Source organism: Candoia aspera, chromosome 7 (assembly GCF_035149785.1).
Source record: "Candoia aspera isolate rCanAsp1 chromosome 7, rCanAsp1.hap2, whole genome shotgun sequence".
In the NCBI taxonomy this organism is placed as follows: Eukaryota; Metazoa; Chordata; class Lepidosauria; order Squamata; family Boidae; genus Candoia; species Candoia aspera.
Window position 1 is genome coordinate 63,275,886 of NC_086159.1, and position 72,089 is coordinate 63,347,974.

General features: G+C 39.5%; 3 protein-coding genes across 6 annotated transcripts in view; 1 reads left to right on the forward strand and 2 right to left on the reverse strand.

Annotated features, from left to right (window-relative positions):
- Positions 1-15,627: 15,627 nt before the first annotated feature.
- Positions 15,628-36,781, reverse strand: CRELD2 (cysteine rich with EGF like domains 2). Its single transcript, XM_063307929.1, has 10 exons — positions 36,528-36,781; positions 35,038-35,120; positions 32,900-33,010; positions 29,530-29,621; positions 27,399-27,575; positions 21,327-21,425; positions 20,574-20,657; positions 19,260-19,355; positions 17,193-17,333; positions 15,628-16,139 (listed from the first exon to the last, which is right to left on the reverse strand). Exons 1-10 carry the CDS (start codon positions 36,705-36,707, stop codon positions 16,087-16,089), a joined length of 1,116 nt encoding a protein of 371 aa, XP_063163999.1. The 5' UTR covers positions 36,708-36,781; the 3' UTR covers positions 15,628-16,086.
- A 4,539-nt stretch (positions 36,782-41,320) lies between these two features.
- On the forward strand, positions 41,321-60,098 carry ALG12 (ALG12 alpha-1,6-mannosyltransferase). Of its 2 annotated transcripts, XM_063307932.1 has the most exons (10): positions 41,430-41,513; positions 41,798-41,930; positions 43,656-43,788; positions 43,973-44,146; positions 44,834-45,028; positions 45,650-45,753; positions 48,768-48,991; positions 50,163-50,332; positions 52,484-52,559; positions 59,843-60,098. In XM_063307932.1, exons 3-10 carry the CDS (start codon positions 43,761-43,763, stop codon positions 60,078-60,080), a joined length of 1,209 nt encoding a protein of 402 aa, XP_063164002.1. In that variant the 5' UTR covers positions 41,430-41,513; positions 41,798-41,930; positions 43,656-43,760; the 3' UTR covers positions 60,081-60,098. The 2 variants fall into 2 exon arrangements, with proteins under 2 accessions (XP_063164001.1, XP_063164002.1); XM_063307931.1 differs by lacking the exon at positions 41,798-41,930 and having other exon boundaries at positions 41,321-41,513.
- A 2,677-nt stretch (positions 60,099-62,775) lies between these two features.
- Positions 62,776-72,089, reverse strand: part of ZBED4 (zinc finger BED-type containing 4) — a 15,003-nt gene continuing 5,689 nt past the window's right edge. Inside the window, exons 2-4 of one of the 3 annotated variants that reach the window (XM_063307933.1) lie at positions 71,651-71,689; positions 70,298-70,395; positions 62,776-67,924 (exon numbers count right to left, since the gene is read on the reverse strand). In XM_063307933.1, coding sequence (XP_063164003.1) covers positions 64,149-67,655 — 3,507 coding nt within the window. In that variant the 5' untranslated portion in view covers positions 67,656-67,924; positions 70,298-70,395; positions 71,651-71,689 and the 3' untranslated portion in view covers positions 62,776-64,148. Of the gene's footprint in view, positions 67,925-70,297; positions 70,396-71,650; positions 71,791-72,089 lie in introns of those variants that run through there. The other 2 variants (XM_063307934.1, XM_063307935.1) reach the window with 2 other exon arrangements.

Here is a 72,089-nt window from a genome sequence, read left to right on the forward strand (position 1 = left end):
ATTGCAAGCTAATCAATGCAGGCATTTTGGTTTTATTCACAGGATATTTATTAACACACTTTGTAGTTCCGAAATGCCCAAGGGATTCATGGAATACAAGCAAACAAGTCAAACAAGCAACGATCTTTTGCAGGATGTGTGCCTATTCTCTGTTGTATGAATGGCCAAATAAATAATGTCAGGAATGGTTTTCCTGAAACATCCTGTATGCTTGTCTGGCCTTCTTAGAGAAAGGGTGGGCTGAAAAAGATACTTTTTATACATATGCACACATACAAGAATGACTTGATAACTCCAGAGGATCTTCTCCAACTCTCTTTCTATGATTATTTTCTAGAAGAGTAATGTACAGCAAAACCAGCAAAGAGGTTTGAGTCATCTTAATGACTAACACATTTCCTATTGTGGAGTAGGATCCATAAGAGCTTAGGCAATTATGAAGTTTTGCAGTCCATAGGACGTCATAAGTCTCTATGATTTGGGGAGTATGATTTAGGTGCCTTCAGACAACGTAACTTGATGTGACATAGGGAAGGTAGTTAATGATTGGACAGTTGGTTTGAGTTCTCATAGGAGGTATGATGATCCAAGAGAGCATAGCTAATGGAGGAAAGGGATTAGGGTAGGGGGTGAATGAGGTGTTTGTGAACTATTGTGCAATATCCTTAATTTCACACACTAGCAAAGTAAAGTTTAGGATCATCCCTACATTACAGCCCTACATGGGAAGGGAGATACCAGATGTTCAAACTGGCTTTAGAAAAGGCTGAATAATAAGCCAACTGTCTTGATGCTATAATGCTAGGCAAAATGGAAGGGGAAAAAAGATGATCAGCAGCAAGTTGGATGGACTTAATTATACAGTAGTAGCAATGGGTGTACCTTTGGAAGATCTGAAGAAGCAGGTTAAGGACAGATCATCCTGGAGAAAATTTATCTATGTGGTCACTAAAAGTTGACTTTGACTTAATGGTACATCATCAATCAATCAAGACATGTACAGCACTGCACATAAATTTGGGGTAGATCTGGCAACAGCCATTTTTTAAATAGTTAATGAAGAGTGATCTGCAGAAATCCAGATTTGAAGGGGAAAAGGTGATTTAGAGGGTACACAGGCACACTCCTTGCACCTGTTGGCACGTCCTCAAAAAAGTACCTTAAAATAGCCACATGATCCCAGGAAAATATACTTTTTATTTAAGAAGATGATGATGGGGAGACATGTACAATCACTCAAGCTCTTAGCTATTCTTCCTTTTCAAATTGGGATCTCTGAACAAGCTATCAAAGAGCACTGGTGTTCCCATTTCCTTCCCCACAGGGCTGGCTCTGAAAAATAGTGCTTCTGTGCTAAAAGCCACCCAGCTGTTGCCAGATCCTAGTACATGACTGAAACATTTGCATGCCAGAGCCATATGTGTGTTTACCGGCCTTCTGCTAGCCCATCCTGTCATTAATGAAAGAGAGCAACCAATTATGCAAAACGTATGCAGCTTTTTAACTCTGTCTGGACTGTTTTAATTGGCTCTTTTTGTTGCTGTTGTTTGGTCTTTCTGATGATTTACAGAGCTGTGACTTTGAGCTTCTGATTTATGTTGGAATTTTCTTGCATTCTAAAAACGACAAAATCTTAGATGCCTGGATCATTCAGACTGAAGAATGGGTTACAAATTCCAAGAACAAATGAGAGTTCAATCAGATTTGTTTTTGGTTTTTTTGTTTGAAAAAGAGATGCCCTGATTTTTGTAAGGTAGAACTTGGCATGTCAGAGTCAACTTATCCACTATCAACAGAGACAAGCTGGAAACACCAGTCAGAGAGGCGTATCAGTTACAATAAAAAGAAACACCACCTCATAAATTTATTTTCAAATCCAAGAGGAAAAAGTCTATGTCAATCACAGGATGAAGACAGATCTCAAAGGCGTACCATACCTGTCATGGATTTCACACACTCGCTGATCCAGGCCTGGGTACTCAGTATATAATGCATAGGCTATTTCATCAATTAAAGGCTGGAGTGAACATGATAATTTATCATCCTCAGAAAGAAGCATGTTGTTCAGGGGATGATTTTCAGCAGAGACTTGCACAGTTTATTTTAAATAATCCTCTGTGAATGATGACACAAATGTGTTAGGAGTGACTCTTCACCTTGGAATTTCAAAACTGCTTTGAACTTGCAGGAAAAGTCCCAATCATTCATTGGAAGGTGGGCCTGGCACAAATCTAACAGTGCTCCACTCAGTGGTGGCATTTTGCTTTAAAGCAAGGGGTCACAAAAACAGGCAAGTGGTATGGGAAGGGAGCCATTTCATCCTTGCTGAAAAAAAACAGCCTTTTATTAAAGATGTTTTGAAAGCTTTCCTTTTACTCATCTCTCCCCTGAGTGATTGGTGCAATCTCATTTAGTCAGTTTTTTTTTCTTTGTTCAAAAAAAGAAAGAACAGCTACACAAGAGGGATACTTGCTTCATATGTTTAGCCCTTGTTTGGTATTGCGGTCCTAGATATTGGGAGTTGCTTTTGAGCAGACTAGGCTATTTGTCCCCTACCTAATTGCAACCAGCAGCATTTTTCTACCAGTGGAAGAATAGGTATTTCAGGACATCTGCCCCTGATTTCATCCAGACATGCAAGAGCTGGATCTTGGGATCTTCTCCATGAAAATCTACTACTTGGTCATGAGTATATGGTCTTACGGTGAATAGGCAGACAAGCTCTCCCCTACTTTCACTGACTTCGTAGCATTTTATTTCATTTTATTTTAGTATTTTTATTCTTAATTAATTTTAGATCGTATTATACTAATTGTTTTTCTGTTATATATGTATATGTGTGTGTATATGTGTGTGTGTGTGTGTAAGATTGTTGCTGTTATGCATTTTGATTGTGTCTGGCCTTAGGGCTGTAATAAACGTGTTGTTGTTGTTGTCATCCATATGTGTTTTAATTGTATATCTTGCCAAGAAATGTTATGGGCAAGTCAAATTCAAAGCATAATCTCTCAAAGTTATTAAAATGACTTTTGACTAAATTGATTTAAGGTGTTTATCTCTTGTTTGGCCCAGGCTTTCCAGCAAAGAATATTCTCCACTATCTTCACATTTGAATTTTTCTGCAGTGTTAATTTCTTGTCTGATGCTAGATCATAGTTTATTTACCTAGTAATAATCAAATATATCTAACAGCTTTTATGGCTGGAAAAGTAAATCCCTGTTCATTATATTGTGACCCTAAAACTTGTCAAGATTTCAAAGGGTCATCACTTATTCTCCAAATGGTCCCACAGAGGGCAATAGTCAAAAAAGTTCTCATTATGTAGGAACATACAGTATATGTTAAAATGAAAGCTGAATGCTGAAACAGAAGATTCTGGTAAATTGAAGCTACCACCAGTTTGTCCAAAGATGTTAAAGGGAGTCTGGCTGGTCATATAATTTTTTTCTCAGCAATTTATCTTTGTAAAATATCTCATAGGCATTAATATTACAATCCATTTTAAATATCCATTAATCTCAATATAATATTCATTTTGATTATATTGATTTTTTCCCCAAGACTCAATAGAAGTTTTAACACCCATTTATATCTACCCATTTATAGCTTTATTTAAAATATATTTATTTATATCTATGTGGTCACTAGGAGTCGAAAATGACTTGATGGCACATAATCATCATCATTTATATCTAATTGTATATGAGTACATTTAGACAGTTTAAGGCAATATATTGTGATATTTTTTGAGAAAAATGTATACCCACGTATGATATAGAGTGTATACAAATTGTAAAGCTCAATTTCTCATAGCAGTCTATAGATTTTAGATCTCAAAGGAAGCAGGTTAGACTATTTCCAGTTGATGGTGTTATAACTACCAAGCAGCTGCCCCAATGGAGAAGGTCAGGCCAGGGTATGTGAAAACCAGATGACTTCTGGAAGAAGAGAACGGAGACTTTCCACATTTCTCCTTATGGGCTCATCCCTGTTGCTACAGATCTTGAAGGAAAAATGAGCAGCGCATGAGAAACCAATGTGCATCCTGGTAATTTTAGATTCTGGATTTAGTGGAGTAGATTCAACCATAAGTCCTACGCACTAAATATTAGAGAGAAGAGGGAGAGAGAGTGAAGAGACAAAGAGAGAATTAGGGCTTATGTACAGATGAGCATCTCAAGGGATGGAATAGAGGAGAATGAGCTAGAACACATAAAGAAAAAAAAACTTAAGAGGAAAACATATTTCAGAATATTAGACAGTGGATCACACCCACATTTTGGGAGTGTTTTGGAGGAAGAGGAAGAAAGAAATCACAAGAAAGAGAATATAGTCATGAACATCTGAATGGCACTGGAGTTACAGTAGCTGATTGCTAAGAAAGAAGACTTTTAGCTGAAAATGGCAGGATGTTCTGAAATGGTCAGAGGCTATCTAATATGACTCATGTTTGATCTAGTCAGATCCTGATTCCATCCCCCCTTAAGTATTTGGGGAAAGCCACAACTCAAGGGGAGAAAAGGGTAGAGTAAACACTAGAATAACTTATGTTTACTTTAATTTATTACGGACTTAGACCAGTACAACGTAACCTATGACATTGACCAATTCTTCTAGGAGTTTGCTGCATAAGCCGGCTGCTTCAATAACAGCTTCACTGGATCACATCAACTGTCCTTCTAAGTTTGTTTTTATAAATATAAAGCTAGAGGGCTTCAGAAAGCAGAGCCTGAAATCAATATCAATCTTTGTTATTTGTCTCCTACTGATAACTATCTTGGAGGGGCTATTAAGGCAGCCTCTTCCAATCTGACAGGCCAAAAGAATCCTAGGGTTTCAAGTCCCAATGCATCAGGAGGACAATAGATAAGGGAAGACCATGTTCAGGTGTCCTAGCTAATCATCACTGATGGACATACATGCTGTATTCATCAAAGTCATTATCACAATAACCATTGATACAATTTGTGACAGTGAATTTTATTGTGTTAAATATACACTGTGGAAAAAAAATGCAGTCATGTTCTGTATAGAACCTTCTAAGTATGGGGGCACTCACTTTAGTTTTGAACCCATAGAACAATATCTGCTATCAATGTCAGAAGAGTCTTAATAAGAACCATGCCTCCTGGTGGTCAATGTGATTGAAAATTCCACACAGGATATACACTGTAAAAATAGAGAAGTCCCCAAGAGGGCTGTGTGGAAATCATGTAAAACCCCATACTTGGGAAAATTACATAATGTAACACCTGTACCTCTTTTCTGTGAGGGCTCAAGGAAAGGTGGAATGCATATATCACTCTGAAAGTGTTATTGTGGAGGGAAGAAGCTCTCTTTGTATTCACTTTTTGTCTTACCATTCAGTCTTACCTACTTTGATCAAACTTCACCCTTCATTATGTTTCACCTAAAATTAAACAGCCTACAAAAAAATAGGGAAGCAAAAGTGGTCTCAGTTTTCCACTACTTAATGTGCCCAATGCCTAAGATGCAAATGAAAGCACAAAAAAGAGCAATTTTCTTGCAAGTGCCAATGGTGCGTGGAATTGTTCATGAATGAGTCATTTTGCAGATCAAAAGATCTAGGAACTGGTTTTATTTACCAAAAATAAGTATTCAAGATCTGAGTCTCAAGTCCATTGATTATTCACAAAATCAAAGAGGAAACATTAAATGCAACTGACCACACTATTGTTATGCAGCTTTAGATTTTGTCAAGCTGTACTTCCATGTAAAACAAATGGATTGAGACACAATAATGATTGTCTATTATTTTATTACAAATGGAGTTGGTTTATTATTATTATTATCATTATTATTATTACTATTTCCCACCCCCCTCTTCTAGGCAGGTGACTACATAACCACTGAATTAACCACGTTAATTCTAATGTGATGTTATGCCAAGCAATCACGCTGTCACAGATCAATAGTATCTGATGCTTCTATTATTTATAAGTGAACCATGATAGTTTGCACTTTAGAAAAGTAACTGGCCTGATCCTCCAAGAGATACAGAGGTACAGAAATTAAAAACATGAGGGGTGTGGGGCTGGGAATGATGCACTCGAATGATTAAAAGGTTTTCAGCTTTTAACATATAGATAAAATAATATGATCTCCAAGCACCATACATTTCTGAATCCTAAACCATGATAGTTGTTACATAGCAAAGGGAAACATGTTTAAAGTGTGCATTGAGGGGGCTGTAGCTGGTCAGATGCTGCTGAAATAGAATGCTGAGCATCCCTCACCACTGATCATGCTAGTGAGGACTGCAGAGAGCTGCAGGCCACAAGACTTGGAGTGCCACATGTTCCCCACATCTGCCTGAAAGAGTACCATGTTTTTAATTAATGCCTTAGCCTGATGGGTAAAAGACTTTCAAGGTTGACATAAAAATATGTAGGCCATGAGTAAACATTAACTCTTAACCACAATGGCTCTAACATAGTGCTAGATCTAGATTTAGTCATGGGTAGACTAGACCTACTAAGTTCACTGAGGCAGATGACCAGAATTTACAGGGACCAGAATGTGTCTTCATGTTTCTTCCTGGCTTCCCTTCTCAGTGTATATTTAGGTTTAACGTGTTTATTCCAGCCGGTTAAGCTACAGTTTATTATGATATCTGAGCTGAGAGCCAAAGAACCAGGTACACCTTCCTTAGTACTTACCAGGCTTTCTGGTTGACCTAATGTTATTTTTTTAGAATAATTTAATTATAAAAAAGAATACACAGACACACACACAGATGAAAATGTGTGATTCTGCAAAGTTAAACAATGAACATGGAGAATACTACTTTGTTTAGAAGTGTGCCCTCAGTGCTGTTTTTCTTTCTGTGTGTAACATTACTGGGTAGCAGTTACTATGCAATGGAACTATAGAGAGAAACACTGAAGTTAGGAGCATAAGCTTTGAAAGAAAGTACTCTGATGCTTGTGTGGGAAAAAATAATAAAGATAAGGAAATAACATAGTGGTAGAAAGTCTTGGGTGGTGCAGAGTGGTAGGCAGTAGTATTGCAACCAAAACTCTCCCCACGACCCGAGTTCCACCCCAGCAGAAGCTGGATTCTCGGGTAGCCGGCTCAGGTCGACTCAGCCTTCCATCCTTCCGAGGTCGGTAAAATGAGCACCCAGCTTGCTGGGGAAGGCGACGACTGGGGAAGGCAGTGGCAAATCACCCCGCTATAGTCTGCCAAGGAAACGTCGCAAAAGCGGCATCCCCCCAAAGGGTCAGACATGACTTGGTGCTTGCACAGGGGACCTTTCACCTTTCACAGAAAAGCCCAAGTGCAGTTCCCACAAAGATACTCTAGTGGACCAAAAGGGATGGCTAGGAATAACTTCACCAGACTGGCTTTTGATAAAGGGTTGCCATTCTATGATGGTGTCATAGGACATTTCATAATTCCAAACGTGCCAATGACTCAAGATGTTTGCCTGCATCTGGATAGAATTCAATATAGCTATACCGTTAATGAATACCTGCTTAAGTCTGTGTTGCTGGGCCAGACAGGTAAGCAAGAACTGTCATCTAAAATGTCTATGGGAAAGACTTGGGGAAGGAAAGGAAAAGACTTTTTAAAAGGCTCAGCTTTAGTCCGAGCTGAGAAAGACTGTGTTGAGAGAGACCAGCTTGTTAGGTCTGGATGGAAATAAAGGAGCTCTTTTAAGAAGATGAAAGGTGTAATCACAGTAAAAGAATTCCAGGTATTTCTTTTGCTAAGAGTTTTCTTAAGGCTACCAGTTCTGGGCTGGAAAATTCAGGACAACCACAAGATGATAACAAAGGCACCCTTTAATGGTTATTCAGATACAGACCACATTGTTCCTTCATTCTAAACTGTGATGCAAGGTGGTATAAGGGAACAGAGGTTCTATAAAATGAAAACACAAACACACACACCAGTTGTCTTGTTTGAATGGAAAAGGGGTTTCATTTTCACCAGGCAGTTCAACTACATTCTGCCTTCTCCACTGAAACCCTTGCAGCCTACCACACAATTTTAGAGGGTCTCTTAACCTTGAGGAGCACTTTTTATGTTACAGGAACTTCATGGACAAGGAGAATCTGGAAAGTTTCTCTCTGCAAAATGGCATTCCCATTTATCCTTTTCTGGATCAAAACCCACATGAAATAGAGAAGCATGTCAGTGGAGAAGTGGGATAAGTCAGAATCTACACTGACTAGCACTTTTGAAGACAATAATGAAGTAAATGGAAGGTTTAACATTATTGTTCAGTTCAGCTTACTTATCTATCAGTTATGAAAGTTAATGAGAGGCTTATTAGAAAATGATATATAGAACTGTTTCCCATGACAACACCATTCCAGTTACTGCAGTAGACATAGAGCAAAAACTGCTTTATTTTGCACTGACTTTTCTGTCCTAGCATTTTGCCAAGAGGCTCAACATTAACAGAACTAAATATCTTCCTCTGTATGCTACCCACAGTTGCAAAAAGCAGGGCAGAAGAAATGCAACTACAAAAGCTTAAGTGAAAAAAGAGAACAAATCCCACCTCTACAGATCTGAATTGCTTAAAAGTTCTAGCAAAGGGGTTGGTATCCATTGCCCAGTTGCAGATCCTCAGCCTTCCTGCCAAAACTATCACCAGTTAAAAATAAGAACAAACATTTGATTTTCTCCTCTCTTGCTAGCAGCAACCGCAATGCAGATCTATTTGAAAAATGTATGCTTATTCTGCATCGAGTTCAACGTGCTTTTCCTCTTAGAGGGGGGCATATATTAATAGTGGTGAACTTGATTCATATCACTCACTTTCCCTTGGGATTATATGCCTTTTTACAGAAAAAAGCTCAACACAGGATTTAAATTAGATAACAGGAACTATCACTTTCCCCACTATTGAATACCCTCCCTCCATCTCTAGCTAATAAACTAAAATTAGTGTTCATTAAAATTAGAGCTGGCAGACTAGCATTTTATTACTAATAAATTGTAGCTTCCTGAGGGAGAGGGAAAAAAAAAACTTACTTGCATTTGAACACTGATTAGTTTTACATTTAGTCAGCTAACAATGCTTTGCTATGGTGTGAGTATTCGTAAAAGATGCTCCAGTAATGAGGATAGAAATGAATGAAACCTGATTCCAGTCTCTTTTTTTTCTAGCTCATCCAAGTGTTTAAGGCAGCCTATTCTGCAAAGCGTATGGTGCATGTGAAAGTAACATGCTTAGAATATATACTTTCAAAACATCCCAATAGGTCAAGTTCCAATTTATAGTTCGAGTGTTTGGAACAATTCCCATTTATTTATATATTTATATTTATATTTATATGTATTCACTTTGTCCAAATATCTGAAGAGTACCAGATTTTTTAAGCTTTGTTCAAATGTAGCCACTCAAATATTTGGAAATGTAAAGGAATCATTGTCACTTTGCTAATAAGTCCAAGTTACAGGCTCTACTTGGATATAATGCAAACCCAGGATTTTAAAATTATGTTTTATTGAACCAACAAGGATGACCTGTTTTGCACATGGTATTCAACCTTGATGGGTTCACTTATCATGCAAAAGAAAAAAATAAAGCCACATATCACTTGGAAAATGCAAAACAACCATTACAGATTTTTACTTTTTAAAAAATCAAGCAAACCCCAGAGTTTTGCAGGCTTTGGACCTTGTCCAAGGACAGGCACAAGACCTTTCTGCTGTCCTTAAGGCAGATCCCTTCTTTTTTTCAGGCTTTCTGGTGAAAAAAATGCCTAAAAATGTTGCTGCCTTAAGAATTGCAGTGTGAATCAGCAACTTAAAGGTGTGGCTTTCTCTTCTTTCAGCTCACACTGTTGTGCTGTTGTTCAGAGCTGTGTTGGATTAAACCCAACTGGTTACTGTATTATTGTTGTTGCTTTTGGTTGGACTCTGTTGGTGCTGTGCTGCGAAAAAAGTATAGTTAACTTGCTTCCCTTGATTTCTACAGGAAAATATTTATATTTATATTTTCAGGACTAAATCATCCCCTTTCTGAAGATTAGGTCAGGATTTCTCAACTTTAGCAACCTAAATGCTGGCTGGGGAATTCTGGGGCTGAAGTCACATGTCTTAAGGTTGCTGAGGTTGAGAAACAGTGGGTTAGGTGATAGGCAGAATTCAGCATGGACTACTTCCTCCCCTATTGTTATTGTTGTGGCCAGGTGCATTTGTGATGTGTGCATGAAGAACTCAGCATAGGGACTACAACTGTGCAATCAAAGCCCCACCCCTGCAAAAAAGGAGCTGAGGCTTCACCTGCACAGTCACCACCACCAGCTTGACTTTTTTGATTCCCTCCCTCTGCCCCCCATGGATGTCCCTGTTTGTGGCTCCAGGGCAAAAACACCAGAAGGTAGGGAGGACTTTGTTTTGGGTTCCATCTTTCCCAATGGTGGAACATTCAGAGCTTTTCAAGTTTTGTTCTTTGGGAACATGGAGTGTCCAGGATGTTTCTGCAGCACCCCATCTGTTTGAATATTCAGACAGAAAGTCCTAAGTGACAGTGTTTTGTCCTGAGCTTTGTATTTTGCAAAATGAAATTGTTTGAAGATTTTAAAAAAAATGGTTTTGGCAGCACATATAAATAAAAAGGCCCTATATAAGTGGAAATCCACAATAGCAGCCCATTTATAGAGAGCCTTGATCTTTTAATGTGCCTGAATCTCACAGTATTTTTATGGAGCTTTCAGATTTTGAAGGTAAGCTGATGATTGCTTCTCAGATAAAACCAAGACCAAAACCAAACCTATCTCAATGTGACTTCCTCAAGATCTTAAAAGCCATTTTAAAGTGATACAGAAGTCATGTGCTTCCCATACATCAACCTGTTTCTAACCTAGTTGTTATTCCGCATATTTAGGCTATCTGAATGAGGATCTGCAAATGTCTTCAGCAGCTCAGGCAGAACAGCTGCTTTTTAAATGATTTCAACCTAACAAATTAGAGAGTGAAATATAGGAGACAGAGAGTGGAGAATGATGTGCAAATTGAACACTGAGCCTATGTAAATCCTGGACCTTTACAATGGTTTAGAAGAAATACATTTTCCACCAAGTTTAATTTCTAAGTGTATTCACCTAAGTTTATATTCCCAATATTGTATTCCTTATTTGTATGGATATTGGGTTCTAATGCAACATCATCCAAAGTCCAAAAACTTTAAAGTTTAAAAAAAGGTCTTAAAGCAGTTGTGAGTTGGCAGTGATTAATGGCATCTCACAAGGGTGTTAGTTTTAGAGCAAGTGCTCATAGATAGCCAGGTTTCTTTGAAAAGTAAGCAGAAGAGAGTTGTCAGGTCATTTTAAACAGGTGCCTATAGAAATAAAATCTTTAATTTACAGATGCAGGAACTTAAAACACCCAGCTTTAATCCAGTGGATATTGAAGGAGCATTGTGTTTCTTTGGATATTTGAGCAAAGCTCCCTTCTGAAGTTGCCACCAAAACACCTTGCTTCTAAGAATTATGCTTTGTTCAGGAACAGTAGCTTTTGTGCATGTGCAGGAGGCACTGTGAAATGGATTGACAATGTGGAAGAACGCACAGCTAATGGCAAGGCACAACACACCTCTGCTAGGCAGAGTGCCCCCCTGGCACAGAGTCACCCTGAAAATGAGTGCCCCCAACAGCACAAATCCATTGTATTCTTTAGGGAATGAGTGAACAATTAGGATTTTGATCCTGACTGCCTAAAATTCGTAATTGCTCAATATATTACTAAATGGTACTAACTTAAATAGCATTGAAGGAAAAAAAATAATTGGACAAATTTATGGATTGTTTCTTTCAAGTTAATCTGCTATGACAGGTCAGTGGAATTAATTTGCAGTTCCTTATTGTAAATGAAGTGAACAGGAGTGGTCATTTAGATATTTAAAACATTAATCATTAGCAAATAAACTGATCCTTTCTCTTCTCCTTAGGTCATCTTTCAAAGAAACAAAGTAACTGCACAACATTTATCACAGCTTACCCCCCCACACACACACAACCCACCTCAGATTTGGATCTTGCCAAGATTGTGATTCATCAGCACAGCAAAGCACTTGGCAGCTTTGAAAACATAATTAACTGGTCCTTAAAACTGACAAGAAGGTTCAGTGATTACAGTAGTATTAGATCATTATTGTAATATTAAGTCATGTAACTTCGGTTGATCTTTCACAAATTCTTCACTAGTTTTATTTTTAGTGTTTTGTATTCAAGAGAAATGCTAAAAAGGGATATTACACTCTTACTGCTCACCAGAAAATACTATTATACCATTATAAATATCCTATGCGATAGTCAAAAATTTAGAATATATTTTCCATCAAGTTTAATTCCTAAGTATATTCACATAAGCTTATATTCCCAATATTGTATTCCTAATTTGTATGGACACTGGGTTCTAATGCAACATCCTACAAAGTCCAAAACCTTTAAAGTTTAAAAAAAGCAGTTGTGAAATGGCAATGTTTAATGGCATCCCACAAAGGCATTATTTTTAGAGCAAGAGTTCATAGATAGCCAGGTTTCTTTGAAAAGTAAGCAGAGGAGAATTTTCAGATAATTTTAAACAGATGCCTATAGAAATAAAAATTCCACACTCCTTCCAAGTAGCAAAGGATAGGCTGACTCTTAGATTTAAGTAAAAGCAGATAAAACTTGCTTATGTAACTTTTTTAAAAAATCAGATACTCTAACATTAAAATCTGTATAGACAAACATTATTCTATTGCCTTTAAGTCCAGATGTCCTTAGAAGACAAAGAGTTGGGGGAGAGATGAAAGGATTTTTTTTTTAAAGCAAAAAAAAAAAGGTAATTTTTTAAATTTTTTTTTAAAAAACTAAAAAAATATTTTTTTTTAAAAAAAATCTGGATAAAATAATAATTTGATGATGAGGACCCCCAGCTAGGGCAACTTGGCTATAAAGTATTCTTTATTTCAACTATTATTGAACTATTATTTATGAAGCCTTTGTCAAAGCTAAAGGAATGATTGACAAGATACTGGTCATAACTATGTATTAATACTGTAACTGAAAGCACCAAGGGTATCTTGATGGCAGTCATTACAGAACAGGATCAGGACTTAGTTGGGCTTCCTACTGGAAACTAGCAGGCCACCTTGGCAACAGAATGCTGGCTTAGATAGACCTTTGGTTCATCTTTAAAGTTGCCACATACATATTTCTGTGTTCAACCATAATCTTTTATAGATATAAGCCTCTGTGAAGATAACTGTCTGAATTTAAGTGTGGACTTTAAATCCCATTAAGTTTAGAATAGTAGAATAGGGTAGGATGCATAGCTTACATCCAAGCAAATTTTGTGGAAGAAACTGCATGTATTTTTGCTGGGAGTTACGACTTGCTCATACTGAGATGGAGCAGAGAAAAGGTGCAGAAGTACCACCATGCACTACTAAAGAGGCAACACATTTCCCACAGGCTTATTTTGCCGGCAAATGGGGAATTCTGTGCCAACAGCAATAAATAAAGTTTGGATGTGTATACTTCTGAATATATACATTCCTTTAGTTCTTGGCCAAAGACCTTAAACTTTATTTAGGATTAGTTACTTTTCACCAAGTATTCAGTGAAAGAACTCCAGAAGCCAGTTAATGCATGCTAAATGTTACATTTACTACCAACTTTTAATTTGTATTAGGAATTGATCCAGATACTTCTGAAGCTCATTCTGCCTGCATTTATACTATGATTAAAGCAACTATCACAAATGGGCATGTCAAAGTTACTATGGTAACAAGACCTTAAGTGAAATATCTTCTCAATTGTAGGATGAAAGCCCTATACTTAATGATTGTTGCCTCAGTTGTGTAACACATATCTTCAGTTCCTCCTTTATTGGAAACAGGCTGCATTGCCAGCTTTGCATTGTTTGTTGTTTATTCGTTTAGTCGCTTCCGACTCTTCGTGACTTCATGGACCAGCCCACGCCAGAGCTTCCTGTCGGTCGTCAACACCCCCAGCTCCCCCAGGGACGAGTCCGTCACCTCTAGAATATCATCCATCCATCTTGCCCTTGGTCGGCCCCTCTTCCTTTTGCCTTCCACTCTCCCTAGCATCAGCATCTTCTCCAGGGTGTCCTGTCTTCTCATTATGTGGCCAAAGTATTTCAGTTTTGCCTTTAATACTGTATTCTCAGATTTGTCTGCAACTGAAGTACTCCCCCTGGTGGTTGGAAGTGAAAATATCCCAACTGCTGCACTGCAGTCGATCAAGGGTTCTTTTCAAGTGAATATTACTAACAAAGGGACTTCTCAAACATGAATATAAATCACATATTGAACCCAAGCATGCAAAGAACATACATCTCAACTGGGTTGAACAAAAAACAAAGCTAGATGAAAATATTTTTTTCTGTAATACAACTGAAGGATTAATTCAGCTGCCTACTTAGCTGGTTACATTTATCTGCAGGAATTTAAGTATCTATGTGCTTAAGAGTCTTTGCGCCAGTTCATATATTAGTAATAATTAAAAAATAATTGTGTAAGACAATGGCATCATTTAGACTTATGAGTTACCTCTGCCTCATGGTGGTGAAGCGCGTCCCTTTCTCTTGATCATGTTGTAAGTTGGCAAGCATTACACTATCTACCATATTACTCTCAAGCACAGAAGCTGATCTATCTGCACCCCAAACACCTCATTTGCTCCCAATACAGAATGGGACTGAAATTTTCAATTTTTTTCATTTTGGAGAAGAGCTGAAAGGGGTATATTAAGCCTTATAGACTTTCTGTGTAGGGTTTGGCCAAGGGACAAAGATGGCTATTTTATGACTCCACAAGGCTTACAGTATCCACTTCAGCCTATAATCTCCTTCCCCCAATACACCGCAAAAGGCCCAAAGCTTTAGATCTGGCTATTCATCCTGCAACTCCAAGGCAGGACAGAAAGCCTAAATGTGGCCTCCAGGCATAAGAAGGTTGCACTATCAGCATGAAAATGATTCAGGTGACACATGAACAGGCAACAGATACATGAGCAAAACCAGGTTAGCTATTTGCTCTCACAACCAGCCTATAAAGTCTTATTTAATTTCTTAAAGGTGATGATCAGAATATTCTTGTATTAGACTTCACTATGAATTTAAGTATGTGTTATTTAAATACATCCGAAATCTTATTGTGGAATTGCAAATTTTGATGATGTAGTGTGATTTTGCCTTACTCACAATCACAATCCATCTATCACATTTTCTTTTAAGAAGGTATAAAGGCAATTGAAAATTAAGATGTATCACATTCTGTTTTCTAATTTCATGGATTCAGAGAACAGTTAGGTGCTTATTTGTTCCTAAAGGTTATAATTTCTCGATTTTGATGGACAGAGGCTTATTCCAATAGAAATTTAGAACTGGCATTTTCACAATATAAAATTGAAGTCCTAAATTCATGACGTACTAAATACACAATCCCTACCAATGTTGAATAGTATCCTGAGACACAGAAAAATGATTTGTGAGGACTAAAAATATAGTAAAGTTGATCTCTCTGTTTAAGGTCAGCAAACTTCCAGAGAGAATAATGATTAGAAGAACAAATAGATAAATCTACAATTACCATATCAATCCATTCAATGAATACCATCACACAAAGCCTACAAAAAATACAAAGCAGCCACAATAAATCTTTAATGACAAAGTTGACCATCAGATTTCATTTACAGTTTTTTTTCCAAATGCAGTCTCCCTTCACCAACATGGAAAAGGCAAGTTCTAGTCATTAAAAAATCCACATCTAAAAGTCTTTAGTTTGCCAAGTAATTTCCTTTTCTACTGTTCCACAAAGGACAATTAGTGCTGGAATGGGCACCATGCCATTTAATTTCACCAAAAGTCACTAACCACTTCTACTAGGATAGTGTAATGGCTGTATAAAAAGTAGTAATTGCTTCTATTTTGTACAGAAATGCAATTTTAAGGACAATTTATCATTCATTTTTACAGGGAATCATACTGGCAACCTGCACTTGTTTAACACCGTTTACATATCATCTCAGGTAGTGGTTGTTCAGTTCAATAACTTAAGGGTTGGATATCGACGTCTCATCTTGGAATGTAGATCATAAGTCTTCATGGGTGTCAGGCGAAGATACGTTTGCTGGTGTTTCCTCTTCTGTCAAAACCAATGAATCTTAATTAAAATTGAATTCCTATAGTCACACTACTGCTATTAGCTGATATTCAGAAGTGCCAATAGTAGTGCAGGAAGTGTACTGATGCACACACAGGGAGAGCAGTGGTCAATTTTTTTTTTCCTTTGTGTTGGCAAGATACCATTTCAGAGGGGCCTTGCCTATCTTGGGCAGGTCTTGTGCTGGAAAGCCCTTAAAATCACATGAAATATCATGCATAAGGTGGGGGTCTTGCCATCATTTTCTTAAGCATCCAATACAACTACATATCCTTCTCTTTTTAAACTATATGACTGTCAACCAGATACTGTACATCAATACTGAGAGACTAATGCAGATAGGAACGTATACTGTCACTAGTAAGTATTCTGCTACATGGCGCACAATGTTGCATCTACAAGGATGTCCATACCTTAAAGGCTGTACAATCTAAATTTCTGAAATCCTTACTCTGAATTCCCTGCTGTTGCTAACACGCTTCTCTAGCTAGAACTTGGCTGTATTTCAGTCAAGGCTCAGTTGTGACTCTCTTGGTTGAAGCACTGGCTTAAAGAAATTTGGGGAGCTGAACCTCTAGCCTGACTAGTTCTGATACATACCAGTCTGTCTTATCCCATGATAGACTCTCCTCAGCCCCTGACTCTTCCATATATTATTCTCAACCTTATTTTATCCTCTACCAGCCTGCCGTCTTAACGTGGTACCTTCCAAGTTGGAAGATCAACCTCAGAATTCCCATTCTAGTTGGAGAGCAACAGCCTGGGAAAGGCTAAATTAGGTTGACAGAATGATTGGCACAAAGTTACTGATGAGTTTCATGGCTAAATTTGGTCTTTATCACTTTGGCCACAATATCCCACTAGTTTAATACCTAGCAAAGATACAGGAATCAAAGTCAGAAAATATGGAGATCAGTTTTGAATATAAGAAATACATTTAAAGGGAAATATAAGGACATTGAAACTTTCTCTAGATCAGTAGTTAATACTACAGCGCTCTTCCCACTAAATCCCACTGGAAAGAGGGCCACTCACCTGTTTTTACAGATGGAACACAGATGCCATCTCTGTCTTCAAAGCCCTCTGAGCAGATACATTTGTAACCTCCTGGAGTATTAATACAATCAGTTTTTTCTCCTGTGCACACTTTTTCGGGTTGTGCACACTCATCTACATCTACAAAAATGTGTAACAATATGCAGGTGAATTATTAGATTATATTAACAATCTCAAAAAGAAATGCATAGTTTTATTGGTTTCTTGATGGGAAATACTGTATCTTGAAACAAAATTTATTTTTCACAATTATCCATGAATAAGTAAGCTGTCTCCACCTGCCCTCTGGATACTTTTGTTAAAGCACCTACTATAGACATTTATGGCTTAGTTATGCGTTTATGCTTTATATTATTATAGTATAACTTATTTTGCCTTTGTTACAGCTGTTCTTCCTGGTAAACCTGAACATTTATGAAAGGATCAAAATAATTTCATTGAAATTATGTAATCCCACATAAAATACATAGATCAATAGGAAAAAAAATAGCAATTTTCACAAAAAATGTTCTGCTACAAGCTATATGTTTAAAAAGACCAGTTTTTTTAAAAAACAAACTGTTACTGACATTTCTATAAAACCTGAGTTAAGTTTTGCAAACTTTTTTTTTTTCATTTTTAGAAGTAAAAATGCTACTCATTACAACTTTCCCCCAACCTATTGCCTTCCAAATGTTTGGGAACTACAAATCCCATAATGTCCAACAAGCATGGCATTGGTCAGACTAGCTGGGAATATTGAGAATTATAGTTTGAAAAGATCACTTTTGAAAGTCCTGCCTTAAAAGAAAGTACAGAGCTCCCTTCCAAATAAGGCTCACCTCTGTCTTCCTCATGCTAAGAATAAACTTATTTGTAGAGATGTGTAAAACGTATGACCTCAAAGCAGCCATTCTGGGGTTTCTTGCATGTTTTTCTAGATATTGCTTTGAGATTCAAGCAATACTTGCTGTTTTGCTCCAGCCTTGAAGCAAAATCAGCCTGTTTTGAGTGTTCTGATTGTTTCAAGTGGTGCAACTGAGTTATTGCTTTGTTTGTGATTAGATGACCTTTTAACAATGTTTTTCCAGCCTAGCCACTGGGGCAGCAGGGATGGGCTGGTATCGGCGTGGAGCACCAGACTGTTTTATACATTAGTTTTCTTTCTGAAATGGTCTTTGCTCTGGGAAAGTTGGAGCTCCTGTGGGTCAGTCGTGGACTGCACTAAGTGCGCTGTTTTTGCAGATAATACAAAATTGTTCAGAGGTATATGCACTACTATGCATCACACTCAACTTTTGCTGAGGTTGTATAAATGCAAAGACTACTAGTACAATATTAGTTTGAGAACTTTGGTATCAGATTTATTCTTTGCATATTCTTGAGTCTTACTGATAGTCAAATGCATCCTACTGAATTTTTAGCCAAAATTTTCTGCAATTTGGGAGTAGGTAGCATCTAGCATAAACTATCACCTCATCGACTGTTATGGTCCTGGGGTGAATAAACGAGGAAGCAGCGGCTGGTCCTGCATTGCTCCTGTTTGCTATGGATGGAATACTCAGTAATTTCTGTGGAGTTTTGCTCTCCTGGAACACAGACAACTGATGCAAAACACATTTTTTGTTCCATGCATGCCTCTACTTATTTATTTATATTTCAAATTTCTATCACCACCCATCTCTCCCGAAAAAGGGACTCTTTAATAATTTATCCTTTTATGCTTTTAAAAGCTGTACATCTTAACTAAATTAAATTCAGCTACTCTTTTTATTGCTGATTTTATACAGTCTTTTTTTTAAAAAAAAATCTGAATTGATTATAGATGTAGTTTTTAGTTCCTCTCAGGCGACTATTCCATTTTTAGCTTAAAATTAGCAATCAATTCTATATAGAGAGTTCATGTAATTGCGTTACTACACAGCTATGTTCACAAATAACACAAAGCAGTAGTAAATATGGGGTTAATTAAGAGTTTTGTAAAAGGAGTTAAGAATTGCAATTAGAGCAAAACACACACACACCCAAATTTAAAAACCCATGACATTAGAGGTATAAAAATCTAACCTGTGCATGTTTCATCTTTCATTTCATAGCCAGTTATACAGCTATTACACTTATTAGGCCCTTCTCCTGTGCATCCCAAGCAGCTGAGATCACATGCTAGAATGTGAAATAGAAATGTCATTACTGTGGAGTTCTTGGCGGTCTCTTGAGCTTGGTTGTTTGCTTGCAGACGTTTCATTACCCAACTAGTAACATCAACCGTGTGAACGCATGCGGGGTTTGCTGGCTGTTTATATATAGTAGCATATTATCAGGTTTAACATGACAAACAGGCAAGGTTAGCTAAAGAAAATGTAAAGCTAGCAGACACACAAGTAGTGAAGCAATGGTACACTCATGCTTAAGATACTTTTATCAAAAATATTTGCGTAGAATAGGGTCCTCAGCCAAGCTCTCTTATTCAAATCTTTTCAATTTAACTACAGCATTAGGGAAACATGAAAGAGCACACACAATGCAACGTCAAGCCCTCGGCTTATTTATTAGTTAAGAGTTATATACCACCTTTCCTGCAGGAACTCAGTGACATTTGTAGCATTCTTTCCTCAATCTTTTTCCCCAAAACAACAAGCTTATGGGATAGGTGGGCTGCAAGAGAGTTAACTTGCTTCAAATCACCCTGTGAGCCTCTGTAGCTCTGGATGGACATGGCCCTGAATCTCTCCAGTGCTATCTAACAGCTTACCCATTGCATCACATGGGCTTATACAGGCATAAAAAAACCCAGGAGACTGCATATACCAGTTGATCACCAGTTGAAAACCAGGAGATTGCATATACCAGTTGATCACCTTTTCTTTCACATGCTATGGGAGTTAAATATAATTAAGGATATATTATGTCATGATTTCTAGAATTGCAGAGGCAGCATCTGATGCAGCATTGATAACTGATATCATCAGAATCATACCACAATGCTCTGGTTCACACTCTGCATTAAGCCATAATGTGCCTTTGTTTGGGATTAGCATAATGCGAAAGCAGAGCTAGTGTTGCCATAGTGAAGTTCATATAACTGCAAGACAAATTTTAACTTTCACACAGGTTCAATGGGAACTTTACTGGGAGGAAGGGGAGCAGCTGGGGAGAAACATCTAACTTGACATAAAAACCTGAACAAGAAGTCCATATAAAGAAGAGGAGTCAGCAGAAGCAGCACAAGTTATACTATTTCATTTTTAAATTAAAATGAAGGTCCACTAATTATTCTTAAAATTCTATTTCCAACAACCAACCTGCCACTTTTTGTTATTCAGGAAAAACAATTAAGCGTTCTATATATTGAGATTTATTTATAAATATTAAAAAATAAACCTTTGCAGGAGAAAGAACCATCTGTGTTTAAACAATATTGATCAGAATTGCAAGGTGAATCTTCTACTGCACATTCATCCACATCTGAAAAAATGAACCCACATTAAAGGTTATTGCCACAGAAATGGAAAAGTTCAAAACCTGAAAAGAAATCTGATATGCGAGATAGTGTTGATTTTTAGATTCCACTGTACTAGTTATGTTTCATCAAATGTTAGTAAGAAGATCTCTATGATTATTCATAGTTGTCTGCTTTGTTTTTTCTCTAAGAACAAAATAATCCACAGGAATAGTGAAAAAAAGAGGAAAAATAAAACAGGAATAGACCTATAAGCCATGAAGACTTCTCTTATCTGCAAAACTAGTTCTGGCTTGCTTAACAAACTATCGTTACAATGCATCCGTTCCTCAGTATTATTTAATGAATAAAAGTGCACACCATTGGATAGCACAGTCTGCTTCCACCTTTGTCTTTATTTTAAAACCAGATAGCTAACAGTTGAAGAATTCCATTTACTTATGGCTGAAAAGTACAAGTACAAAAGAAGTGCAGAGTTGGGAGAACTTGATATGAATAAGCCACAGCGCTGCAATCTTGCTATTATATTTAAGAACTTTCCTTTTTGAGAAATGATATGCAGCATAAATATCTATAGTGCACATGAAAAAGAAAAGATAATCACTCATCATTTAGATGTCTATTAATGAATCATTTAGCATAATTTTTTAGAAGTATCCCATGGCCCCACTCACCCGCACAGGCTTCTTCTTCATTTCTGAGCCATCCTTCTTTACAATCTTTACAGTCCTTATTGGTTGCCCCAGTACATGTTTTACATGAGTCATGACAAGCTATGAAAAAAAGCAACATTTGCAAGATTGTTATAGACATACAGAACTTTAAAAAGTTTGCAATTATTACAGAAAACAAGGGAATTGTGCAAAATATCGCTTTTTCGAGACTTTATTCTCATTTCAGGATCAGTCCTGGAATAGGGGTTTTACAGCTCTATTTAAAGCTCAAAGAACGTGTGTCATGATCATCGTTGCGATGCTTGTAACATCACAACGGCTCACATAACAATACAAAGAAACGAGCACCGGGCGGATTAAGGGATAAGGCAACCAACTAACAAAAGCAAGCAACAGGTGCTGGCAACAAAGTATCGATCCTAGCTGGAGGCACGGAAGGAAGAGATACAATGTTGCAAGAGAAGTAATTGACAACACCTGACCACGAGGCACGCCCGAGCTGTCAGGAAGCTTACGAACCGGATCGCCCGGCAATGACCCATCACCGGCCGGAGAAAAACAATTAAGGAGACACCCGAGGCACAGGAGGGGCTGCTCGACCCATCACCTACCGGCAACGGAGCTCGGGGTACACTCGGAGAAGGAGGGGTGGAGCGCTGACCGGCGCGGGCTATTTAAATCCCGTTCCGGTGCGCTCCACTCACTCTCAGCTTTCCCTAAGGCATGCATTCTATACTCTAATAAAACCAGAACCTAAAGCCTACACTAGCATCTGTGTTTTACTGGGTAGCAGGCAGAGCCTGACATAAAGCTGAGAGTCACCAAACCAAAAATCGCCAAGCTCCACCGGACGAAAATTTTTCCCACGGGAGAGACCAACTGGCGAGAAACGGAATCAGGGACAGCGATGGAGCCAGCTTCGCACCAGAGGCGTGAAGGACGGCCCGCAAGAGGCAGAGGCAACCCGACGGTGGCTGGAGGCGGCGCACCCCACAGGAGACGCGGACAACCTCCCTGCCCACACCGCTCCCCAGTTCCAGACCTGGAGCCCCAACCCAGACGGGAGAACCCCGACGGAGGACGAGGTCGGGGACCAACAACTCCTCGCTTGGGCCGACAGAGCAGGATCCGGACGGGAACACCTTACCCCAGCTGGAGGCTCCGCTACCCCGAAACGCCCGAGCAGGAAGGTGCAAGACTACGTACCGGACAGCATCTGGCAGCACCGACGTCAGATGACCAGGGCACGCCAGACAGGGTCACGGCTCTAGAAGCCAGAGTACGATACCTTGAGCACCTGCTCCTGTCCCCACCAGCGGCAGATGAGGACACGACCCTGAAACCCAAGGTACGAGACCTGGAACACATGCTCCAGTCCCTGGCAACAATCGTCAGTGAGCGCTCCAAGACTGAGGCAACACAGGGGGTAAGAGGGGACCGGGGCAACATACCCACCCCGTCTACAACCCCGAGCGGGAGGGGCCAAGCTCGAGACTCTACCGCAGAGATTCGCGCCCCCAGGCCAGTGGGAGCCATCCTTCAACACCCACGGGTTGGGGACCCGCAACACGGGAGGTTCGCAAAAGACTTCACCGTGGAATTTGACGGGAACCCCACGAAACTGTCCTTCTTTTTAACTAACGCGAGGGACTACATGGCCCAATACGGCCATTACTTCAACACAGAAGCCGCCAAAATCTCGGCGGTGGCCACCAGACTCCAAGATAGGGCTGCGGACTGGTACGTAGAGATGTACGAGTCCGGAGCCCCAGCTTTGACCAACTTCCATGACTTCCTCGCCGAGCTGAAACATTACTTTGAGGACTCCCTGGCGAAGGAAAGGGCAAAGTGCACACTCCTAGCACTGCGGCAGGGCAAGAGAACGGTGGCCGACTACGCTCTCGAATTCAAGGTCCTCGCGGGCAAAATCACAGAATGGTCGGAGGCCACCCTCATCGACATGTTCAAGTGTGGCCTCAACCGGGAGGTGCTCCAATGGGCACTCCACAGGGACAACCCAGCCTCCCTTCACGGGTGGATTTGTCTAGCCGGCAAAGCAGAGCACGCGCAGCGCACGTTCCTGCTCGCAACCGCAGAAGACAAAATCCTGCCCAGCACAAGAGGACCAGTCCCACAGACAGGGCCAACCTGGCACGCAGACCAACAACGGAGGCTTGCCCCGTGGACAGTGCACCAAGTGCGGGAAAATGGGCCACCAAGCGGCGGATTGCTTCACGAACAGAGCAACAGATCGCCTGCCCAGACCCACACCGAAGACGCCGCACAAACCATCCAACCCCCCCCCCCCCGCCAGATGGCTGACAGGAGCGTTAGCAACCCCGGACGAGGACGCGGATGCCTACCTCGCAGGGGACGCGATCGACGCCCAAGAACAGCCTGCGGGAAACGCTCCCCACCTGCTCTAAGCAGCGCCGCTGGGCAGGTGGTGAAGAAGGGGCGTAACAACCCCAGGGTGAGTGACGACTGCTCCATCCTGGCAGGGACAATCAAACTCGCTTACGGCCCCAGAGTCATTGCGGCCGAAGCTATGGTGGATTCTGGGTGCTCCAGAAATCTGATCCACCCGAACATTGTCACCGCACTCAAACTGCCCTGTGCCCCCCTCCCTAAACCGCTGGCGTTCCACCAACTAGACGGTTCTACAGCGGGGGGGGAGACCGGCCACCCAGAGGACCGAAATCGTCACCCTGACAATGGGCACCCACAAGGAATCAATAAACTTTGTGGTGACCAAGATAGGGAAACCCATAATAGTGTTGGGGATCCCACGGCTAACACGCAATAACCCACACATTGACTGGAGGACACGCTCCATCAAGTTCAAAGACGGGGTTTACCAGGCACCGACACCGGACAAACCATCTACTCCGACAGTAGGGAGGGCAGAAGCCGTCGTCCACAACAACAACCCCCCCCCCAGAAGGACTGCCAGAGCAATATGCAGACTTTGCAGATGTCTTCGGAGAAGAGGAGGCGGACCAATTACCCCCCCACCGCAAGACGGACTGCACAATTGAGCTGCTCCCAGATGTCCCATTACCCAAACCCAAGGTCTACCCCATGACCCAGAGAGAATTAGCGGCGCTGCAGGAATTCTTGGATAAAAACCTTTCCAGGGGCTTCATAGAACCAGCGAACTCGCCGGTTGGAGCACCCGTCCTATTTCGAGAAAAGAAGGATGGCACCCTAAGACTATGCACCGATTACTGTGGATTAAATTCCGCTTCCCTATCCAATAAATACCCACTACCCCTCGTAAAGGACATGCTAGCACACCTGTCAAAGGGTAGGGTGTTTTCCAAACTCGACCTCCGCAAAGCATATTACAGAATCCGCATCAGGGAAGGGGACGAGTGGAAAACGGCATTCAACTGTCCCTTGGGCTCCTTCCAATACAAGGTACTGCCATTCGGCCTTGCGGGGGCTCCGGGGGTCTTCATGCAACTCATAAATGAGGTGCTGCATGAACACCTATTCAAGGGCGTGCTGGTGTACCTGGATGATGTCCTCATCTACACGAGGACGCAGAGGGAACACGAAACACATTTCATCCCCTGCGCCTTGATCCCGTCAGCCCAACAGCTGGCGAAACTGTTCCTAGTTCACGTGTACCGCCTACACGGGTGCCCCTCCCGCTTGGTGACCGATAGGGGCACACAATTTACCTTGAGGTTTTGGCGGGCTTTTTTGAAACTGATAGGTACCCAGCAAACCCTGTCAACCTCCTGGCATCCCCAGACGGACGGATCCACAGAGATCCTTAATGCCACACTGGAGCAATTCCTCCACTCCTATATAAACTATCACCAAGACGACTGGGTGGACCTCCTCCTGTTCGCAGAGGTCGCATACAACAACGCGATACACCAGAGCACCGGAAAAACCCCATTCGGGGTGGTGTCGGGCCGGGAGTTCGTCCCCATCCCTGAACTACCTCAGCCTCCGTCCCCAACAGTGGCCGCTTGTGACTGGGGTGAGAAAATCACAGCTTCCTGGCCGGTCATCAAGGACGCGCTTAAAGAGGCACAAACAGCGTACAAATCCCAAGCAGACAAACACCGGCGCCAGCAACCAACATTTCAGGTGGGAGACATGGTCTATTTATCCACCAGATTCATAAAATCGCCGCAACCATCAAAAAAGCTGGGCCCCAAGTTTATTGGACCGTTCTGGGTAACACAAATAGTGAACCCAGTCACGGTGCGCTTGGACCTGCCCCATAATCTTAAAAGACTGCACCCGGTATTTCACTGCAGCTTACTCAAACTGGCAAGTGACCCCTTCCGGTGGCACTCACGCCCCCCCCCACCAGTGATGATAGACGGACAGCAAGACTTTGAGGTAAAAGAGATGCTTGACTCCCGGAAGCAGCGGGGCTCCCTCCAATACCTTGTGAAGTGGAAACACTTTCCACATCCTGAGTGGGTCGCTGCCCGTGACGTCCAGGCTCCCGACCTGATCCGCACCTACCACACCACCTACCCCTCCAAACCTGCGGCTTAACCTTTCTGAAGGGGGGCAGCATGTCATGATCACCGTTGCGATGCTTGTAACATCACAACGGCTCACATAACAATACAAAGAAATGAGCACCGGGCGGATTAAGGGATAAGGCAACCAACTAACAAAAGCAAGCAACAGGTGCTGGCAACAAAGTATCGATCCTAGCCAGAGGCATGGAAGGAAGAGATACAATGTTGCAAGAGAAATAATTGACAACACCCGACCACGAGGCACGCCCGAGCTGTCAGAAAGCTTACGAACCGGATCGCCCGGCAATGACCCATCACCGGCCGGAGAAAAACAATTAAGGAGACACCCGAGGCACAGGAGGGGCTGCTCGACCCCTCACCTACCGGCAATGGAGCTCGGGGTATACTTGGAGAAGGAGGGGTGGAGCGCTGACCGGTGTGGGCTATTTAAATCCCGTTCCGGCGCGCTCCACTCACTCTCAGCTTTTCCTAAGGCATGCATTCTATACTCTAATAAAACCAGAACCTAAAGCCTACACTAGCGTCTGTGTTTTACTGGGTAGCAGGCAGAGCCTGACAACGTGCAGGGGGAAGAAGGCCTACTTTGCTCTTTCTTTCCTGCTCATTGTTCTGACAGCTTTCTCTGCTTTGTTGTGTAGGGTGTACGGCATTTGGTGTGCTCAACAACGAAACTCAGGTTTACTGCACTCAAGAAGTTAATAAAATTTACTTAAATGGAACTGATGGATTTTATGTGCTCACTTCACCTCATTTTGTCTATTAATTATATGCATATTCAATACCAGCAACTATTTACTAAAAAATAATTGTATGAAATTTATTTATTTATCAATCAATCAAATTTGTCACTGCCCATCTCCTCTGACCGGAGGGACTCTGGGCAGTTTACAATACAAAACAATACATATACAATAAAATTCCAATAAAATCCCTCTAAAACAATTTCTCAGGTATCCCATCTAATAAAATCCAGATGGCTGTTATCTCCTTCAGTCATTATGTAGGAGGGGCACTTCAAGGCACTAGCCAGCCCCAAGTATGGCGATTCTCCTCCCTGCCCCAAGCCTGGTGGCAGAGCCAGGTCTTCAATTTCCTCCGGAAGGCTAGGAGCGATGGGGCTAATCTCACCTCTGGGGGCAAGATGTTCCAAAGGGTGGGCGCTACTGCAGAGAAGGCCCACCTCCTGGACCCCGCCAGATGGAATTCTCTTATCGATGGGGTCCATAGCATGCCCTTTCTGCATGACTGGGTGGGACAGGCTGATGATGCGGGGAAGAGGCGGTCCCTCAGGTAACCCAGTCCCATGCCATGTAGGGCTTTAAAGGTGATAGCCAACACCTTGAATTGGACCCTGAAGCAAACTGGTATCCAATGCAGCTCGTGTAGCAAAGGTGTTACGTGCACCCTTCTGGGTGCGCCAAACATAGCCTGCGCGGCTGCATTCTGGACCAGCTGAAGCTTCCGGATACTCTTCAAGGGCAGCCCCATGTAGAGTGCATTGCAGTAGTCAAAGCTATTTTAATCAATCATATTGAGTAACATAAGCATATAAACATACCTGTACAAACAGAATGTGTATCATTTTTGTAAGAGTTATAGTATCCATCGGAACACTCCAAACAGAATTCTCCTTGATATTCCTTTGTGCACTTGCATGATCCATCACCACCTCTAGTGCCATCTCCATCACAATGACCATTTCCATGGCACGGCCTTTCTGATCCTCCACGACAAGCTTCAATTAAGTAGAACATGTTAACTTTTTACATAATACATATAACAAAATGTTTTTTCTTACCATTTCTCTTGCTGCAGCTCAACCTTTATTGTTAAAGTTATTACAGTTATTCATAAGTTGCTTGATGAAGAGGGCACCTATCAAGAAATTTCATTTTTGTTTCAACTAAAAGTGTCAGAAATCTTCTAACATGTTTCACAACCACTTGCAGGCTCTGATAGCAGGGGAAATTCAGTCCCCCTCCCCAATATATAAAGGCTGTTTGGATGCTGTTTGGAGTTGTGAAGTTGCGAAGACATGCTGACTGACTGGAAGTATTGGTATCGGGACCTGCCTGCCTTTCTTTTGGACTGCCTCAAATTTGATCTGGAGCATGCATGTCACACTCCGTCTTGGGCAGCTGATATTGACGGGGCAGAGCAGCATATTTCCCTGGCTCCCGTGGATCTACAGCAGAAGCTTTGTGAAGGATGCTATGAGGAGGTTTGTCAGAGTGAGTCTGCCACTGTCTGTCCATCTAGGAGCGGCAATCTGGCTGCAGGTGAAGTGCAGGGCACTGCCACTGGAGTTTGGGAGGCTTTGGCAGTGGCGGTGGGAGCTCTTTGCCAGGAGGCCAAAGACTAAAACTGAGACTAAGACTTTGTGCTGCTGACAAGGATAGAGTTGCCCAGCTGCATTTCTGCAACGTTGTGACAACTTGACCTGTGCTGAGGGCGGATGGCATGACACACCATTTCTTTTCATCATTGGATCATGAGACTGCCCAGGAAGCTACCCAGGACTTTGAGGACTGCCTGGTTTATCCTTTGGGGGAAACAGAAGGGTGTGACTGACAGAGGTGAGGGGGCAGCAGTGGGCTAGTGCCAGAAGCCACATCCAAAAGGGTATGGGGTTTCCCCTGTTAAAAACCAACCTTCCTCCCTTGGATGAAAGCCATGAGGGTATTGGATGTGTGTGTGTGGGGGTGTGTGTGTGAAAGGACTGGAGGGTGACCCTGGCCAGTGGGAGAGAGCAGTTGATGGGGGAAGCCATGGCTGACTGGCTGTGGAAGGGAGTTCGTCTGAGTCCTCCATGATGCTGCGAGCGTGAGCTGAAGTGCCTGGAGAACTCAGTTCCCATCTCTCTTTGGACGAATGAATGATTGTAGGGAGGCGGTGTGGGGATCCCATGTTTTGGGAACTGGAGGGCACGGGGCAAGGTGTGTGGAGAACTTGGGGGGGTCAGGGTTGAGATGGAATATCACAGTGGTGACGGGTATGGGAAGGTATGGTGGGAGGCCGCGGTTGGGCCAGTCTCAGGGAACAGGGGCCCAGTGCCTTGTACTGGTGTCATGTTCTGGCCCCCGGATCTCAATCCCAGTTCACGGTCTGCAGGCCTTTGGAGGCCCTGGCTTTAGGCTGCTGCTACTGAACATCTATAATACCTATAATAAAGCTTCCCTCATCTGTGATTTAATCACAGATGAAAGGGCTGACCTGGCATATATTACTGAGATCTGGCTGGGCCCGGAAGGGGGAATTCCACTCTCAGAAATGTGCCCAGCTGGGTTTAGGCTGTGGCATCAGCTGAGACTCTAGGGCAGGGGTGGGGGTGTGGCAGTTGTCATTCAAGAATTTCTTATGGCTTTCAGGAGCGCTGCTCCACAAGTTGCCGGATGTGAGATCCATCTAGTGATACATCTGACTTAAGCCTTTTGCTTTTAAATGAGGTCATTATTAGAAAGTTGCTTATCACCTCCTATATAATCCTTGCAAAACTGTATTTAAAGCACTTCATTCAACTAATTGCACTACACTGCTTTCATTGTCTATCATGTCTCTAGACAAAAACCGGATTTTCAGCAGATTTCACAACACTGATGGCACAAATGAAACTTAATTATCTACATTAAAGCTTCTCAATTCTAGGATTCTAAAAATATTCCAGGACTTTATTATTCAAGTTTAATTACCAATACAGTCTGGTCCATGTGTTCCAGCAGGGCAGCAAACTTTAACTGTTTCAATACAAAGCCACTTAAAGAACTCAGGGTATTTCTTCTTCCTGTAAGAATAAAATAATGCACAAACACAATATTTGTTTATACATTTCATGCTGATCTCTGCAAGTTACATACACTCAGCGTTACATTTCTGTAGGAAAAGATCAAGAGAACAGCAACTACAATTTGCCATTAAATTCCAAAAGACAATAATGCGAACACCACGTAAGATGTCCACATATTATGAACTGTCAGCCATTTTTGCTCTCCCATTTCAACCTGCAGCATCCTACAGAGAAAGCCTGATCTCCTGATCCAGTATAAAGAAGTAAGAAGAACTGACAATTGTACAAATGAACAAGGGTATTACAGTACCTCTATTTCCTATCTCATAACAAACCAATTCATTTGAGAACAATGGGATAGTTGCAAAATAAATCGTAATGCTCTGGGAGTATAATGTCTTGAACTATTATGCTTGATCTTTTAATTGTAACACAGTTCAAACTACTTATCAAGGGAAAAAAAGCCCAGTTAACCTAACTTCCTGTGGTGTTAGTAGCATGTTCTACCACAACTATTAAAGCTGCACCTGCATTGGCCAGTTCTGTCCAATTGTTTCTGAGATGTCCCACTACAATCCTCTAATTACCCACTTGGATGTTATGCTAGACTCATCATTATTTCCAGCCACACTTAAAAAAAAAACAAACGTAAACACTGGATAGTAAGATTAAATCTTCGGCTGGCGCCAGTGGCAGATTTTATGCTCAACTGCTGACTGATTTCTGCTTGCATCCATTTGCAACCAACCTGTTGCAGAATTTGGTCTAAGCCCTAACTCTAAGCATCAAAGTTAGGCATCCTTAACTCTACAACATGGATGTTAACTGTACTATTTATCTTCTTCAGAGATCCTAAAATAAAACCCTGTGAGGCCACTGAAGAGGAAGGAGTTCAGCAAGTGAAACACTGTACAAGCCACCTGAGAAAAAAGGAGGAAAACTAATTTAGGACATAGTCTTGCAAATGCAAGGCGTATCAAACTAGAATGATTACCTAACTGGGTGAAAAGTGGCAGCAAAGTTGAGGAGGACAAGGGAAGAGCAGAAACCTGGTTTTAGCAGTGAGGAAATCTATCTGGGATTTTAGCATGGGCAATATCAACTGAGTAGAGAAACCAAATTATGGAACCTTGACCTAAGAAAGTCAAGAAAGTGAGAGAGAACAGAATATTTCAGGAATTTTCAGGCAAAAAGAAAAAGGGCTGGGTCCAGGAGATTTTTTTTTTTAACGAATAAAGGGACTTTAAATTGAAGCTACAATCGAATACATCCATTCCAACCGGCTTAGTATTTGTGTTGAAAGAAGCCTCTCAAATGAAAATTAGTAACTGCTGATGCTTTCATTTGAGGAGAATGTCATACCATCTTTTCAACCCCTTTCTCATTTAACATATAAAGTTTTCAATAACTTTGCAGCAGCAATTGGAGACAACTGACAACCTTCTCTATACATTGCATATGCATTTACGTATTGGGCATAAGAATCTTCAATAGTGGAGTGTTGCACAGAACAAAAGCTACAAATCTTTCATGGGTAGACCTTTGCCTCTCTGAGGAAATTTTTGCTTATCCTTCACTACAAACCAGCTGATCAGCTATTGGCTGAATAACAGTTATGACTGTTTTCCACTGCTATAAAGAGCAGGAAAAAACCCCCAACCCTGTCTATCCTTTTCTTGAAATCCTGATTAATAATTTCATTCCTACCCGTATTAAGATTATCAGAAGGGGACAAGGGGGAGGCTTTAGCCTAACTTAACCAGGGATCACAAATCAAGGGCAAGGTATCATTATGAATGTGTAAAAGAATGAATTAGTATGAACGCATGTCCCACATAAACACAAAAAAGCCCTGAACAGATGTATTCAATAAAAAATTATTGAACAAAATGTAACTGTATCTCAGGACAAAAAACTGGTTTGTAGGCTTTGCAGCTAAGTGATGATATACAAGGAAGAACAACTTGCCCTTCTGATCCCAGGTAGTGCTGTCAGGGCTGGTAGTTAGATAAATTCTCTTCTTTAGTTGCAAATGGAGCAGATGTGATCTGGAATTAACAAGAACCTTATCATGGAATCCTATGAAATAATGTCTAGAATGCTTATCACGTGCATTATTGTAGCATCTAGCAGCCATGTATAGCAACAGTTATAGAAATCTCAATACTAAATGCCACGAATAAGGTATATGCAAGGCTTCTGCAGGATATTGAAGTATCTTTTGTTTTTTCCTACAAAGTACAAAATTACAAAAATGATTATATCCATCCACTGGTGATGCAAAAACTCAAGGCAGTCTACCTACAATGGACACATCAGCTTGATGCAACAAGCCATCTTTATCTGCTTTTCCTTATCAGCAGATTGAGAAATTAAATTGGAAATGTATGTCTCAACAGATTCTCCAATGAATGTGATGTATACTTTTACTATACTGTGACATTCATAAAGCACCTGCTTTGTTTACATGTTTACACCCTGCATATAGCTAACCTGATTCACTTCAGATGCTTTGGCATGGTCAGTGATGAAGAATTATGCAAATAATAGTCCAAAAATTCTGTAGGGCACTGAATAGTCTACTGCTTAACTTAACAAAGGTGTGTGTGTGTGAGAGACGGGACAAAAAAAAAACGGGGAAGAAACAACAGCACTACATTCAATCTACTTTTATTCTTCACAAGAACTTTCAAAATAGTTTTAGATATTTTAAAGCCAGTGGCACAACACAAATAAATGCTGCAGCAACAAATTTGTTCTCCTCGTGTAGATTTAATCAAAGCATACAGCCAAATAAGCATGCCTTACCAAGTTAACAGTGAAAGGGGAAAATGTTATTATCAAACTATAGCTTAAGAATGTTCCGTTAATGCACTTAATATTACTCTAAATTAGACTTTCTCAACTTTTTGACCCCGGAGGAACCCTTGAAATATTTTTCAGGCCTCGGGGAACCCCTGCACGTTCAGGCTCAAATACAGGACAGATGTTACAAAATTATATTTGTTTCATGTGTAGGCCTGTAGATATGCATTAACAGTGTTCTTAAACTAAAGAATGAAACTTACCTCTTTAATGTGAAATGCCTGAATTCGAAATAATTTTTTAAATAAATTGTGATCTCCCAGGGAACCCCTAGTGATGTGTTGTGGAACCGGAGGGGTCCACGGAACCTGGTTGAGAAACCCTGCTCTAAATTATAGATATTTTAAAAAATCCCTACCTTTACCATGCACAACCAATATTTAAACAAGTACTATTTTAGTTTTACTTACCATTTGAACCACCAAGTTTCTATATGTTCTTCATGCTCTTCTACCATGTTGTTGCATTCAAAGTTACTACTGTCACACAGATTTTCTATAATCTCCACAAGACGAATTTCACTAAATAAAAAAGAAATGAGTTGATTTGCTGAATTCTGACACAGTGCTGAAGCATGTATAAAAATTAAAACACAGATCTAAAAAAATCTTCAGTGTTGCTGTTAGCTTCTAATATTAGATAAGCTACAAAAGTAATGTCTAACGTTTTAGGCTGAAGTAGATTATAATAGAATATTCAGCATTCCCAAGACTGTAAAACTATATACTATAAGTCCCACTGAACTCAGTGACAATTACAATTAACCCACAAGGACTGGGCTGCCTATTTACTGTCTGCATGTCTGTACTCTCCACTTACTCCTTTGTTTGCTTGTGTTCTTCAATAGATTTTACAATTATTGTAATCCTCAAAACACACAAAGACTGAAATTAGAATTCCACAGAACTTTAGACAACAGTAATAAACTATGTGTTGATAAGCCTGCTTGCTTCCACTTTGCTCCTCCCCACTAATATTACAACTGGACAACTCAGGAAGTTTTTTAAAGCGTACTTTCTAACCCAAAGATTAGGATTCAGTAATATGTTTTTTTTTTAGATCCTATTTCACTTAGCATTCATATTGGCTTTATCAGGCTCACTGGGGAACAAACAGATGGCATGTACTAGTATACAAAAATCTGGCTTATTGTCAGAGACAGTGCAGCCAAAGTACTCATTCACAGTAGTAGAAACAGGGATGTGGAGGTGTTGATTGAAGGAACTAAAAAATATAATTAAAGGAGAAGAACACTCAAACTCAACTTACAATTACAGAATGAAGCAGAGTATTTTAACATTGCACATATTGAAGGATAGTTTTGAACAATGGACCCAGAATTTAATTTTAAAAGTGTCTGCCTCTATAGATAGACTGTTTAAAAGATGTTACGGAAGAGGAACAAGTTTTACCTGACAAGATCGAGACTGATTTGAAAGTGGATTTAAAAATAAGAAGCTATAAGAATGACATGGAAAAAGATGATACACTGGACATACAAAAGAAACTGGTTGAAGTCTTAATAATTAAATGTCTTCATAATTAAAAGGGATATGCAAACAGCAAACCAAGAAAGTGGCCTGGATAATTTTCATATACTGGATTTACAAGAGGCTTGTTAAAGTTTTGAAGAATTGTGTGAGAAGGAACAAAGAAAAAAATATCAAGCTCTACAACATTATTTGATGGGACTAAAGATCAAGATTGTTAGAAGTAAAAGGAAGGAATATAAAGTTGGCTTATTTGATCAAGGTTAAAATAGGTAAGTTTTTATCCCTGGTAACACTTAATGGACTTTTGCAGACATCAGGACTGAAATCAATGAGGCTTTATGGATTTGTTTATAGATAAGAAATGGGATATGGAAAGAAGACCTCATATGTTATATTTTAAGAAAAGGTGATAAGTTACTAAAATGGTTTATACTTGTTGTGATGAAGTCACTCCTTTATATATTTCTTTTCTTTTTCTTTGCTATATTCTTATTTTTTTCTTTGTTTTCTATTGCTCTTCCTATTTTTTCTTTCCTTTCTGCATCTTCTATTTTGTTTTTATTCTTTTTTAGTTTGTATTAGTTTGTATTATTGTAATTGTAATCTTTAATAAAATTACTATAAAAAATAAACTAGTAAAGGAAGCTGCAGCATTATGCACAATACCATCAAAGGAAAGTTAGACATGGATAGTGGGCTTAGACATTTGGACTTGCTTAAAGCTTGTGTCCTTGCATGTACAAATTCCTCTCTCCCTTTTCTGGTTTGTTTTAATAAGTTTGCTGTGATATTTGCTGGATTTGATTCTGCAAAACTACAGTATGGGCCAGGTGACATATTGAAACTTGGGTTAAACTTATACATATCAACATGAAAGTGAAAATTATCTTTGCTACTTCTACTGTCTTCAAACAGCAGTCTAGTACTTAACTCTAAACAGAATCTCTGCTTTATACACTGTATTCAGTCCTAGGCATCTCAATCTTGTTTACAGCAAAAAAGAATATTAGCTCACTGAGAAAATATGTATGTATGTATGTATGTATGTATTTTACCTGGACTCATATTTTGACAGTGTTTTTTCTTCCCAAGCTGTATTGCCACCTCCAAAATTCTTCTTTGCAGTGTCTGTTAGACCCTTCAGAACAGAAGTTAAAGTTTAAAGAAAATATTTCAAAATATTGTTTTTACCACCAAAAAGCAATTTTTTTAAAAAAGGTATATCATAGCATACATTACATCATACATTAGAATCAATTGTATATCTGTATATAACAAACACATTAATTTTTTGTTTTCCTTGTTTCTGAACAACAGTTTAAAGAAATCTGAAAGCAACAGGTTACTTCATTCCATCAAGGTCCAGTAATAAATATTTACAGAACGTGTACATACAATATAGAAATGCATTACTCTGCAGCTGAACTAATTTACTCTTTTTTGAGAGCTCATACTTCAAATCCATATAAAGATTAAGCCCTATTAATTGACAGATTATTGCTCTTCTACCTGTTTGCACCCAAACCAATAAATATTAAGGAGCATTTTTGAAAGCAGTAACTCTACCCTATCAACATGCTCTGGAACAAGGAGCAGTGATTCAAAATTCATTAGTGTCAGTGCACCTAACAGTGCTCTTATTTCCAATAATTAATCCCAAAATGAAAGAGTTCTACTCTTGCACAGCTCTCAATAAATATTCTCTCAAGTCATAAGTTAAGGCATTACACGTCTGAGTTTTAAAAAGGCTAAAACATGATTTCCCCACATTCACACGTTATGCACAAGCCTAACGATAAGTCTGCATCCCTATCTGTACACCATAACACTGAATTAGTAAGCATTTTAATAATGCTTTCTGTTACTGTTACTTAATTTAAACTTAAGTTAAGTTTAAAAAAAACACACTTCTAGAACATGAGAGCCAGTTTGGTGTATTGGTGAAGGTGGTGGCCTAGAAGCCAGGAGACTGCGAGTCTCTCTCAGCCCAACCCACCTCACAGGGTTGTTGTTGTGGGGAAAATAGGAGGCAGAAGTATTAAGGATGTTTTCTGCCTTGAGTTATATATATAAAAAGATGGGATAAAAATCTAATAATAGTAATGAGGAGGAGTATTATGTGTGTTCACCACCTTAAGTTACATATAAAAAAGACTGGATAAAAATCTAATCATCATCATCATCATCATGAGAAGTATTAATTATGTTCACCTTGAATCGACCAAATTAAAAAAAGGGATAAAAATCCCATCATCATCATGCAGAAGCCTACCTATAACAACACACCCCCAATTATAATGCTATTAAAAATAAGTCATTACTAGTATAATTGTTACTTGTTCGTGCTATAATTTTTAAGTACAAGTTTTAATGGGGTGCCGGGGAAACCCAACTCTCCCATTCTTTTGCCACGTTAAGCCCATGCCAGCTGCGGCTGCAGTAAAGGGGTCTCCCCCCGCCCTCCTTTTTACGGTTAGCTGCCTACCTAAACTGCTGCCAGAGCTGCTAACTGAGAAAAGGTAGACTATCGTCGCCCGCCTCCCACCTGAGTGAAGCGATCGGCGATTCCGCGACAGGTGTTGCAGGCCTGCCGGAGCCTGTCCTCGGGGGAGCCCAGAGCCGACATCGTCGGCGGGAGGGCGAAGGCCAGGAGGACGAGGGGCGCGGAAGCCTCCAGCCATCCCCACGCCGCCCGACGGATGCCCCAGCAAGGCCCGGCTCTCATCGCGAGCACCCTCCTCTCAACCGCCGGCTCCGCGCCCGGCCCATTCAGAACTCTGCCTCAGGCCCGCCCACGCTGCCCTCCAGCCAATTAGTCAGCCCACAGCGGAGACCCTCGTGCTCGTAGCGGGGGTCGTGGTCCAATCGCGGCTCGCCACGCTCCGAGCCAATGGGAACCCCACGTAGGGCTAGGAAGGAAAGTGAAGAGCTAGGAACGGAGCCATAGAGGTACGATGGAGTTCCATACTTGTGACGTCATTCTCTAGGCATCTTTTTTTTAAAGCAGGGTTCCTCAACCTTGGCAACTCTAAGCTGTGCGGACTTAAGTCCGCACAGCTTAGAGTTGCCAAGGTTGAGGAACCCTGCTTTAAAGCGAGGAGATAGAGTTCATCCCCATAAATGCAAGCCAGTTCCGTTGCAGAAACCGTGTCTACCAATATCCCATTTTCCAGGATAACCAATGTCCCATTGGCTGCTTATAGACAAGGAAAATAATCATATATTATAAAGCAATAGTTATGTAAAAATAAACCGAAACCATCGTAATAATTATGTAATTTTTTTACAAAAAGGATCCTTCGTACAGGACATTGGACGGTTGAGAGGGCTGTTGCTTGCTTTCTCCCTCTCTCTTCAACGATCCTTCGCTCAGGGAGTTGCTAGTAATAGGAGTCGTTCAAAAACACCGAAAAGCGCCATGACCCTGTATGGAGGCATGAGGTTTGCACGGGGAACGAGGTCTGCACTTGGGCAGGGAGAGGGAGAAGATTAAGAAACAGACTTGTTGGGCTCATGAAGACCACTTTTTGATGGGAGAGGCAGGGTTGGGAAGTCCGGCCGAAACTGCAAGAAATACGCCCAATTCACCGGTCGCTTGCAGATGAACATGCAAACATGCAACCCGCTGCGTGGTTGTCATAAAGGCGGCCCCGGGGCTGCCATTTTTCTTTTATTGCTGTTATTGTTATTGTTTCTTTTGGTGCGCAATAATACAAGTCTGAAGTTGGCTCCCACGTTAAGTCCGGGAAAGGGAGCGAGAGAAGAAAAGGCGGTCTCGTCCTATCTGAGAAAACTTCAGAAGCTGTCGATCCAAAGAGCGGGGCGGGGAAAAGGCGCCGAACCTTTGTCGTCACCGTTAACTCTTCCAGGCGCGGCCGCCGAGGAAAGAAAGGAAGCGCGCACCCCACGGAGAGCCGCAGGGCCCCTTGCCAAGGCAGGTGGGTCACCTGACGAAGCTGGCCCCTCCCCTCCTGCTGGTTTTGAAGGGTGTCACGTGACCGCTGGGGGTCGTCCGGAGAATCCACGTGGGTGCCTGGCGGGTGAGTCCGGCTTCGTGGGAAGCGGGAGGTGGAAGCGCTGGGCTCCCTCCCGGGCGGGCTTGGAGGGCTACGGGGGTCTCCCGTTTGGGCTGTTCCGTTTCCTCGGGAGGAAGGTGGGAAGAGGGGCAGACGCGGAAGCCTCTCTCAAGGGGAGTACAGAGGCGAATAACCAGATTAAAAATGGTTCCGCTGAAAATGTTCGTAGGGAAATTAAAAAGTTGGGTGTCTGAGATTGAGAGAAATGGGATGTAGTGGTTGAGGTCCTAGAAAACCCAGGTGCAAGTTCATTCTCAGCCACGGAAGCCCACTGGGGGACAGTGTCTCTCCCTCTCCTAGTTCAACCTACCTCTCGCTTGTCGGGGTAAAACAATGGAGTACAGACTGCTATATTCCGTCTGAAATTCTTGGGGAAAGGTAGGGTATAAATCAAGCAACTCAGTAAAAAGGAATTATCCCTTTCCGCTTTGAGTTCAGAGAATCTACCTGAAGTTTCCTTCAGTTGCTCCCTTGTTTAAGGAATAATGAAGGAACCTTAGCTGCCAGGATAAGCAGTCAGATGGATGAAAATAGGAGACGGAGCATGAGAATGGTTTTCCTAATTCCAGATCAAAGGCATGTACTGCTGCAAATTAATTTTTGAAATACAGCAAGTGCTTTCTTTGTGTGTGTTGGCTATAAAAATCAAATAAACAAAAATAAGTTTTGGCTGGAAATAATAGGGGCATACAGCAAGTTCTTTATTTGATATGTGTGTATTGGGTACATTGGCTGGAAATGATACTTGGTAATCCATTTTTTTTTTGGAAACTGAGCTAAATAGTATTAGCCAAAGTTATAATGCAATCTTACAAAATGTGTAGGTATGTCCTGACATATTCAGTGGTGACAGTCTTCTAGCCAGAGGAATTTAGAACTAAAGGTTTGCACTTACATGCTTGCCTGTTAGGGATCAGACCCACTGCATACAGTGTAACTGTTTTCTGGGTAAATAAGGATAGGACTGTTTGTGAAAGGTATACTTTGAAAGTAGGGTGTGTGTGCATTTCTAGCTATAACTCATACCACAAATAGAAAAATAAGGTGGTATCGTTCTTTAAAATGATCACTGTACTGTATATATTACTTACTTGCTAGATTTTTATCCCTCTGTTCTGCTAAATGGTTCTGGACTGCTTAGAAAGCTCCATAATGAAGGCTCCATCACAGGGAAAAACAAATAGAATTTACAATGGACAATAGATGTGTGTAGTGAGGCCTGCAAAACGTTCCAAGTATTGATACTATTTTTTTAAAACTAAACTATAAAACTATTCTTTTTTGCCTTTTTTCCTTCTTTCCCAAGATGGTAATAGGGTTTTGTGCACGCTTTTGAGTCAATTTTTGACTCCTGGCAATTGCCTGGACTAGTGTCTGCAGTTTTCTTGGCAAGGTTTTTTGGAAGTGGCTTGCCATTGCCTCCTTCCGAGGGCTGAGAGAGAGAGACTGGCCCAAGGTCACCCAGCTGGCTTTGTGCCTAAGGTGGGACTAGAACTCACAGTCTCCTGGTTTCTTGCCACTGCACCAATTGGCTCTCATGGTGCTAGAATAGCACCCTTTTAGCAAGCTCCATACAAGCTTTTGTTTTATTAGGTTTTTGTCTTCTCTTTCTGACCTTTTATTTAATTTAACTTCTTATAACATTTTCTTTATTTTATTATAACATTTTCTTTATTTTATGAACTTAAATTTCTGACTGGCAGTTTAAAGCTGCTGGTGCTATGGGCAGGAGAAAGAACCAGGGAGCTACTATTAAATTATTGGATGAAATCCAGTGTTGTGCAGAGAGACTTCAGCTACTGCGATAAGCTTCTCTTTTTGCCTTGCTTGCAGCCACCTTTAAGCCCCCACCCCATTTCTTTCATCTGCAGAATTATTTATTCATTTGACTGGGCTTATATGCCACTCCATCACAGTTAACTCTTAGTAGCTTAAATACTTCATTTAGTAATAAGATTAAAATGATACAACAGCCAAAATAATAATAAAATCATCATCATCACATAAAACCCTTAGTACTGGGAATATCACTTAAGCAAACATTCACCTACTTGCGGGGAGGATTGTATCTTTAGCTCTCAAGTGTTTGGATCTAAAGTGCTTGGACCCTTTAGATCTCAAGTTAAACCAGCCAGGTGATAGTGGCTTTCTAGAAATGCAATAACGGTGGTGACAGTCTGGTCTTTGGAGAGGGCTGTTCCAGAGAAGGGGTGCCAAAACAGAGAAGGTCCTGAAGGTGACATTTCCTAGTAGTAGTAGTAGAAAAAACCCAGAGGGAGCTCTCTCTTTCAGATCTTTTTGTGGGGTTGAGGTTACTGGGAGAAAGCAGTCCTGAAGGAGACAGAGGTCCTGAACTATGAAGGGCTTTAAAAGTTATAACCGACACATGAATTGCATTTGAAGCCTGGTACTAACCAGTGCAGTTCCTAGAGTAATGGTGTTATGCGGATAAACCCACTGTAATTACCAAAGCTGCCACATTCTGGACAACCTGTAGCTTCTGAATTATCTTCAAGGGCAGCCCAGGTAGAGAGCTTTTTAAGGGTGTGCAGGGCTTACGGGTGAATTGCCCCCACCCCCATTGTGTTCCACTGACCACAGCAATTTCACCAGCAGATAAATAGCATTGATTTCCATCCAATAATCTTTTTTCTCACAGCTATCTTGAGTCTCCCTGGTATAGAATATACACTGAAAAATGGATCTGGGGCAAACTAGAATGTTCTGATCTTAAGGCTTCTGAAGCTGGGAAATTTTTGTGTGCTTCCAAGATTTGACCTCTGACTGCCTCTGCACTTGGTAAACCTTGGAGAAGGGGTAGCTCCAAAACAATGCTCTATTTTTTAAACATCAAAAGGCAATGTTTTATCCCAAAACACACAGGACAGTAATGACATTTGGTTGGCTTATGACATGTTGTTTTCTGAAAGAACAACAAGAATGGGGATAATGAGGTTTACACACCATGTGCCTTTTTCAGTCCACGCACAGCAAATGAAGTTGACTATTTAGTACTAGCAATGGGGGAGCAAGGTTGTTTGAAGGCCCAGAACAATTCTAGATTGCTAATCTGTCCTTCAGCAGATGACAGCAGCTACAGTTAAACTTAGTTTTGGTAAGCTTCAGTAAATAAGTCAGAACATTTACCGTTACAGAAGATATTTATGCTTACCCAAGTCTGATCGTGATGTTGCTATATGCTCAGCGTCTGTTGGCCTTCTGCATCAGATGTTTACATTTTTTCTTCTGATCTTTTCTATAGTAATAATGTAGATGGGACTCTTGGATCCAGAATGGCTGAAAAGAAACCCTCCCGAGGACAACAGTGGCTGCTACTGCTGATCATTGCCATTGCTTTCATCCACTTAGCTGTGTGCCCATTTACAAAAGTAGAGGAGAGCTTTAATCTTCAGGCTATCCATGACATTTTGTATGAGAAGCTGGAATTAGAAAAAGTAAGTCTCATTATTTCATGAGTTAGAGATCACTTTATTTTATATTTAGTGTGCCAATGAGTTATTTTCAAAGCCAGTAGCATCTTAGGTTTGTAATTATACTATGCTTATACTCTATTATGCCCAACATTATTATTACTTGGCTTATATTTTAAATGGATATAGAAGAATAGAAACAATGGCTAATTATTTAGCTGGATTAAAAAAAACATGTGCCATTATGGATTTCCCTATTGGGGAATGATTCAGGATTAAGTGTTTACTTCTTGTACTTTGTTTACCAGGTGTATTCAAAAAGGCAGTGTAATCTACAGGCCACTTGTAGACCCACTGGCCCTATTTGCAGCCCTCAGAGTCCCCCATGCTTTTTGATTGTTGGAGTCACCATTGTTACCTTGCTTAATTTATCTCCCAGTTGTGAGTAGCGTGTTTTGCTATACTGCTTCCAATCAATTAAAAATTAATAGCACAATCTGCAAATCAGCTGATCTGAAAGCTTGGACTAAAGTTAATAAAGATCTGATCTCTACCTCAGGAAAAATCTGTGTAATCCTTTACGACTATTGAGTGGAAGAATCATGTGAAGAACTTTATTCTATGAATTGGTGTTCCAAATAAATACCCCTTAAGTTTCCATGATTGTGGAAGAAGTAGCAGAAGTGTAAGACTTTAAACTAGGAAGGATTAGCCTTGAGCTCATCTGGAAGCTTCATCAATTCTAGTAGAGCCTACCACTGAAAAAGGTGGGTAGACTCATGCTCTGGGTTTAATTGTCAGTAAGCCAAAATATGTTTGGATAACATAGAAAGAGCTGTGGTTCAGTGATAGAGCATGTGCTTTTTTGTGCAGAAAATCATAGGTTTTGTTCCTGATTTATCCAGAGAAATTTGGGATCATTTAGTTCAAAGCAGACCCCTCTAAACTAATCCCTCCCACCTACCCAAATGTATTGAAACTATTCTTAGAATTTCTAAATAGTAGAGTCATCTGTAGTTCGGAAATTCTGGAGGCATCATTCTAAAGTATGAAGGGAGTTCCAAATTAGCGAAGGCTGTTGTGTATAATAGAGCCTCGTGTGGCGCAGAGTGCTAGGCGGCAGTATTGCAACTTAAAACTGTCACCGTGACCTGAGTTCGATCCCAGAGGAAGCTGGATTCTCGGGTAGCCGGCTCAGGTCAACTCAGCCTTCCTTCCGAAGTCAATAAAATGAGCACCCAGCTTGCTGGGGAAGGTGACGACTGGGGAAGGCAATGGCAAACCACCCCACTATAGTCTGCCAAGAAAACATTGCGAAAGCAGCTTCCCCCCAAAGGGTCAGACATGACTCAGTGCTTGCACAAGGGACCTTTCACCTTTCACCTTCACATTGTATGTAATACTGGATACAACAGTGGTTCGATTGGATATAAAAACAACTCCAGCATTCCTACTGTATCTTACATAAGGTTGTAGAGATGGTTGAAAACAGAACATGATAGATATTTGTATCCTAATATGCCAAAAATCCTTTTGAACTTCTTCATTTATTCCCAAGTAAATCCACAGAAGCAATTCCTGTAAAGACACTCCTGGTGTCTTCCTTATGAATTTTGGAGCAAACACATCGGTGACTAATTTTGGTCACCTTTGCTCTAACTAAAGAAGTATAATAAAATTACAGGTACACCAAAGTAACTACTGCCCTTGACATATGACTACAGTTGAGACCGGAATTTCCATCGTAAGACATTGTGGTCGTAAGTCAAGTCACCACATGACTGGACCTGATTTTATGACTGTTTTTACGGCGGTTGTTAAGCAAACCACCGAGGCTGTTAAGCGAATTCAGCTTCCCCAATGGCAATTTTTGCCGGAAAACAGCAAAAAAGTCGCAAAACACAATCGCATGACTGTGGGACTCTGCAACTGGTTGTAAATGTGAGCTGGTTGCCAATTGCCCGAAATGCAGTCATGTGATCTTGGGGGGTACAACATTTTGTGACACTCGGAAGTGCTTTACAGGCCATCGAGCACCCATTCCAAGGCTGTTATAACTTCAGACAGTCACTAAACGAATAGTTGTAAGTTGAGGACTACCTGTATAGCATTTGTCTTTGCAGCTATTTCTACATGTCTGTGTTATGGATTTTTTTTTCATTACAGTATGATCATCATGAATTTCCTGGAGTTGTCCCAAGAACATTCCTTGGCCCAATTTTTATTGCTCTTCTTTCCAGCCCAGCCATCTATGTATTGTCTCTTTTACAAATGTCAAAATTCTACTCACAGCTGATAGGTATGAAATACAGACTTTTTTTTTTCTTTCTGGGTGATTTGCCTTTTTTGTTCTGTAAACCATTGTAATTTCTTACACTGTCATATAGCCAAAGTAACTTAGATCATGTACATTTCCTGTTACTATTTCTATTACAGATAATAAAGCTGACTTTTCATTGTTATTCATGTTATTTTGCCATCAGTCCGAGGAAACCTGGGCTTGAGTGTGATTTATGCCCTGTGGCGGTTAAACAAAGAAGTGAGAAAGCAGTTTGGTTCTACTGTGTCCCTGATTTTCTGCCTGATAACAGCTACTCAATTCCACCTGATGTTTTACTGCACTCGTACCCTCCCCAACATATTTGCACTGCCTGTTGGTAAGTTCCTGAGCATTCTTTCGAAGACCTTCCTTGATCAGTAAATAATCGTAAAGCAGAGTTAACAGTGACATAGCTGATTGGCTTGAGATGTCCTCTTGCCCAAAGCTGGTCAAAGACACATGTTGAAGGCTTGCAGACCCAAATGCACTCTATGTCTGACGTGTATAAATCAAGAATGGGAGAGCCTGAACCCACCATGCTGGGTATGGGTCCACAAACATTTTTTGAGGCCCCCTCCCACTACAGATATTGAAAGTCAGAAACATAAAATACAAGAAAAGAAGTAAAACAGGTTTAACATTATTGAAAAATCAAAGGAACTAATTCTACTCCCAAACACAATGAAAAAAAATAATCAGAAAATCCTGGCCTTACTCAGTTGGGATCCCTACCCCATCCTCTGTAGCACTCTCTCTTTAAAGTGTTATGTGCAACTCTCACCTCCACTCATTGCCTTCCAATAATGCAATTTATGGTCCAACAATATCTGGAGGACCACAGATTCCTCATTTCTAACTGTATTGATGCTTTAAAGTGGGATGGTTCCTCTTTTACTGAAATTTTGATTTTGATTATGTAGTATACTTTTTAATTGCTTTGATATATTCAGACCCTGTCTTAATGATTTTATGATTGAAAAGCTAAATTATTAATATCTGATTTGTCTGTTCATTTGTTAACCAGTTTTACTAGCAGTTACATCTTGGATGCAACAAAAGCACCGCCTGTTTATTTGGTCCTCGGCTTTGGCAATTATTGTCTTCAGATCAGAGCTTTGCCTATTCCTGGGTCTTATGCTTCTGATAACTCTGCTTAATAAAAAACTCTCCATTATGAAAATGCTTTTCTATGCTGCTCCTGCAGGGGCTTTTTGGTTAGGTAAGTGGTTTTGAACTACTGGAATTTACTTCAGAAATAGCTCTTCTAAAACTGCACTGCTAAGTTTTAAATGATAGTAGTTCTTAATCTCATTTTAAAAGATGGGGGAAATGAGTTTAAAATTGGCATGCATTAAAGTATGTGGAGTGAGAGTGATAAAAAATGAACTAAAAGTGAATATTATTTATAATTTAGAGCCAGTTTGGTGTAATGGTTAAGGCATCGGGCTGGAAACTGGGAGACTGAGTTCTAGTCCTGCCTTAGGCACAAAGCCAGCTGAGTGACTTTGGGCCAGTCACTTTCTCCCAGCCCTAGGAAGGAGGCAATGGCAAACCACTTCTGAAAAATCTGCCAAGAAAACTCCGTGAAATCAAACCAACCTATTTCTTGACCTCAGGCAGAAGGAAGAGTAATTATGGCCATTTTAAAGTCACAGCATTTTTTATTTTGCAGACTGTGCACTCAGATCAGTATTTCAAGGTAATAGGCTGATCTCTATCCAACTCTGATTCAAAAATATCTCTTCTGATATTTATGAGTTCGAGGCAAGTTGAACCAATGTTGTTGTTTTAAATGGTTTCTGCATAGCTCTTCACTTTGGGCTGTTTTTTTTCCTTTTAGGACTCACTGTGGCCTTGGATTCGGTGTTTTGGAGGCAGTTCTTGTGGCCTGAGGGAAAAGTACTTTGGTATAACATTGTCTTAAATAAAAGTTCCAACTGGGGAGTATCCTTTTAAACGTGGAAGGAAAAAGAATTCTGTGGCACCACTTAAATGAGATCAATATTCATAATGCGAGAAAGAATAACTAGAAGTAATTAGATGAGGTAAAAAGTGTTGTCGCAAAGCTCTTCATTATCCTGCATCCTTCCCAAGCCACATCACTTCCTTATGATATCAAGAATTATAATCTGTATGGTATGATCCTTTTGGAACCAAATCTTAAATCTTCAGCTATTTCTATTTATTACACCTCATTCTACATTTCTCACCCTCTTGATATCTGAGGATATCTTTGGCAGTAGGGAATTGTTATAATGCAAAGTTCCAGCTCCTATAGAAATCTCCTTTTATATAAAAAGATTGATATATGCTTTCCCCCTCCAGAGTGTGAGTATTGAATGGGGAGAAGAGTGGTGGGCTCTGTGGTTCAGCCCAATAAATCTTGGTTTTGTTTTTCACTTTCCAAACCACTTAGAAGTGACCATTTATAAAAAGGGCATGCTCATAAGTGTAATAGTTGGTGTTAAAAACTTCACTTTGCTCAGAGTAGGGAGACCCTTATCAGCCTTTAAAAAAAATGCTTTCCCTCTTACTGAGCTGTAAACTGGAGCCTTTAAATTCTGAGAAGTTGTACACAAGTGACCGAATTTCAAATGGTTGCTCAGAACAATAGTCTGCAAGTTTGAAATTGTTTTGAATATTCCAGTGTAGCCCGTCCTGTGGCTTGTTATTATTTTAATTCTCCAAACTAGGAAGACTTGGATAGTATATTGGCTAATAAAACAGGAGGCTCAGATCCATCTTTGCTGCCCTTTGCCGGCAATAAAGTGAGGTGAGGGAAGGGGTGGTGGTGAGGCTGTGGCACGTAAGCATTCAGTGGTGCTTAAAAGTTTGTGACTCATTTGTTTAACTGCATTTTCTTTATCTAGTTTTAGGAATTGTATGGAGAATAGATCACGTTTTAGGTCATATTTATGCAGAAATTGAAAATTCAAAAGGGTTCACAAGCTTAAGTGCCACTGTATGCTGCTGTCTGCCTAGTAGGTATACTTACTTTTGCTTTTCCCGAACTGAAATTTAGAGTTCACGGGTTCTGATAAAATGCCTGTGATTTTCGCATGCATTCTGCTTTCTGTTTCAGGCCAGTTATCAAATGCAAGCGTGCATCACTCAGTGCATGTACATTGTGTTGTGCTTTCCCCTCCCCCAAATTTCCAAATGGAAAAGGGTACATAGTGCAGCATAGTATACAACAGATAGGATAACTGTACTGATAACCTTTTGGATTGCCAAGTCCAAAATCTGTGTTGTCTCGTTTGTTCATTCAGCTTTGCAAGTAGGTTGCAAAAAGTGTGCAAAAAATATGTGCATTAGGAAAAAGCCTCAATTTCATAGCCAGAGAAGTGTGTTTTTGCTGCTGTTATATTTGTGATCTGTGTTACAGTGAGTGCATTGCTGTTGTTCTTTTGCTGGCCTTAGTTCCATGGTTGTTGGTAGAGGCAGACTTCACAAAGCATGCTTAGCTATTTCATTGTTTGCAATGGGTATTTTAAAATTCATTTTCTGTCCAATCTTTTTGTAGACCATACCCTACACATTACCTCTGGGGCCGTAGGATGAAAAACAAGGGAGCAAGGAACTTGTTTTGAATTTCCATTCATTCCTGTAACAGAACACTCAGAATGATTCACATTTTGTTCTGTTGGCACACTAGTCATATAAATATCTGTTTAAATATGATGAGTGGGAGTATTTGATTTCAATCTCAGAACCAAATCTTTTGTTGTTGCTTTATGGATACCCCAATTGTATACCCTAGAGCAGAATTTCTCAACCTCAGGGACTTTAAGATGTGTGAAAGACTTTAAGATGGCTGGTTGGGGAATTCTGGGTGTTGAAGTCCACACATCTTAAAGTTGCTGAAGTTGAGAAACACTGTCCTAGAGGTACATGGACAAATAGCTTCCCTTGTACAGGGTTCTCTTTTCTTTGTTGCAAGGAGGAAAAGCTCTGGTGTGACATTTCAAATAGTGAGTGAAATATCTCTTGGTTCCAATTTTAAACTTCTGTGTGGACAGATGCAGATAGCAAGCATACATACAGTACGTGTTATACCTAGAGCTGACTTAATCTTAAAATGTCTCATCTTTGGTAAAACCACTTTTTCCTACCACCTCTCTGTTTCTTTTTTCCAGTGGTTAAAGCATCCCTATTTCTTGAACAGTAGAAGTTTCCAAACATTGACCTTTTCTCACTACTCTTCTGGTTACCTGGAGGAGTTGGAAGACTCATATCAGAGGATGATGGATAGAACACTCCAGTCCAGAAATCCAGGCTTATTCTTTTCTTAGGAAACTACATTTCTTGCTCCATGCTGCCCTGAATCCCCGAGTTTTCTGTTTTAGTTTCCTTCTTCATAGTAGCATTCCTTGACCACTGGATATGCTCAATCCTCATTGGTTTATTGTGGGGTTTTCTTCCCCAATAATGGTGTGTTTATGCTGGCATCCCTGTGATTTCACAAACAATGGGATTCTGCTAAATATGTGATTCCGTTCAATGTATTGTGTGACTATGTTGGTTACATAAAGATCTACACTTAGACCGAGGGTTTTTCCATGATAAAATGGGGGCACGTGAAGTGAGAAAATTGGGAATGGGGTGTGGTTGTGTGTGGGTGCATTAACATACATGCATTTTCTTTTTCTCATACAAGTACTAAATGAAAACTGGTGTTTCTGTATCCCACTGAATGAATGAATGAATGAATATACAGTGTATGTGTATGTATGTATGTGTGTATATTGAATGTTATTTATCATAAAGTAGCTTATATATGCAGCATAGAGACACACCCTCCTTCACTCAGGTATTTTTTCCAGAAAATTTCTAGTGGGTATATGACCCTCTGCTAGACAATTTTAGAAATGTAGAAGTTCTCACATTGAGAAAATTATTAATTCAAATAACCCATTTGATGCTATTTTGTTTTTTAATCCTTAACTGTCTCCTTAAAGACCTCACCTTTCTTGTGGTATTTTTACTCTGCCTTGCCCCGTGCTCTGGGCTGCAGTATTGTATTTCTACCACTAGGAGCAGTAGACAAAAGATGTCGGGTGTTAATTCTACCCACACTTGGTTTTATTTTCTTGTATTCCTTTCTCCCACACAAAGAGCTGCGGTTTATAATATACACTTTTCCAGTTTTCAATATAGTGGCTGCCAAAGGCTGCTCACGAATGTAAGTGTACTTATAGGTATGTAATTCCTATTTGAAGATCTTGACTTCATTATTCATCACTTCCTAGTTTACTAATTGCATTTCCTCCAAATGTAGAAATCGCTAGGAATTCTGGGAGTTGCAGTCTTAAGCATCTGGTGGGCCCCAGGTTGGGAAGGCAGACTTAGAAGAAAAGACTCTTATTCTGTCATTCCATCAGGGCACCAGCCAATTAATATTGGTCTTAAGACCTGATGATAGTGAGTGAGATGTAAAATGGATTAAGAGTGACATTTCCCATGACCTCTTGGATTGGAAAGTGGATGGGAAGAACTAGAAATATGCAACCTGTTTAGTCCTATGAATTTTAAATAACAGTGAAATAACATCTGTCTTTACAATGAATTAAAAATCCCCATATAGAACAAATCCCATTTTATTAATGCATATTATATCTGCCTTAAACAGGGATGTGTAATTTTCTTGCAATCAGAGGCCACAAGGAGTACCCAGGGACATCATGATGTCACCAGAGTGGATAGGGTCTGTGTTGGGGACAGCTAGGTTTTTGAGGAGAAAAGTGGTTGAATTTATTTTTTTCAAAGACAGAAGATACTCATTTTTCCTTTTTTACTCTTCCGCTGAGAAACATTGAAGTGATTTGGGGATGTGGCCTTTGTTTTTAATGGTGAAATATGGGTTTGAAACTTCTGCACCCAAGTTACTCTTTAAAGCCCACTAAAAGCCTAAATCTCTTCCATGATTGCAAAGTTTTACTTCCATTTCTATTTAATCAGGGTTTAGTGTCAACCAAACCTGGATACACTGACTAACCTGATGTATAATATTCTAAAACAGGCTGACTTTGAGCTTTGTCTTATCATACTGGCCTTTTTCAGGGGGGTGGGACTAAGGTTAATTGCAGTTTAGAGTTTGAGTATCGTGCTGAACCACACTTAACTGAAGATGGAAATACAAATACAAATCAAAGGAAAACCATCTGTGCATGTAGGATGTAAATCCAGGGCTCCTGTGTGTGACAGTAAACAAGTTTATTGAAATATAAAAGGGCATCTACAATTCACGTAGCCTTACATTCAGTGTGGTGTTTTAAGAGCTGTGTATTAGAGTTGGGTATATTGTGCGGAAGCAAAATTGGCCACTAAATATACTTTTTTTCTTTTCTTCACAGTCTAAACAATTACAAGAAATCATGGTTATACAAATTAGGCACTCTATTTGTTATAGCTCACTTTCTAGCTAATGCTGCTTACTCAGGAGCATCACTCTATGTGTCCCACTTCAACTACCCTGGAGGAGTCGCTATGCAAAAGCTACACCAGCTGGTACCTCCAACAGCAGGTGAGTAAAACTGGGTTGATAAGAAATAGGTCATCTTGGGGCTTGTACCTTTTGTGGTCCCTTCTCCAAATTGGGTGGGAATAAACATGGGCCTTTTTTTTGCCCTTTGGTAAGTTTTGAGGGATAATGTGACAGCTTTAAGGCTTATTCTTTTAAGACTTACTCTGGCCTTGCCCACTTTGGGGCTGTGACCTGTGATAGGATGATAAGGTGCAAAGAGGATAATACAGTTCACAAACCAACATAAGTTGTGAAGCCCTATTAATTACACATTCATGTATCAAATCAAATCAATTTTTATTTGGTCATAGACCAGCAGACACATTCATGCATATTTTGAACCCCTGTGGGATTGGAGGAGCTATGTTGATGCAATTTGGAATAGAATGTTAATAGAATAGAACAGCGTTTCTCAACCTTGGCAACTTGAAGATGTGTGGACTTTAACTCCCAGAATTCATGCTACCTGGGGAACTCTGGGAGTTGAAGTCCACACATCTTCAAGTTGCCTAGGTTAAGAAACACTGGAGTAGAATGTTAATAGCATTGTTGATAGAGTATTAACAACTTGTCCTTCTTCTGAATGGTCTCTAAAGCTGTATTCCTTTATGTACAATATGTTGAGTGGCATGAAGGGGGCATGGTGTTGGTACATATTATCAAATTAGCCTCTTTAACAATGGATAAAGAGGCTCCACTGAGAATGGAGTTCATTAACTGTGATTAAGAGTGTATGCACTCTTGCACTATGATATGAAATATATGGATCAGGACAAGGCCTATCTAAATCCAGCATTTTGTTTCTTACTGGCCAGATACTTTTGGGACTCTCGCAAGCTGGTAATAGAGACATACCCCTATCCTTCTGTTGTTCCCCTGCAAGTGGTATTTGGAAGAATGCCACCCCCAACCTGGAGATAACACTAAGTGTTATCCCTTAGTAGACTTGCCCTGCATGAATTTATCCAATCTCCTTTAAAGCCATCCAAGTGAGAGGCTATCATTACTACGTCTTGGCGTAACAGATAACACAGATTAATTCCATGCTGTTTAAAGAAGTGCTTTCTTTTGTCTGTTTTAAATCTTTCAGCCACTTTCATTGGATGACCCCAGTCCTAATTATTTGATCCTAGTATTATGACAGTTGGCAATGAGGTGATGGGAAAGTTTTGTCATTCTTAGCAGAGCCCTTTTCAAAAGCTATATAAGAAGCTATCTGCAAGGGCTATGCAAAGCATTCGGTAACAGGCACCTGGTGAGCCCAACAAAGGATCTTCTCAGACTTGATACATTGAGGGAGTCCTGTATTTTGAATGCTCAGTAGGGGTGTTTCAAAGCCCTTTTCCAGGTGTCTGATCAGGGAAAAGCATGAGCAGGAGATACAGGTAGTCCTCAACTTATGACCACAATAGGGATTGGAAAATTTGTTGTTAAGCAGTGTGGTTGTTAAGCAAGGCATCATGTGACTGCACCTGATTTTATGACTTTTTGAGGCAGTCATTAAGCGAATCACAACGGCCATTAAGTGAATCTTGTCATTAAGTGAATCATGTTAAGTGAATCACATGATTTTGCTTGTCAGAAGCTGGCTGGGAAAGTTGTAAGTGGCTATCATGTGACCCCAGGATGCTGCAACTGTTGTAAATACATGCCGATTGCCAAGCATCCGAATTTTGATCAGATGAGTGCGGGTACACTGTGATGGTCATAAGTGTGAGGACTATAGTCACTTTTTTCAGCGCTGTCATAACATCGAATGGTTGCTAAATGAAAGGTCATAAGTCGAGAACTACCTGTACTTCCACTGAAAGTGCCGTTTTCATTTTGTTGGGGCCCAAAGGCACTTCTGTAAGTAAATGAGTTGCTAGAAGTTGGTGCTTTGCTTTTTCTTCATGTGAACTGCTCCTTTTTTTAATTAAGGTTTTTTTTTTTTTTTAAATGTGGGCTGAGCATCTTATTCATTAATTTTAAGTATATTAATTCCATGCCTGTCATCTCCAGCACAGCGTCGAGCCAACATTTTCTACCTTGCTCCAGCTTTTGGACTTCAGGATTTTTTTAAACAATAAAATAATTATAAATCCACAAGCCTGCCCATTAGTATAGGCTGTGATCTCTCCTTGCTTTCAGATACATTTATTCTCTTTCCAGATGTTTCTATCCACATTGATGGAGCTGCAGCACAGACTGGCGTGTCTCGATTTTTAGAAGTCAATTTGGATTGGAAGTAAATATATTTGCGTATACGTGTGTTTGTGTGTGTAAGAGAGAGAAGATTATTTTTCCCTGTTTGTTATATATGAATGAGATTATCACCGCGGTAATTTCCAGCTCTTATATTTGTTTTTGTGCAGTTCTGGGCTAATACTCTTCTAGCTCTCGTTAAGTCAGAATGTTGCATAGGAATTCAGCAGCAAGTTACAGTGGAAGGAAAGGTTGTCTGTCCCTTGCCTCCTAGCAGGCCTTCTCCTTGCAGTGAAGATGAGGTGGCAGGGCATACAGTAGGACCCAACATGCATACAGTCTAAAGCTCAGACCCTATTACCTACATCAGAGTAAAAGAACCCGTGGCCTTCCAATCATTGCTGAACTACAACTCCCAGCAGTCAGCATAACCAATGGTGAAAGATGGTGGGAATCATCTTTCAGCAACACCTTTGAAAGGTCACAAATCACCCACCTCTGATTTCCAAGCATGGCTGGGTAAGACTACTTTTTAAATCTCATTGGCTTCTGTGAGGCAGGGGTGAGCAGTCAGTGGCCTCCAAACTTAGTTTTTGTTCCTCTCCATAGTCATCTATTACTTTGTTGTTATTCCTACCATTTTGAGGTTGGAAAACACAACAATTGTACTGCAAACCTAATACAGGAAGAAAGGTCCTGCCTCCACCTACTTTTTCATCACTGTCCAGCTCATTCTAAGCCCTGTCATTCTAAGACATTAAATATGGCCACCAGGCATCTAAATGCTGTCCAGCCTGATGTGTGGTATGATATCCTCTTGTCCTAGATAACTTTTGCTTTCTGTATTGCAGAGTGTTCATTAGATCAAGGCTATTTATATTTAAACAGATCCTCTTTAATTTGAGAGGTGTGTCAGATAAATTACTTACATGCCTCAGAGTTTACTTAGTTTAAAATAAGTAGTTGCTTCTTTTATATAACATATGTACCTCAGTTCAAACTATCTCCTGGCAAACTAACGATTAGAGTCCCTTTTGGGAGATCGGCGGTGATAAATTTGATTAATAAATAAATAAATAAAAAACAGGTTGTTTATGGTTTCTTTATATATATGTATATGTATATATAAATAAATAAAATCAGACGAATTTTTGAGATGGAGGCAGATGTTTACATTTGTTTATTAGATTTTTGTCAAACAACAAAGGGAAATATTTTTCAATTAATATAAATCTGAGATATTTCTGTGTGTATAGGTTAAAAAACTTGAAGTTAACCCCAGAGCTGAAGAAGCTGGGACTATTGTTTTCTTAAACTAGAGAAATCATTTAGTATCATTGAATATTAAGCACAGAAGACAGAAATTCTCTCTAAAATATATTTAAAAAGTGGTTTAATAGATTTTTATAAGAGCTCGTCGGTGTTGCCAAGTTACATTAATAGAAATTTGGGTAAATATTTTGCACGTTTCAAAATCGGGATGTACTACCCATTCAGAAATAGCAGTCATTAATTAAATATATGCAAATCAGATCAGAGTGCGCTTATTTATTTGTTTTATAACTTCTCTTTCTGTTTAGACAAGTGCTTGAGATGGCTAACATTTTTTTTAAAAAAATGCTAAAATAAATACTAAAATAATTAAAAAATAAAACCCTGTATAAAGAGACATGCCTTTATTGCAGTGTTTCTCAACCTTGGCAACTTGAAGATGCGTGGACTTCAGCTCCCAGAATTCCCCAGCCAGCATGCCTGGTTTAGGCTCTCCATGCTGGCTGGGGAATTCTGGGAGTTGAAGCCCACACATCTTCAAGTTGCCAAGGTTGAGAAACACTGCTTTATTGACTTTCTATATACTGAAATCGTGGTGATTAAATGAGACTCTGGAGAGAGCTTGAAAGCAGTTCATGAGAAGGCCTTCTCCTACGTGCCAGTTAGATGAGTCTCTGACAGCGAAGGCATTTTCAGAAGGGCTTCTCCTGTAGATATTAATGACTGGTCACATTCTTTAAATGTTAATACCAACAGTATCTACCTTATAAGTAATAGGCCATCTTTCAGCATGGGTATTGTATGATCTCCGTAACTTGCACAGGTTTGCAGCCTTGTGGCAGCGTTTTCTACCAGTTACAACTTCTGGATGATTTTCAAGGGTACCCTTGTAGATACTGAAGAGCATGACAGATAAGGCAATACTCTGCGGGTCACTAGTCTCTTTCTGCATATGATTCAGCAAAGAAGTGCCCCCACAAACTGGTCCTACAGGACAGTTCAGAAGGATCCCATGATTGATGGAATCAAAGAGATCCAGGAGAACCAGCAGGGCAGTATGTTTTCAGTTTTTTTTTAATTTTATCCCGCCTTTATTATTTTTATAAATAACCCAAGGCGGGGAACATCTCTATTACTCCTTCCTCCTATTTTCCCCACAACAACAACCCTGTGAGGTGAGTTGGGCTGAGAGAGAGTGACTGGCCCAAGGTCACCCAGCCGGCTTTCATGCCTAAGGCGGGACTAGAACTCTTATACCACACCTAATTGGCTCTTGGGCTGAGAGAGAGGGACTGGCCCAAGGTCACCCAGCCGGCTTTCATGCCTAAGGCGGGACTAGAACTCTTATACCACACCTAATTGGCTCTTGGGCTGAGAGAGAGGGACTGGCCCAAGGTCACCCAGCCGGCTTTCATGCCTAAGGCGGGACTAGAACTCTTATACCACACCTAATTGGCTCTTGGGCTGAGAGAGAGGGACTGGCCCAAGGTCACCCAGTCAGCTTTCATGCCTAAGGTGGGGCTAGAACTCTCAGTCTCCTGGTTTCTAGCCTGTTGCCTTAACCACTAGACCAAACTGGCTCTCTTTTTGTGGTGGATCAAACACTAAGATGATCAGAACAATCCCAATTCAACTTCTTGGCTGAAAGTTCAATTGAAATGCATATATTTCCAAGGTCAAGAGAAGGGTTTTATTGTTTGTTTGTTAAGAGAGGTTTTTCTATTTATTTATTTTTTGGTCCCTTCGAGTCAGTGTTGTCTCTTGGACCAATCCCTGCAGTTTCTTGGCAAGTTTTTTTGGAAGTGGTTTGCCATTTCCTCCCTCCTAGGGCTGAGAGAGAGTGACTGGCCCAGCTGGCTTTGTTCCCAAGGCAGGACTAGAACTCACAGTCTCCTGGTTTTTAGCCTGATGCCTTAACCACTACACCAAACTGGCTTTCTTTTTAAGAGATAATTCTCCTTTAAGCAGAAGTTAGTACTTCATTGTCTTTAGTCTATAACCAAAAAGAATACAAAATAAGACAACAAGTGGTTGCTAAGGTTACATCCTTACAATCTGATCCAGCAACTGTTACCCAGACAGCTCTAACTGCTTTTATCGCCACAAGTAATTATGTGAATTGTGTAAAGTGAGCTACCAACTGTTCTGACCCTCCATCCACATTGCCTGAATATCGTGGTGAAGGAAATACCTCACAAAAAAGAAAATAAATCCTAGCCCATTCTGTGCAGACACAGTGGAAGCAGAGAAGTAAGCACTTTCAGCTGCCTCAGAGAATCTCAAATGGCCTTTCAGGTGGGCTCCAGTCCATGTTTGATCTGAGATGATCTACGGGAGAACCATTCTTCTGTGCATGTTCATTTAAGTCTTGACTGGTGTAGTGGTTAAGGTTCTGGGCTAGAAACCAGGAGACTGAGTTCTAGTCCCGCCTTAGGCATGAAAGCCGGCTGGGTGACCTTTGGCCAGTCACTCTCTCACAGCCCAACTCGGTGCAATGTAGACTAGCCTCCTCGTGGTGCACCCCGGGCAATGTGACTTGTCACAGCTAAATACTCTACACATCTGGCTGCTGGACCTCACAAGGATTTCCCAGCAAGAAAAAGCAGCATGAACACTGAACTGCTATGCCATATGATTTAAAAAAAAAGTCTTGATGATCAAAATAAACTCAGAGGTTCATTGGAGCCATCTAAACTTTAATTCTCTTGCGTAGCAAAGCCTTAAGAAAATTAGAGGCATTTTATTGCCTTGCTTTGAAGATGGACTGCAGTAGGCTTGACATAAAAGTTGATTCTGGCCAGGCTTGATATTCTTAGTATCACAAACTTTGATTTCGGATGAAAGGATTTATTCAGGTCAGGAATTTTAGAATAACATTTGAGAGAACCTGTATTCTAATAACAGCTTAGTCAAAGGGAAGTACTGCCTGAAGCGTTGGCCATTTGCTTAGCTTCAGCTAGCAGCTAGCCGAGTTCCTGTTTCAATTAAAAGGTGAAGCTGACATGTTAACCTGGTAACTAAAATGAAATTCCTGAGGAGGATGAGGAAATTTTTCCAGATGATGGAAAAGAGGCTCCTTGGACTACACTCTGGGGCCACATTTGCACAACGTGTTAAACCACTCCAGCAAGTTAATATGAATGCATATGCTGCATTCTTACCTTAATCATTACAGCTGTTTAATGGGAATGCACCACTTCTCTATGGCTAATTGTAACATGAAAACACAGGACAGTCACCATGTCTGATTAATACTACCTAGAATGTCAAAGCATGGCTATTTGTTGGTTTGTAGATGCTTTTGCACCATGCCTTTATCCACTCCAATTGATGTGAATATATAGTTCCTTTAATAGAAAGAGTGACTTTTGAAGATGGAATGTCCACCACTTCTGGTTGACTGGAAACCCTCGTTTATTGTATGCCATTTATAGGCATGCTCCAGGCTATACGGGATACAATCTTATTCCACATATCTATGGAGTCATCCTTTTTTTGACTTGGAGATGCCATGTTATTTTCATTGCATATGTTCTTCAATGAGACTGGAAGTTGGCGGACAAGTATTTGGCAATCTGGTAGCTCTTGAGCTCATAAATATTAAAAAGGTAAAGATGGATGGGGGCAGAACAAATAGACTGAACTACCAAGCAAGACTGAAGGCATTAATTGATATGATTAACTGGAGCCAGCCAGTCAGACTCTCCTATTAGGTCCTCCAGTCTGTGTCCTCTTTGCACAGGAACTTTTCTCTTCCATCCTTTTCACTGTTGGAGGATGCTGAGATAGTCCGTGCATGAGGACAGGGAGGTTGATTGGAATAATTTTCCTTCCACTCAAATTATCTTGCCAATGAAGCAGAAAGATATACACAGACTTTCAACGTCTGTAACAGGAGCTTCGTGAGAATGAAAAAAAACTAAGCTATGGGAACTTCCAGAGGCTGCAAAGATTTTTTGTTTTTTGTTTGGATCTGGAAGTAGTAGAGCATGAGATTCATTCTAGAAATTTGTAGAGTTGACTAAAGAATCAGTTGGCTTGCAAAATTGTTCAGGAAACAAAGTATAATGGAGGCTGCTAGCTAAATAAGTGTTGAGAGCCCAACCAAAACCCAAGTACATGGGTTCATTCCATTTTTCTTCTTTGCTGACATTCTTCAACTCTGACCAGTTGGTGTCAAACTCCAGTGACGTGCTTTCTAAGTTGCATACAATCCACAGATTGCTCACTTTTGCTTTATGTGTTGACTGAGAACTAAGTCCATTGGGTCTATAGAGCTTCCAGAGAAATATTTGTTGGAGCTTTTGCTCAAGACAGGACTTCTGTCTAAAGGGGGTTGCATTGCATTGAGAAGTTGAATTCTCAATCATTTTTCCTCAGCCTACTGTTGCTGAGAGTCACATTTATCAATCAACATTTGCAGGGAGTCTGAGGGTCGCAGTGGTCAAAGAATGGTACACATAGAGTTGGGAGGAAGAATTTTGTTTTTATTCTCTGGGGAAGTAGCTGGAGGAATTCTGAGGGCTGTGTTTCATTTGATTGAAAATCATGCCATCAGCGTTCAGCAGTTATATTCAGAAGATATCCTAGGAGGACATAAGCAGAAGTTGGAGGCAACTTGTAGCCCTAAGGCCATAGGTTGCTGTCCCTGATCTGGATAATATGCTGGGACAAAAACTCCCAAAATCCCCCGCAGTATGGTTGTGTTGCCTGGGCATGTTGAGAACTAGTTTCAACTGACAACTGAGAATTTAGAAGATAACCCATGAGATATGCTTTATTGAACTAGTTTTCCTCCGGCTCTCCCTAGTTTTCCTATGGTTGCCATAGCTATAATTGGGGTAGCTCTGTCCTGCTGTTCTGTAAGGCTTTTTTACTTTTCCTATAGCTAGTTTGCATTAGTATAGTTGCTTCTTTTGTGGCTAATAAACTATTCTGAACACCTAAATTCTTAAACTGGCTATGCTGTGCAACTTGTTTGGCATCTGCTGTTCCAGCAGAGATGGGATTCAGTACCGGAAGCTTTGATACTGCACTGCCTTCACTTCCTGTTTTCTGCAATGGCTGGCTTGATCATGTATTAAAAAAAATGCAAATCCTTCAACAAAGTAATATCATCCTTGCCATCCAGTTACCAAATACTCTTTTAAAAATCCTCCCTGTTCTATGTAATTGTTTCCTGCTTCATGGCTGTTTCCTATATTGTTTTCATAATGTTCCTTCCTCTTTCCTGGCCACAACCTAAGTCTCTTCATGCTTGAATGGAGTACATTTCAAATCTTTACTGACATTTTCAAGACAACAGCATGCTCTAATTTTGCCCCAGCATATTGACTATTCTGGAAGACTAGGCTTTGCTACTGAAGTAACTGAGACAGGCAAAATGGCTTTGTAAGCCGTCTTTGCAAACATTTCAAGATAGTTAAGTGAATTGTTAAAACAACATCCCCTTGCTGCATGACCTGGAATCAAAAACGTCATATATGGAGGCTATACCAGATGACCCTCTAATTCTACCTTTCTAAGAAGTTAATATTACAAGCTGCTTTTTGGATCAACTTACATTAACATGAATTGTTAAAAACTTGAGTTGAGGTGTTTGTGTATACAATCATGACTTCATGACTTTGTAAATTAATCCATGCAACCTTTTTTTTTTTATTTGAAGACAGTCTTTTGCACACACAAGTGAGTTTTAAAGTTGAGTGTAAAGAGAAACAGTACCGTAAAATGCAGTGTCACGTATAACTAATCAGCCAATTTAAATGATACAAACATTGATCTGTAAAAAAACTGAATGCTCATGTTTTAAAAATGTTTTCACCTGTTGCCTAAAACATTTCGCAAGACTCAAAAAGTGGTCCACTCCCTTATTTCCAGGCTGATGCATTAAGAACTAACTCAGAGACTCTTTAGAGAGTGCACATTATCACTGTGTAGTACTATGTTTTGCCTTTAGGAAGTTTCTGACTGAAGCAATGGTCAGAATTTTTACTTGTTTTTTGCCTTGAGGAAGTTGGGTGTTCTTGTTTTGAACTGTTCGTTCTCTTACAGGTATGACAAAAGGGAAGACCTTAAACCAGGTGACCCGCTTATGTTCTCATACACGCATGTACTTACGGAGATGGATTCAGCTCAACTGTCACATTACAAGGCAACTCACAAAGTCCTTGCGCATATCCCTGGCACCAGTGGAGTTGGATTGAATTTTACTGCACTGCCCCCTATTACTTTAAATTTGAAACCCAAACTAGTATTGTTGGAAAAGCTCCCTATTTCTTCTGAAAAATAAATTTTAACAAGTTTGAAATCATTTGTTAGAGTTGTATTGTACTGTTTGATTCTATTCTTTTCACTTACATGAAAAACTTTCATACAGTATGTTTATTAAATGTAATGCCAGCTATATTTCAATACATGAAATGTGTAAAATAGAGCACACACATTCCAAGATATGTTTCATATAGTTACATAGGAAATATATGCAATAGAGTTGTAATGTTTTTATGTAACTGTATGTGTCTATGTGTGGTTTAATGTTTTCCCACTGTTTTCTACCAGGAAAAAAATAGCATAATGTGCTATTTTGAGCTATAGCATAAAAATGTTGCTTACAGTATCCGCAGGTGAAAAATCCCATATACCTAAACCTGAATGTCATTAGTGACAAAATCTGAAAATCAGTGGATGCTATTTCTGTTTTTATCTGTGGGGCGTTTGCCCATAGGCACTGTTTTGCGTATGAGACTATCATATCTTATGTTAGGTCCATCTTGCCATGCTGATAAAATTTCTTGCCCAGGTTTCCTTATTTTAGCAGTTGTCAACCATGGAGTAAAGATTAACACACTGTAAGAGTTAAGGGGAAATCAAGCTGGCCTTGAAGTGTTAAGAGACAACCAAGCATAAATCAAGAAGAAAATAATACAGGATGTCAAAAAATGTAATGTTTTAATTGCTTGCTGGTTTTTAAGTGATAACTTCCAAATAAACAAGTATATAACTAGATAATTTTAGTCAACTGTAGTGACTGTTCTCAGTGGACACAATACAGATAAAGCAATGGATTAGGAAGCATAATTGTGATGGCCTACAGCTTGTAATTGAAGATCTGCAAGAAAGTATATTATGTAACTGTGTCTTAAAATCATTTTTAATGGGTGCACCTTAGCACAGTATGAACAGGGTGCAAATTTACTTAGATGCAAGAAATACCATCCTGTAAAACTGGTTTAACCACACTGCTGTGTTCTCTTGCATGCTATGCCACAAGTTTAATCAATTCTGTTGTTCTTTTGCATCAAAGAAAACAGTATGATGTGCCTTCCTTGATGTACAACTTATTGTTCACAGCAGCTGTTGCTATTCAGGACAGGGGAAGCATTAATTTGTCACAGCAGCCTACATTCAAAACCTGCACAACTTACTGGGTGCTGTTCTCTTGTTTTGTGGAACAGACAGTGCTAACAGAGTCATCTACTGGAAGATCTTTAAAACACTGCTTGGTACTTCTAGAAGAATTTACTGCCCTTTCTGTAGTTGCCACTTGACAATTATTTCATGTGAAATGGGGTATACCTGATGTTCTGTGATGTATAATCAACTATGCTGTGAATATAGCACCTTAAAACCCATGTTCGTTATGAAAGCTATTGCAGATAACATCCATGAAAGCTTATAATAAATGGGTTGTCATTTTTTAAGATAACATAAGATTACACGGGGGGGGGGGAGACAAAACCAGCATATTCTATGATAATTATGGCCATAGCATAGCTAAAACTAGTATTCACAAAGAAATTATACCTGCGAAACAATCAATAGCTACATATAGGGAATCTTTATCTTCCTTCAGGAATTATATTTTTAGGCCTTAAGTGTCTCAAGGCATATGTAATAAACCAATGTGTATTTCCTATTACCGAAAATTATTTTTATCCAGGAGTGTTAAAACCATATGTACTATGCAGTATTCCCTGACCTCATTTTAAGATTTTCAATGTTTCAGAATATTTAGCTTTCCATATTACCTAAGAATCTGAAATACTGTTTTCTGTATCACTATGCTTGAGCTTTGAAGACGTTAACGTCAACCGAACTCTACCAAAGAGGAACCCAACATACCTAATTACATGGAATGAACTCTTGTGGCCATCAGTGCTGTTATCCAATAGCCTTTCATATTTTCAAGAAGTTTTGCTGTCTACCTTTTAACTAGCCACAATGTGTTAACTGTAACATATTTCAAGACTCATTTTGTTAACCATGTGAGACCCACTCATCATATAATAACCATGTGCATTCTATAAGCATATACCCACACATTCATGGCTACTGGTGGCTATCACTTTCCCAAATGTGTAAGCTAAATAGGTGGAGGAAAGGTGAAATCATCGGTTTAGCCAGCGTTGTTCCCACGATGTTTAGGACAACAGTCTCCCGGTGCCATAACAATTGCCTGTAGCTATGTGCACCCCATGAGCTTACCTCAAGTTACTGTCTAGTACATAGCACTTTTGGTCTTGTCTCCCCCTCTCCTCACCCCTGGCACCCCCAGTTCTGACCATTTTAACATGGTTTGGTTCATTCTTAAATTATCAGTGAAAAATTTGCAATGGTCTGCATTTTAAAAGGATGTTTCTAGATATATATATAGAGAGTTAAATTAATTGAGTAAGGCTTATGCAGTAAAAACAATATTTAAAAAGAATTAGCTCTATTGTATTACTGAAGATATTTCAGATATATTTGGGCCATAATGCATCCATTACATCATGTATCTCATTATATGGGAGACAGAAATACTACAGTACAAGGAAATATTTGAATGGAAGATTGCAGAAGCAATATGCCTTCTAATTCTTATTCCAAAAGTTATTATATCCAGGTTATGCTCCTGCCCGCCTAAATGACTTTCCAGAATCACTAAGTGCCCACTGCATTCTAAGGGGGAAAAAAATGGCTGACACTGACTCATTCTCTAAAAATTGCAAATAAGATGTTTAATTTCAGAAACTGAATCCATCATTTATAAATACACTAAAACATAATAAATGCAAATATTAGGCAGAGGTACAGTACAGTATTTTAACAAAACTACATCTTTCCTAAAGGCTGTAGTTAATTTGTTTCCCCAAATAATTTTATCAATGCATCGGGGGGGGGGGGGGGAGCAGAGAGGAAGGAGGGAGATACCTTTTAACTTCTTTTAAAATGTGGACAGCATAATGTAAATGCTGGCGATTCTTCTGTTCGAGGATTAATAAAATTCTATGATACCTTACTTAGCTGATGGACACTGTTGATTATGGTCAGTTCTACTATATAACCTTCTTTGCAGGAAACCGGTCTATGGGCCGTGCAAATTCTTCAGGTGCGTGTGAAGTGCCTGTGCGTGCTGGGACAGTCCGATGCACGTTCGGAAGCACCTTTTCTAAAATATTTGCAAAGTCTTAGGATATTCACTGAAAATCAGCTTCTAGTAACAGGGATAATAGAAGAATGCCATACACAATTTGCAATTACATGGGAAACCTTAACTACATTTTCCCACCAAGGACTAATAAATGTTTTGATTCATTCAATTGTAAAAGGCTTGGCATGATGCCCTTTCTTTATATTTTATATTTCAATGCACTGCATTAAATAACAAACATCAATTGGAAAAATTTGAAAATAAACACCCAAAAACCTTATAAATACTCAAGCTCTAATTCAGTTACAGTGTAAAAAAAACCTGAATAGGGACCATGAATGGCAAACTTATAGATTATTGTATAACTGATGTTTCTTAATAACTCTAAGTTTAGTCAAATACTAATTCAACTGCCATCTTTAGTACATACATACTTGAACATAAGTACATTAGGCCTGCAGTTAAAACCTGCTAAATAGGAAGATGGCTTCATTTCCACCTTTATATACAGCTTTCTTCTGCAATTAAAGCAATATTCAGCTAATATACAGTACCTGGTTTCTGTTTTTTACATAATTGAATAAAGAACTACATAATACAACTGTTTACATCCTTTTTGCCATTCTATTCAAAATGTTTTAAAATTTCATTTACAATGTTCAATCGAAAGCTACATAATTTGTTTAATAATTGGGACAAAGACAAGGCTAATTCTAATAGGATTTTTTTTTTTTAAGAAAATGTATATACACTCTTATCTGGCCTGAAGGATAATTGATAAGGCACATGTAGACACAGAGAGAACTGAAAAAATATAACTAAGTTTGAAACAACAGGCATTGATTAGATGTCATACATGGCCCCTAATGGAGCAATTTAAGTTACAAATATAGTAATTATCCAGTGAGCAACAAGAAGTTTAGACTGGCGGCCTGTTCATTAATTTCAATACTGGAAGTATATCAAAGGAAGATTTACTTTCAAAAATATAAGTTTTTCAAAGTGTTCCATTGCTAGTCTTGATTGACTAAAGCTGATGTTTTCGTTGGATGTACTGAACAATCTCTCTGATGGAACGATGCTCGGAGGACAACCTAGGAATCGAACAGCCAACTTTGACAATACTGGCCAAGATGATTTCTTAAAATTCCAGTAAGTGAGGGGATCACAGTTATGCTCAAGCACTTCTTCCTCCAAGTATAAAAGCACCATTTCCTCTGGCAACTTAGTCTTTTCTTTTGGAAGTTTTGCTTTTTTCATGTCTTCCATCAGTGACCAAAGACTATTGTCCCCATAAGAGTTTTTAGATGATGAACCTATACCACAACCATTGGAAACAGGTTTACTATCATCTGAGGTAGCATTTAATATTTCTAGCTCCCTGATTAAGTCCTGTTTATACTGTTCTGCTTCTTCTTCTGTGAATAAGGAGGTCTTATAACGAGGGTCCAAAAGTGTAGCAAAAATATATCTTGGATCATGGAGTATAGAGGACAACCTACTCACCATAGCTTCTTTTAAGGACTTTAGCATAGTATCTATGCCCATTGTTTCCTCAAACAGTAGTTCAATTTTCCGGTTGAGAATATGAATCATTGGAATTACTTGGCTTAAAGTGGACATATGTGTACTCATCTCTCTACTTGCAACTTCAAATGGTTTGAGTGCATGACAGACAGATTGCATCACTTCCCACTGATCACAGCTTATTAATTCCCTGAAGCTACACTCTATAGACATTTCATCAATAGCTCTTTTCTGTTCAATTAGCCTTTCAAGCATATGGAATGATGTATTCCATTTTGATGGGACATCTTGGATTAGCTGATGCTGTGGCAAATGATATTCCTTCTGCAGCTCTGCCAGCTTTTCTTTTGCTTTCGCTGAGCGATGAACACGTTCACATATCTTTCTGGCAATGCTAAGGAGGTTCTGGACCATCCTCTGGCTTTTAATAGCTTCATTCACTATGAGATTCACTGTGTGACAAAAGCATTGCACACTTGAATGTTCCCCTTCATTTAAAGTTTTTCCTATAGCCTGATTATCTGTAACTGTAATCCCAATCTGTAGGCCAACTGATGTTATCCAGGCTTCCCACCAATATTCTAGTTGTTTCTGAATGCTGATACCATTATAGTCGCAATCAATCTGTGAAACATTTAATAAAGCTGAACAATGGTAATCTTCACACTGTGGTCGAACCCGAGACCCAAATGTTACCCAGTGAGCAGTGAGGGTTAGATATTCCCGAGTTTGATTGCTCATCCATATTCCAGAGGTAAAGTGGACTACACAACTTTCAGCTTCTTTAAGATGTGAAACAATTACTTCTTTCACACTATCATACATATCAGGAATCGCAGTATGAGAAAAATAAGATGGTGAAGGCAGTGAATACTGAGGTTGCAAGTATTCAAGCAATCGATTAAAACCAATATTATCTACAAAAGAATATGGCTGAAGATCAAGTGCAATCATTTCAGCTACCAGACTCGTTATTTTTTTGGCAACAGGATGTGTGTCAGAAAATTTGTCATTGGTTTCATCAAAAGATGAAGATCCCAAAAGATCTGTGCTCAGAGGTACATGATTATTTGCAGAAGAGGACAATACTGGCGCTGAGGCTTCTGGTTTTAGGACATGATTATGAAACCGCTGTAAATGTCTTAAAAGGCAACTGGTACCTAAATTGGTTGGCTTTTTCCCTCGACTTATTGTACGTCCACAGTGCATACATATTACTTTAGTTGAATCTGCAGAACAAATTGAAAAATGATTCCACAGTTTTGAGGTCTTTTTGCTACTAACAGGAAATATGACTTGAGTATCTTTAGTAACCATTGTGGGTAAGTCAGTCAGTTTTGAAGATGAACGTTCTGCAGAAGCCAAGGTAGCATAAGGAGAATTTGCTAAACTGACGTCTATAAAGCTCTTTTGGATTCCTATAACTTCAGGATGCCGCCTGTATAAGTGTCTTGTCAAATAGCTTGTGCCTAAATCACCTTTTTTCCCATGATTTATCATACAACTACAATGTCTACATACAACTTTTAGATTATCCCCTGGAGACAAAGAAAAATGATTCCATACTTCAGATTTTAGCTTTCGCATTATCCGTTTATTCTGATGAAAAACAGAGCCATGTTCCAATAACAATGGGCTTTTTTCAGGGGAAGAAACTAAAGAAGCTTCCCCTATATCATCTGATGATGAGAACAATGAGGAATCCTCCATGAGAGTATCGCCCAAAGGAAGATTGGAATTATTTTCTTCAGCTATTCTGTCTGGAGAAGAGCAAACAGATGTTGGTTCTTTAGCTAATTTTCCAGGAGGTGATACAGAACTTGGGTCTCCATCTGAAGCTAATAGAGGTGGTAATAAAGTTGGAGGAGCAGAGTACAGAGGGGGTATGCTTGAACCTCCTCCATTCTCCTGTAGAACAATAGAACGATGAGCCCTCCACATGTGCCGTATTAAGCAGCTGGTTCCAAGATCTTTTCCATTCTTTCCTCTGCTGAATTCATTCATACAGTGAATGCAGACAGCTTTTGAGTTATCTAGAGGAGACAAATAAAAATGTTTCCATACAGCAGATCGTCTCCTTGAGCCAGATGTAGTCTTAGGAAGCTGAACAGTTTTCTCTGCTATATTGTCTACCATTTCTTCACACTGACTGTTGGGTGGATGTAGTGATAATCCAACACCAGCTTCTTCTTTATTATTCTTTTCAGTATGTGACAGATCTGAAGGTATTTCTTCAATAGAAACTGCAGGAACAGATTCCTCCATAATTTGATCAGGGGGTGGAATCTTAGAACACGTTTTCTTAACTAATTTTATAGGAGTTAGCACATTAGTTAGATCTCCAGCGTCTGCAGGCTGAGGTGGCAATAGTAATGTAGGTGATGAAGAAAAGGAAGATATAGCTGGTATATTTCCATTTTCCTGAATGAGTACAGTTGGATGAGCTCTCCTCACATGCCTCATTAGACAGCTTGTGCTTAAGTCTTTCTCATTTTTACCCCTGCTAAATTCTTTCATACAGTACATACATATTGCTTTGGTACTGTCTCTAGGAGATATAAAGAAGTGGTTCCAAGCAGGGGACTTTTTTCGGGAGCTTATGTTTCTGCTTGAAAGAAGACTCTGTGTTACAGCTTCCATTGCTACGTCGTAAAGAGTACTGCTATATTGAGAAAAGAGAGAACCATAATCATCCTCATTTTCCGCAGAGATGAATTTGTCTGAATTGTTACAGATGAAATTCTTTTCTCTGTCATCCTGTTCATCACTGCTGTCTGTCTGTCTTAGATCTTCTCTTTCAGTTTTTATATCTATTGTTTCTAAAACACAATTGCTATCATCTTCTGGTTCCACTTTTAAATTGTTGATTTTATCCATCATCAAATTATCACTGATTTGTGGAGACTCTGCTATATTTGTATCCATGACTGAGCTCAGTTATTTCTGCTGTGTCTTCATATCTTAATGAAGATTTGGAACTCAGATTAAATCATGTATTTTAAATCATGTAAAAAGATATAGGTAAAACAAAAGGTTTTATTTTAGGCCCCGTTGTTTGACTCCCAGGATCTTTAGATCTCCAGATTATATATCATTCTTTGTGGGTGCTGGTTCTAAATCCTTTGTGTTGTGGGGTGGGAAGCCAAGAAGAAGCAGTTGAGTATACATCCAGTTCTACTATCTGCTCATATCATCTAGAAATAAAAGAAAGCAAGTAAGTGTAGCAGTTCAAGTAAGTTTAATTTATTTCCTTAAATAAATAACAACCAACTACTTCTTTACTTTTAAGATACAGGAAAATAAATAGCAATACATTTTGAGACGAAGTATAATTTAAAAAAAAAACCCCTGCACTGAATAGTTTTTTCCATCCACTGTTACTCATGGTGAGGATTCAAAGATCTAGTTCAGGTTTTCTAATCATGGGCACAGAGTTTTGTTATCCCTGTGCTACTTCATAAAATGTATCTCAAAGTAGCCATACTTTCTAAAGTATTTTGACACATTTTATGGACATCGAGAAACACAAATCCTAAGGCACTGTAGACATGCAAAACTTGTTTTGTGTTTATTTTTGGATTCCAGCCACATTTGCTTGTCTCACAGTTAAGAATTTCTACTTAAACCAATCACACATTAAATGTTGGAGGAAGAATTATAAATAGCAACATTTTAATCCATAACTTATAAACATGAGTGATAGCAAACACAGTCTAATTAGATTAACTTTTAAGATATATTTCTTTTCTTAAGAGTTTGCTCAATATATGTTTCATGACCATTAAATTGAGGCAGTTTTACTTACTGCTACTTAAACATTTATTAGGGTTCTATCTATATACTACTAAAACTCTCCTGTTTGTGTGTAACCTTTAACCAGGTAAAATGGTGCATCACAGGGCAACACTTTTTGAACCAAGGCACCTCAAATGGGCTAACTTATAGAATGCGTCCAAAACCCAGAACCTGTTTCTTCCGTGGAATAGAAATTTGGCAAATTTTATAAAACATTATATGACATACAAAATGTCATAAAACATTTCCTGATGCTTGACTGTGCTATACAGTTCAATATGAATGACATGGGCTATTTTCAAGGCAGATACATTTCTTCATATCTCTCTGAATTTTTAAGAACTTTCCCAGGGAAGCTCTGCAGTTGTTGAAAGCACTGAGGAATCTGGTAAGGAAATACCTCTGCAAACGATGATGCAACGGGTCACAGGTTATCTAGTATCTACCAAAAATATTATTTTTTTCCTTTATGTTTTATCCTGCAGATATTATTAAGGCATGTGCTTATAAGATGAATTGGAACCTGCATTCAGAAGGGTTTTCCATTAAAAGTACGATATACATCTAACTATGTATCTATCCATACACACAACCATTAAATAGATGAGATATAAATATATATTATTAGCTATATAAAACACCACTTCTCTTTGAATAACTACCTTTTCAACTAACCAAACATAATAATATGTTTATCACTGGCCCAAAGTATCATTAGCTGTTGGCTTTTTTTTAGGAAGGAAAGAGGAAATAGGCAGGATTATTGCTGTGCTTGTTTGAGATTTTATTTATTTTCCTCTTCCCAATACCCTTCAGCAGAACCCAAACCAGAACACATGAAGTTTTCTCACTGGGCAGACCCAAACTTTTGTGTAAATTAATCTTTAGACCACAACATAGACCAAGAACTTAGTGCTTCTCAGTTTATCTGACAAGAAGCAAGGTGAAAAGTTATATTTCTGTTCCCACCTTCATTAATCCAGTTGTTATCATCAGTAATCCCCCCTGCCTGATCTGGATAGCAAGCTTGGTTAGTGTGAATGTATGAACTGAACAAATATAGATATGGATGTGGTACTTGATTGGTTATCTGGTTTAATGTATAATCACCGCATCTGCATTAACGAGACACGAACATGCCTATTCATTTCACTCGATTTTACAAAATAACCAGAAGGAACAAAGTGGGGAAAGAACTGTCAGAACATGAGATTTTTTGAATGTATATTAGCTTAGTTCCACGGCCTGAGATCATACAAGGACATATCAATTCTGTAAGGTTTTAGACACCTTTGTATCATTTTAGGAAGCCAATGGTAGATTCAATTATTTTTTGATGTTCAAAATGCACTATAGGAAGAAAACTGGGGATATCATCATCATCATCCCACTCTTGTGCACAAATACATGGTCTATTTTTCCCTCCAACCCCACTAGCTCTAGAATATTTCCTTGTCTGCTCACTACCATAAAATTATTCTGAATTTCATATCAAAGTCCATGGCTTTCTATATTTTGTTGCTCAAATAGTCTATTTATTATCTTTAGTTCTCAAAATGCTGACTTTGGTGGAACTTAACATTAATGGAAGATAAGAAGTGCAAAAAAGATATACTTTCTTCTCAACAAGTAAGAGGTTAAACAAACAAAACTGCAAAATACAGCTAACGGAAATAAATTGGAACAAAGAAATTTATCTCTCAACCTCATTATGACTTGAAAATGTTTTACACCATTTAATTCAACAATGCTTGTCATATTATTTCACCCACCTTGTAGGTTTCATCCTTCTAATTGGGCCCCGCATGAATTAGGAAACAAAGTAACTTTCACACTTTACTGAAGGAAGGGACCAGCATTCTCTTCAATCCTGTACAAAAGACAAATAGCATTTAGGTTACTATGTTTTTCATGTTTCCTTATTACTAGTCTTTGTAGGAAACTTTTGATGGAGGCATCTCTCCCCAGGCAACAATGATTTAGACCAATTCAGATGTAATGGTAACCATCTTCCTTTAGGTGCTAGGGCAGTGTTTCTCAACCTTGGCAACATTAAGATGGGTGGACTTCAGCTCCCAGAATTCCCCAGCCAGCTCTCAAAGTCCACCCATCTTAAAGTAGCCAAGGTTGAGAAACACTGTGCTAGGATATCAGACTCTCCTTTCTTTCAAGTTCTGGACCCTATGGTTATTTAACTATGAAATTATCAAATTCATCTCCTCTATTCATGCATTCTGTGTGGAGGAAGGAAAGGAAAAACACACAATACAATATTGTATTCTCATCACAACAAGTCATGATTTGTTGCAATACTAAAGATGGCCTACATATCACTGAGATAATTAGCAGCAATTTGAATTTAAAAACTGAATAATTATATTTCAGTCAAGAAAGGAGCTCCAGCTATAATGGTAGAACATTTAAGAAATAAAGTTGGACTTATAAAGTTATAAAGTTGGACTTATAAAGTATTGATTTTTATGATACTGGAACAGTTAAAATTCTCTAAGCATGTTATCCTATTAGTGTCAAGAACAGCACTATTACCACAGTTATTTATTCAAGAGTATATTCTGATTTGGAGCAAAGTTAAAAGGATAGTTTTAATCAGTTTCCTTGTGCATATGTATTAGCTGAGTCTTGATCAAATTATACTGGGAATTACATCATCCATTCTATTTCTGAACCCAATACAAAATGCCAGGCTTGTTCTTTAAGAGTTTTATAACAAAGATATATTATCTTTTCTGCTGTGAATCCAATTGCATATGGTGGCATTTAATTTATGGAATACTTGCTCCAAAATATTCTATACTAGAATATCAGCCAAAGCAGTTATTGCAGCATATTTTTATTCTTGATTATAACTGCTTGGTTCATGTACCAAGATTTGCTTCTGACTTTGCTAATTTTCTTTTTTGAATAGGTGTGTAATTTATAGTCTTTATAATATGCTTTATAGTCTTATCTATATATATCTATATATATCTCTATATAACCTTTTTATATGCTTTATAGTCTGCATGGCAGACTACAATAGTAATAATAACAAACAGTAGTAGTAATTATTATTCCAAATGGAAAAGATATGTAATACATGAAAACATTATTGGCAGAATACTTACTTATATTGCGAATTATTTATCCTAGTCTTCATTACCGATCTGGGATGAAGGAGCAGGAAAAAGAAACCATATTTTAACATAAAGCTACTAAACACTCATTTTTAACAACTGCAAACAAGATATCTACATAGACATATTTTTCATAGGACAAAAGTATTAGATCTATGCAAATACTTCACTCTAGATTTGGGTCCTCAAACCACATGCATGCCCAGAAACCACAGCTGAACTATTCCACAGTCATGTTAAAATCCATACATTCAGATAAACCATTTGTTCATCATAAAAGGAATGAACTTACCTTAGGACATTAGAGCATACATTTAGAGAATTTCAGGGTTTGTTTTTTTTAATTAATGATGGCTTGTTACATTCTCCAAATCTGACTGTTACCAGTCTTAAGTGTTTTTTTTAACCAAATCATCTTTTAATGTTTTAT

Excerpts from the sequence above, each read along its gene's own strand:
- CRELD2 (XM_063307929.1), bottom strand. The coding sequence starts at position 36,707 with ATGAGAGCCGGGCCTTGCTGGGGCATCCGTCGGGCGGCGTGGGGATGG. Across the intron at positions 29,622-32,899 it reads GAAACTTGGTGGTTCAAATG|GAAGAAGAAATACCCTGAGT; the intron begins GTAAGTAAAACT and ends TTATTCTTACAG. Across the intron at positions 27,576-29,529 it reads ACATGGACCAGACTGTATTG|CTTGTCGTGGAGGATCAGAA; the intron begins GTAATTAAACTT and ends ACTTAATTGAAG.
- ALG12 (XM_063307931.1), top strand. The coding sequence starts at position 41,352 with ATGGCTGAAAAGAAACCCTCCCGAGGACAACAGTGGCTGCTACTGCTG. Across the intron at positions 44,147-44,833 it reads CATATTTGCACTGCCTGTTG|TTTTACTAGCAGTTACATCT; the intron begins GTAAGTTCCTGA and ends TTTGTTAACCAG. Across the intron at positions 45,029-45,649 it reads TGCAGGGGCTTTTTGGTTAG|GACTCACTGTGGCCTTGGAT; the intron begins GTAAGTGGTTTT and ends TTTTCCTTTTAG.